The 60,948-nt window shown below is 30.0% G+C and overlaps 5 protein-coding genes across 5 annotated transcripts; 2 read left to right on the plus strand and 3 right to left on the minus strand.

Annotated features, from left to right (window-relative positions):
* Positions 1 to 19,702: 19,702 nt before the first annotated feature.
* Positions 19,703 to 21,344, minus strand: LOC137805932 (myb-related protein 306-like). The gene is made up of 3 exons (XM_068605807.1): positions 20,954 to 21,344; positions 20,716 to 20,845; positions 19,703 to 20,573 (listed from the first exon to the last, which is right to left on the minus strand). The coding sequence occupies exons 1-3, from the start codon at positions 21,093 to 21,095 to the stop codon at positions 19,913 to 19,915; spliced, it is 933 nt and encodes a 310-aa protein (XP_068461908.1). The 5' UTR covers positions 21,096 to 21,344; the 3' UTR covers positions 19,703 to 19,912.
* A 15,096-nt stretch (positions 21,345 to 36,440) lies between these two features.
* Positions 36,441 to 40,425, minus strand: LOC137807770 (uncharacterized). Its single transcript, XM_068608555.1, has 4 exons — positions 40,049 to 40,425; positions 39,262 to 39,577; positions 38,299 to 38,458; positions 36,441 to 36,980 (listed from the first exon to the last, which is right to left on the minus strand). The coding sequence occupies exons 1-4, from the start codon at positions 40,223 to 40,225 to the stop codon at positions 36,506 to 36,508; spliced, it is 1,128 nt and encodes a 375-aa protein (XP_068464656.1). The 5' UTR covers positions 40,226 to 40,425; the 3' UTR covers positions 36,441 to 36,505.
* Positions 40,426 to 42,044: 1,619 nt separating this feature from the next.
* LOC137807771 (pentatricopeptide repeat-containing protein At1g74630) lies at positions 42,045 to 45,447 on the minus strand. Its single transcript, XM_068608556.1, has one exon. The coding sequence runs from the start codon at positions 45,227 to 45,229 to the stop codon at positions 43,289 to 43,291; it is 1,941 nt and encodes a 646-aa protein (XP_068464657.1). The 5' UTR covers positions 45,230 to 45,447; the 3' UTR covers positions 42,045 to 43,288.
* A 3,040-nt stretch (positions 45,448 to 48,487) lies between these two features.
* LOC137807773 (uncharacterized) lies at positions 48,488 to 50,962 on the plus strand. Its single transcript, XM_068608557.1, has 4 exons — positions 48,488 to 48,845; positions 49,149 to 49,826; positions 49,927 to 50,025; positions 50,403 to 50,962. The coding sequence occupies exons 1-4, from the start codon at positions 48,690 to 48,692 to the stop codon at positions 50,760 to 50,762; spliced, it is 1,293 nt and encodes a 430-aa protein (XP_068464658.1). The 5' UTR covers positions 48,488 to 48,689; the 3' UTR covers positions 50,763 to 50,962.
* Positions 50,963 to 53,799: 2,837 nt separating this feature from the next.
* On the plus strand, positions 53,800 to 60,312 carry LOC137807774 (NAP1-related protein 2-like). The gene is made up of 10 exons (XM_068608558.1): positions 53,800 to 54,030; positions 54,286 to 54,411; positions 54,501 to 54,551; positions 57,490 to 57,561; positions 57,775 to 57,888; positions 57,982 to 58,040; positions 58,782 to 58,842; positions 58,937 to 58,993; positions 59,116 to 59,157; positions 59,951 to 60,312. Exons 1-10 carry the CDS (start codon positions 53,914 to 53,916, stop codon positions 60,005 to 60,007), a joined length of 756 nt encoding a protein of 251 aa, XP_068464659.1. The 5' UTR covers positions 53,800 to 53,913; the 3' UTR covers positions 60,008 to 60,312.
* Positions 60,313 to 60,948: the final 636 nt, after the last annotated feature.

Raw genomic sequence — 60,948 nt, forward strand, 5'->3', positions numbered from 1 at the left:
TCACTCACACATGAACCATTACCCATATCTTCATGTCCTGCAGAAGCCAAAATTTCGTTATCCTTCGGAGAAACCATTCTAGTACCTACCAAATGTCAACCAGGTCCATATATAATTATATGTACCCTCGTTCACAGAAAATTCTTAATGCATTGCTTACGCTGTTTAATTAACTTCATTGAAATTAAAGATCATACAAATTTGCCAATTTGCCTCTAATTTACAAAATCTTCTTTTTTTATAGCGATAAAGGGTTGTTATTTCGATGCCAAATTCAAATCTGTAGTATGGCTAAATTTTACAATTAATGATAGAAAAGCACTTGACTCACGTGTGCTAATGCAATACAAGACTCTTATCAGTGTTTGTTTGGTGCTGCCTTAGCCACACACAAACATTCGTTTGGAAACATTCAATGGCATGTTACTATTTCAGAACACATTTGGAAATAACAACTTTTGGCCTTATGAGGTTAAATTTGATTGTGCTGCGTAATTTGCAAAACACTACTTTTTTTTTATAAAACCAAATTTAAAGTAGAAAAGTACTTTGCTGTTAAAAGTGAAATTTCTAAAACTAAGTTTACAAGTCTAATTACCACACAGTATTTATTTAGCTTTTGACCTGTATTTTTTCATGATGTTAATTACATTATTGAAGAGATTACGTATTAATATGTTATAGAACGACATGTTAAATGTCAAAATCATTACTCGACATAGATTACCTATATTGCTTGTATAGTGATTTTAACCGGTTTTATTATTATTATTATAGAGTATTTTGAAGCATTATTAAGAAAACCTTTTTTCCATAATAATGTAATGAATTACTTTTTAAAAATTCTTGTGATGATGGGTAGACTTGTATAGGAGAAAATATTATTAATTTCTGTAAGAGTATATTTGTTACATATATCTATATGTATTATTGTGTTGGTTTAGTAACGGTATATAATCTCAGGGAAAGAGTCCAGAAGCTCCGTTTGATTTATTTTTTTGTTAGTGATCCTTTTCACTTGAGCATATTATTTAGCTGGAGAGATTAAGATATGTGATAAAGAAAGAGATTGGTGGTCACTTTAATGTTAATTGACATTTAGATAGCGAAAGAAAGAAAAGTATTTTCTTTATATAAATTACAAATGTTTTCTATGAAAAACAATAGTATTCAAGATAGATAAGATCACTATAAAGGAAATTATAAATATAATAATTAATAATGAAATTATAAAAGTATGAGATTAAAAAAAAGTATCACGTTATGAAAACAGGAATGAGTTAATAGAAAAACTGAAAATATATATCATAAAGATTTATATTAATTTATATGTAATAATTTATAATTAAATAAGAATAGAAATTAAATTTATATTATGGACACTTTAATTAAAATTGAATCGGCTGAATAATGAGTTAAGCTTGATGTTATGCTGGAATTCAAAACTTTAGTTTAGGGTGGTAATGCGGGATAGTCCGTCGCGTGTAATGAATGTAGACTCATTTTCTAGTTCGTCCCGTATAAGAGGTAACCTGCGGATCTGTGGACAAACTCGTATAAAAAAATTAAAATTTTATTAATTATAAAAAAATCTATTTCTGTTGCTTTAAAATTATAATTTTATTTATGTTTCAATTCATTCAATTAAGATAAAAATATAAAGGAATTCAAATATGAGGATTGTTACTAGGTTTCATTACAAATAATTAAAGTCTTGTTTTATATTTATTTTTTCTCTATATGTATGTAAATGTATCAAAGTATCTTATCAAAGTTTTTCTACAAAATATTTTAATAAAGATGACAAATTTTGTAACGAGTATCTTATTGAAATATCTTCTTTATATTATTTTTTTATTAATGAATTTTAAATATATAAGACTTTTTACTTAAAACTAAATCCAATACACTCTTAATATTAACTTATTTAGATGATTAAAATAAAACATTCATTTCTTTAATACATTAAATCCATTTTTTTAAAAATAAAATAAAGATCACATTACAATAATGGGTGGGTGAGATATTATTTTATTTTTACAAAAAATTAAATTAATTAATTTTTATTTATGCGGGCCATTGTTGACCCGCATGAACTATGAATTATGTGGAACAGATCTAAACGGGTTAGCGGGTTAGATTAGTAAACTCATATCACGTTTTTTGGTAACAGGCTGCGAATCAACTGCATAGTTCACTCCGTATTGTCATCCCTACTTTAATTAGATAATCTCGTGAAATGTTACTTTGACCTAATACAGAGGCCCTTTTCTTTTGTCATGGTAGGCAATTCAAAGTTGTTCTTAAAAAAAATATTTTTACCTCAAAATATTTAAGTTAATAATTTCATTATCTGACGTAAAACAATTCTAATAAGTGAGTATTACACGAATAAAAACACTTTCATATTGCATATATAATATATTTTTAAAGAGTTTATATATAAAGACATTTCGATAATAAAATAGGTGAACATCCATATAAAAGTATACAACCCATTTAGGCATTAAGCACAATTCAGTTTAAATATTGTCTATTTCACTCTATTAAGTGTTTGATAAGAAGATTTATGTTTTTTTTTTCTTTGGTTAAAAGAAATCCTAAGGCTTATCTGGATTTCCCATATTTTGGTGACGTTAGAGTCTTGGTTTATGTTCTTGAACGGGATTGAGACGTAAAGAACTATCGGAACTACTCCTCTACTTCTTTAGTTGATCGGTCGATTTACACTTCTACTCCTCTCCAAGCAAGCTTCTCACTCTCATTCTTTAACTCTACCTCTCGGTCTTCACAAGTCCAGACTCGAATAGTACCTGCAGAAGACACTCTGACGCTCAAGTCAGATTTAGTATTCGACACTCGGTTTTATGAGTATTGTATAATGACGTACCTATGTGTTATTTATATGATTGTGGTGGACCTTTCTTATTGGGTTGAGTCAGATTAGAGAGCTGAGCCATGTTTAGAAATGTATTACCTAGCTCTTGATTGTTGATTAGACTCACTAATTCTACTTAAACATAATTGGTTGTGTGGTGTTGATCGGTGTAATGACCGAGTATGGAACATGGTCTCGGTCGTGCAGACCCTACCAGTACGGTGTATGACGTTAAAGAAAGTTAAGTAAGGTGAGATTTTTTATTAAGGTATATGATTATGCTATACCAAGAAATTACGTAGAAGGATTGAAACAAATCTCATATATATAATGTAAATTCTTAGTTGATTAAAATAAACAAACTAAGTATGAATTCAAAAATTAAGTTTACAAACTTTAATAAAGATACTCTTAATGAATATTATAATTTTTTTATCAAGAAAATTTAATTAAATTAAATGGAATATTTGAGGTCTGGTGCAACACATTAGACAAATTCTTTCTCCCTCAGTGTATACACAAAGAGCATAGCTATATAACTTATACAAGCGAATCAACTAAAAATCACATTTTAATATAAAAAAAGAAGAAGAAGATAGAGTAGTAATTGATATGTCGCAATTGCAAAGAACTAATGATTGTCACAGGAGAATAAACAGTGAACCTGACGATGTCCTTTGCTTCTTAACAACCGTACAATTTTCTGGAGGAAAGCTGTGTCATATTCTTTTGATAACTTTATGTGAGAAATTATCCTAAAAAATCCACACCATGACACCACATGTAAATGAATAAATTATAATAAATTATTTCAGCATTTTAATTCTAGACATGTTTTATGACAGATGAAAGTATTATTAAAATCAGAACATTGTTTTAAATGCAAAAATTATTTAGCACTAAGTTCCTATTGAAAATGCAGTAATGTTAGGCGAATCCCTGATCAAACTCCATGCCTGCAAATTTTTCTTACAGCGCAACCAATAATATCACGTCAAATGAATTAAAAGTGCTGGAATTTGAGAACTGATAACTTCTGGGTATGCATGTAACCAAACACGATCATAGTTAGCAAAGGGAATGAGTCAGCTAATTGGAATTGCGAGGAACAAAGACAATGAATCCTTTGAAATATCTTCTTCAATCATAGGTCCTGATAGACGCATTATTGAACTGTAGCAATCAATAAGTATGGTGAACCACCCGCCATATTAAAGCAACTTTCGTTCCATCAGCATCCATGTTCAAGTAAAAGTCACTTTCTCTAAGTTAGGGCGTCTCTTTCTCCATGTTAAGTTCTTAATCAAGACAAGCATAGCGTGACATACACATCATGAAATATTCAAAAAATTTAATAATATATATCATCTGCTATCGATAAACTAAGAAATAATCGTCTACTGAGATCAGCTTCTATGAATACCATGAGCATTGTACATTTTTATTAGAGTTCGTAATTTCAGTACATTTTCTTCTTTTTTTCATAAAAAATAAATAAAGACTCTCAATTTGCTCATTTGAAGAGATAAAATTCATTTTAGTTTCATAACTTTTGGTGACTAATTAAGATATCTTTTAAATGCTTTGAACTAGCATCACGATTAAAGGTTTCCATAAGTCAAAATTGGGTGGAATAGGGATACAAGAGAATCATCTAGAGGGATTATCTAGGATAATGAATTGCAGCACCATGCAATATCCTCTTTTTTTTTATCAGCAAAGACCACCATGCAATATCCTGTTATGTTACTTGGATCTGTAGGTAGGAGGAAATCATAAATTGAGTAGTTTTTGGGAGCCTGTTGTCACTAAACTAAGGAAGAAGTTGACAGTATGAAAAGGTAAGTTTCTATGTTTTGCGGGTAGAATGTGCCTAGTTAAAGCGATTTTGTGAGCGTTGTCTCGATATTTTTTATCCTTTGTCAGCAGTAATGGAAAATAAAATTTGAAAGATACAATTGTCTTTTCTATGGGAATGGGGAAGTGAGAATAGAAAAATCTCTTAGGTGAAATGGGAGCACATTTTGCACGAAAAAAGGGATGGGGGGCTTGGGAGTGAAGGATCTTAAGGCCTTCAATCTAACGCTTCTGGGAAAGTGGTTATGGAGAGTTGGGTCAAATACAGGGGCTATGGAGAGAGGTTATTGAATCTAGATATGGGGTCTTAAGTAGAAACATTGTGAGAAGTGGTAAAAAACAGTCTAAATGGTGGAGGGATATCCAAGAAATAGAAAAAAAATTGAGGTAGTAACTGGTTTTGTGTCAACATAGATTGGGAGGTGGGAAACAAAGAAAAATTAAAGTTTTGGGATGATGTATGGCTAGGAGGGACTACGCTAAAGGAAAGGATGCCTAGAATTTATGGTAATGTTGTTTTAAAAACAATGATGATGTCTGACGCTGGTGTTGTGATAATAATATGTGGAAGTGGGATTTAGTTTGGAGAAAGTTGTTTGAATGGGAGAAACCTATGGTGCATACACTAATGGAAGATTTAAAGAAGATACATCTAAGACAAGATAGGAAAGACAAGTAGATTTGGAAACCTGGGAAGAGTGGGGGATATTTGGTGCAGTCAGCTTATGATTAATAACAAAGGTGGATCAGGGGTGAAAGGCAAATTACTTTCATATTTGTGGAAGGTGAAAACATTACCTACTACAAAGTTCTTCGCTTGGAGAGTTCTATGGGGACAAGTAGCCACTAAAGATAACCTGATAAAAGGGGAATAATACATAATGATGATACATGGTGTTCTTTGTGCACAAACTACCATGAATCAATAAATCATCTTTTCTTTAACTGTAAGGTAGTAGGGCAGGTCTGGCAGTTATGTGATAAGTGGTTGGGAATTAATAATGTTGCACACAATAATCTGAGAGAACACTTCTCACATTTCTCTACTGCACAATTGAACCATAAAAGCAACCTCATTTGGAAAGGTATGGGGGTTGTTGTAGTGTGGAACCTTTGGAAGTTGATAAATAAAGTGGAGTTCCAAAATGGAATACGTGATGGACAACAAGTGTTTTGTGAGGCACAAGCTTGGTTGTGGGCATGGATTGGGAACAAGGTACCCAAATCAAAATTCTCATATTCTAATTAGTATATATCTTAATCCAATAGTTTGTATGAAGAAGTTAGGATAAAAAGGTTGGATGAAAATGGGTATGGTGGTTAGTCAATTTGCAGGTCAGTAATCACCCTCTCAAAGTAAAGCCAACCAAATTGGTTAGAAATCTGGGATGGTCTTAGTTCTCGTTTGAAGGGTGGAGGGGAAGGAATATATTCAAATTTGAGTGGTATCATAATGGCACTTGAAGTTGGGCAGAAAAAGTGTAGTTCCACATACCAAGGTTGTAGCATCTACACCAGGGGTTGTTTACACCTTTGCTAGCTTAGAGTGACATGGTAGGGGAATGGAGGAAGTACGGAGCGGGTACATCAGTATAAGTATAACAACTCTGCTGTAGTTAAAAAGGCATTTGCCTGTCTGGAGGGTGCTAGTAATCTCATATTTAAAGGGTCACTATATTGCATAGCACCACCTGTGAGGAGAAAAGTCAAATGCTCATCTTAAGACCACATGTGTTTCCTTTAACAATTATAGGATCTATTGGAGGTGGTAGTGGTGTTATGTAGGATTGCTATTGTTGTGTGCTCTGGACTGGTGTTGTTGTTCAGTATTAATTTTGCAGTTTGCCTTTATTTGTTTTGTTTTGTGTAGTTTTATCGATTGCAGATCTAATAGGCTGGCCTTTTTGAGGAAAGTATGTGTGTATCTTTGCAGGCTAGCAGGTATAAAGTGTAAAGAGGACTTAACTTCTTTACTGATTGATGCATAAGGAATCCTGCAGCACAGTGGAACATAATCCATAAAGTTTTTTGTGGCTTTGGAGAGGGTGAAGTCTTTGTTGTTCTAAGACCATGACTTATAAGGATGGGTTAATGAAGGGTGGTGACTTCTCTATTTTCATGCAAATTAATATCAATAAACTTAAAAAGAGTTGTTAGCATGTGCAGGAATAAAGACCAAAATATGCATCTTTTTCTGTTTGGATTTGGGAGGACGTGCACAAGGTGATTAATACGAAAACATCTATATATGCGACCACTCTCACGTTGCAGGTATGGCTTAACTGCATTGGGATGTCTATATCTTGATCAAAGGTATAATAGTTTGAATGAGATGTCTATACTCTCTGCACAATGGAATAGGGTGACACACGATCACCTACAATCTTTGTTTGATTCAGTTATGTACTATCTTTTCCCACGATTACTTAGATTTCACAGGTATTTTGTAAGGCTTTTTTGAGGTAGTGTATGGCTACACCTCTCTGGTTGGGAATTCTTAGTACACTCATGTTGTAAGTTCCTACTATTGGAACACATTTTAGGGGGTTTTGAGTGGAAGCCTATTTTGTATTAAGGGTTGAAGAGACACTTTGAGTTCCAAAGATTCTTAATAGATCAACATTTCTGCAAGAATACTGTTATCAATTTTAGGACACATAATCTCAACCTTCAGTTTCACTTCTGTAATTCAAGGTAACATATGTGAAAGAAGATTTCAACATAAAGCGAATGGGAAACCCCACTTATCATGCTCAAAAATAAATAATTTCAGATCACCCTAAAATCATTTCAATCTTTAACCTAACATCAGATCAATAGAGTGTTAGATTCGTTACCTGTTAAACCTATTTCAATGTTAATTAATGACAATTGATAAACATAGAGCGAGCGTATTATATCAGATTTTCAATTTAAATTAGCTTCTGGTTTAAGGTTTGTGTTAGATTTAGAAAGGAATAAGAGTATTTGTTCTTCAATGCCAAAGCAAATTTCTATGAATATCAAAGAATTAGAATTGAAAATTAAATTTGAAGATATAAGGAAAAGAATACCAAATTACCGTGAAAATAATTCAAAGTTGTGTTCTTATATCGAAAATGTCTTCTCTTAAGAACTCAATTTTATTTTTCTTTCAAAAACTTATGATGAGTATATTGGGATCTTTTCGTAATTTTAAAAATAGTAATTAATAAATAATTTTAAAAAAACTATATGCGACACTTCCTAACAAATAATATATAACATTTTCTTACTAATTTAAATTTGTAAAAAAATTAACAACAAACATTAAAGTTTTACGTAAACTTTTCTGGATTCTACTAGTGTAATTTTTAGGATGTATTACTAGAAACTGTGACTACGTAATTAAATGTATTATGAAAATTAATTTGTGATATACATTTTTTTATTACACCAACTAACTTCTGTAATCTATAAAACAAATACACTATGAGAACTAATGTTTATAATATAGAATATACTTTACGAGAAACAAATTTTGTGAAACTGAGTAATGTTTCTCAAGATTGGGACGAATGTTCAAAATTATTTGCCATCCTTAGGAGAGAAAATAGGTAGTTTCAGAAAAAAAGGAGTGTGAACAACATAAAAGGAGGGTGTGAATGTAAGCTCTATGTGCCTTTGTGCGTAGATGCAGACCAAAATGATACTTTGGACCATGGGCTCTCTTTTTGAGCTATGAACACTAAGGCCCAAAATTAATTTTCGGGAACTCTTTCGCACGTCCATTTGAATGTTTACATTCCTCAAAATTTTTTATTAAAGTTAAATATATTTTTAATCTCTTAAATTTGGGTTAAGTTAATTTTTTGTTCTTCAAATTTATAATTGATCTTCATAGTTTCCGGAATTTGAGAAAAATTTACTTTAATCCCTCTGTTCAAAAGTTTTTATATTGAAACGTTAAAATAAATACTTTAAAAAGGAAAATAAACATGACATTAAATATTTCATGATAAGAATGTAAAATAAAAATAAAATTCATAGAAACGACTTGTCATCATGAGTAATATTAATTGGAATTTTTAACAAAATTTAAAATAGAATAAATAAAACAAATATATTCATATTTCAAGAACTAAAAGTAATAATTTTAAATTTGAGGAATAAAAAAATTATTTGTCTAAAATAAATGTAATATTTAAATACATTCATAAATAATAGATAAATTTAAAAATATTGAACAAATAAAAAATATATCAACATATTAACTTATACAAAACAAGTTAACATAATACAAACTATTAAGAAGTGGACTTTAAGCCTAACTCAACCCCATAAAACCGGCTCGATAAAGTGAGGTTTGCACCTACTTATATACAATGAAAGACTCTAATCTCTAGTCGATGTGAGATCTCCAACACAAGTTATTACAAATTAAGTGATTACGAGAAATAAGAAAAACAATATCACCAAAAATATCAGTGAATAGAGTGATGTGTAGGGAGTTAGTGTCTCTGTTGTTAACTTCCTTGAGAAGATTAGCACTAAGCAACACTATATTGAAAAATCAAATATCTCCACATATTTGCATTAATTTGAGATTTTTTTATATTTACTAATTAATATCTGAAAACTTTTAATAGCAATCATATTACATATGATCCTGATATTATAACAACAAATTAAACACGATTTTTATAGTTTTTCTAAAAGTTTTGCATGCTTAAAAACAAATTATATGATATAAAGAGACTATTGATGTTGAATGTCATGACCTCAAATTAATTTGCGATTGAAGTTTCTTACCATGTGTTAATTTTTGTTGATACCATTTTTTTTTTATTAGAATTGGAAGTATTGTTGGGCACTCATTTCAATTTTATTATGGATGCAAATTATTCCAACTGTATTTATCTAATACCAGGTATTCATCTACCACGAGGAACCAAAAGATAAGTATTCTGTATTTTTTTATAAGACGATAAATTTCCCAATGTAATGTAAAGTTTCTTTTGTTGTACATTAATTATTATAATAAATTATTTCAATACGATTTAATAGTTTAGAAATGAAGATCACAGATAATTTAAATATATATTTATTTATTAATCTTTTGAGACATTTTGTAAAAATAATAATATTTGGATAAAAGTGTAATGGAACTCCGAATTCCGAAACTCACATTATCTAATTGATTTTAATAAAATAATCTCAATAAAATTAATATATATATTTTTCTTTTGACTTATTTGTTAATCAATTTAAAAATGGAGTTTAGACGGATGAGATTATATTTTTTTTGTTGGAAGGGGAAATGATTATATTCTTTCAGAAAAGTTATAAAATTAGTAAATGATAAATATGTTTGCAATAAACTTTATAAAATATTTAGCCTATTTGAATATCTTCTTTTAAACTTAATAAATACTGTATATAAGCACTTTTCTTGATAAAAAACATGGACTCTTAATTCTGATATTGTGAAAAAATTAGTGTATTTCCCTTAATATAAAATTTGAACAAAACAATACTTAAACCAGCACGTGGCAAAGAGATGTAGGTAGAATGAAGGCTTGAAAGTATATATATATATAATATTCTATTTTGGACTTTATTCACATATAAAAAAAAGGTATAAAAAACTAAGTATTTTAAAGTAGAATGTTATTTAGGAATTTAAAATAAAACAAATTAAAATATATAATTTATCAATTATAATATAATGTATATATTCAAACATGCATTTGTTATAATTTTTAGTTACATAAAATAAACATTTTTTCTCTATGCCATACAAGCTAAAATATTTGTGAAGTAAATGAAAAGAAAATAAAAAAAACATATGATCATAAATTCTCCTAGAAGTACTATGGGGCCTAACATTCATTCATTAATTTGCTTAGGGAATGATGGAGGCAACAGAGGGTTGAAAGGGTGGATATTTTGTTTCCCTTTAGTTGAACCAAAATGTGTGAATGTATTGATAGGGAACAAGGGAATCACTACAGTGATCAGTAGGAGTGGGGAAAAATTCATAAAATTGAATTTGGTTACTGAATTAAAATCTAATTTGATTGTAGATATTATTTTTTTAAATAATTGATTTTTTATAAATTTAAAACTAGAAAATGGAATTAAAATATAAATTCATATTTTCTAAAAGGAAATAGTATAAATATTTATGAATTGGTTACTGGTTTTAAAATTGTATTTTTTTTTTCAAAATTTATTGTTGATAAAAAATATTTTAAAGTCAAGAATAATAAATATATTTAGTGAATACTAAAATCTATTCAACATAATAATAATAACTAATATGATACAATAAAAAAATATTTAATAAGAATTTTCTTTATATTAAAATAAAATATATAAATAATTAAAAATATCTTTTAGGTATATTAATTGAAAATATAAAATATATAATTCCACGGTATGATTTCTCACCTATATTTCACCCAATTCACTTTCATAATTACGAATATAAAAAAAAAATAATATAGTAAGTGTATTTATATCTTAATATACACTTAATACAAACAAGTTTAGTGAAATTTACACCTTATTTATATATTATAATTTTGTCATATATTTAGTTATTATGAGATATTTAACACATATTCTCATATTGAAGAATGAACATTTGAGATTAAAAATTTGGGAGTCTAATAGAAATTTTGATAATGGATGAGACAAAAGTCTCAACAAATCTAGGTATGATATACTCTTATATCATCGTAAGAAAGTGAAATTTAAGTTTAACTAAACTCTATGAATATGAGACTCCTCCTTGATCACCTACAAATATTTAATCTCACACTTAATATTAAGTGTTCATTTCTTTGTGTATGGAAAAGTGTATTGTCAGCTAAAGATAAAATCTATAGTATATAAATAAAATACAAACTTTTTTATAAGTAAAATTTGTGAAGTTTACTTATATATAAAATCACTTACTTCCGAATACAATCAAATACACTTGTATATTATTCAATTAGTGTCCTCACTTTCTCTTACATAATATTACCAGTTGATTTTTTTTAATTAGTGAAAAAAAATATATATTTTCTTTTTCCAACTCCTAATAAGTGTATGAAAAATATTTGTTCCAAAAGAAAAATTTACAAAAAAACTCATTAAGTTCTACACCCTAAAAATTCAAACAATTTTTTTTAGAAAATTCAAATTTAAATTTAATTTTAACTTAATTATTTAAATTTAGATGGGAATTTTTAAAAATATAATCCGTGACCACCCTAGTAGTGATAATGAAGCATTGATGTGTAGACCATTTATTTAAATTTATTGGTGAAACATATAAATGAAATTGAAATTTGTTCCGGAAATTTACGGTGAGGGAGCGAGGACTTAAAAAGTTTAGGGTCCCCTCCCATAAGAACACTGTGTTATAAGTACCTGACCCCTGGACAGGGCCATCCTTTACTTTGCACCCCCTTTCGGTGCCACATGATTTACTTCATACACACACAATTACCTTCCCAACCTTTCCTTATAATTTTGCATTAAAGCTTTGGCTACTCTAATCAATGCATGAAAAGATCTATTTAATATTCATTTTATTCTTTACAACTTATTATTATTATCATCATTCCCTACTTTAATCTACAGCCACTGATTTAAAAGTCTTACAAATAACACTAATAGAAGGGTATTGCAACTTTTCATATTATTAAGCATAATATTCTACATGAAAAGTTATAATCACCGAAACTCTTCTTCTTCAAATATTGATTAAAAAAATGTGAATATCATGTGAACTAAAATAATGAGATTTCCTAATATATTAATAACATTTCATAATAATATATAATCAGTGAGAGCTCTTCTTCTAACTGTGGTTAAGGATGTAAATCTCATATCGACTTAAAATAATAATATTTTATAATATATATTAATGATAATTTATAGTATATAAATGAATACGAATTTTATTTTATAAATCAATTTAATTAAGTTGACTTAGATTTAAAGTTTACTTTTCACTAATATATAACTGAATGTATTATGATGTTGAATTATATTTAAAGTTTAATTTATAATAAAAAAGTATTATTATTTGTTATATTAAAAAATACTTTAATTGTGTGTTTGAATAATTGAAAAATATATCTTATACTAATATTGAATCAATTTAAGCTCAGAAACTCTTTTATAAAATAATCATCGTGTTATCCAATTATATAAAATGAAAATGATAATATAATTAAATATTAAATTAATTATTTTATATTTTATATTTTATATTACTAATCATATGTTAACAATGTAATTACTACTTAGATAATCAATTCAAAATATAGCTTCTAACACAATCAATTATATATAAAGTATAATTAATTTAATAATATTTATATGTATCTAATATAGAAAAAAAAATTGATTTGAATATTGAAAATTTTGATATATATATATATATATGAATAAATAAATTATATTTATATAGCTCAAACTTATAAAGTAATTGTGATATTTTATAAGAAGATAAAAAAAATAATATTATAAGTAATTCCACACTATCAATCTCAAAATTTACATTATTATATTACAAAATAACATATCAAACAGAAGATTTTTCATACAAGTGTCATATTTGAACACCTATATATATACAAAGATAAAGTCATCAATATAATATGTTACAATTATTACTAATAACAAATAATATGTAATACTTATTAAAGTTGTCATCCTCATCCAAGTATGAAACTAAAACTTGAGTAGACACAACCCATGACCAAGTCTTCGACACAACAAAGATTTCAATGGGATCAATCCTTTCACTTTTGAAAACTTGTGTTTCCACAATTCTCCTATCCAGACCCCCCAAACTTAATTTACACTTTCTTTGACCCAAGTCATCCTAAAGCTTAAGAAGTGATTTTTTTGGCTCCCTATGATCCAATTAGGCAAAATTTGCACCTCAACAAGTTCTTCCTCAACTTTCCGTCACAATATTACACAGTGACCGATCACTTCAAATCATTGTTGGGAGGGAAGTCTTCCCCACCTCAAAAAAAATCATCTGAACTCATCTTGACAATAACACCATGTAACTTTTAACTTTAGAAAATGGAACTTTGACTTTTATAAATAAATACGAAATCACTTATTTTTTTTATATATGAATCAATACGAAATTACTTATATTTTTATATGAAGTAAAGTATCTTAATATGACACTACAAGAAATAATGATGGTAGAGTCCCCAAAAGAGCGACGCAAAGAGTAAAAAAGAGACTCTACATGGGATTAGTGTGGGCTTAGCTTCTCAATAGAAATGGAAGCTAATATTTTGGTTGCTATGCATTAGAGACGACCTCCAATGGGACACAAATTTACAAGAAAGTGTTGGCTAAGCCTACATAAAGAAAAATATATTATTTAACTATAGCGTAGGTTTAGGGGGCACTAAAATGGCTATAAAATTAAATAATTATTAAAAAGTGTACTTTGGTATTTTCACCCACTTATATACTCACGCCGAGACTATATATTATGGGTGGTCCGATAACGAACCGATAGCAGATGATCTGATAAGCCCAACAAACAATTGCTAGAATAGGTTTAAAATGACTTTGATACCATATTAAGAAATTGACTTTAAACCTAACTCAACCTCATTAAACCAACTTATAAGGTGAGGTTTATACCCACTTATATACTATGAAATGTCCTAATATCTAGTCGATGTGGGATTTCCAACAATAATTAAACTTAGCGTCGCCATTGGGGACACTACGTGAGAAAGCAAATGTGAGTAAATTGTCATCATTGGGGACACTACCTGGGAAACAAATATTAATGTCGGTTAGACCTACGCTAAATTTAATAAAATATTAATTTGCATTCACTTTGTGTTTCCATTCTCGACGCAATATCATTCTACAACTTATTTTTTTATTGGACATACTTTGTATCCACATTTTAGACGTCAACTTATTATTATTATTTTAATAATTTTTAACTTGCATCCACTTTGTGTTCAGATTCTAGACTCAATATTATTCTGTCACTTTTTTTTATTGTATCTACTTTGTGTCCTCATTCTAGATGCTAACTTATTATTATTATTTTAATAATTTTTAGTGTGAGTTAAAGGTCTCCATTGTGGACACAATGTTTGACATCTATTTTTGTATCCAACTTGAGTAGACTTCACCCTTGTTAATGTGATTTGGTGATATGAAGACCTTGAATATGATTGAAAATAAAAATTAAGATATTTTTCATTGAAATAGATATCCTATGTAGATATTTTTCATTGAAATAAGTTTACTAATATAATCATGTTTTTCAATAAACATTAAAACATGACTGCAATGAAACTGCTACAACAATTTAAAATCTTAATTTAGCTAGACAAGTGTGACTGGATAAATACATCCTTAATGTTTTATCAAAATACATCTCCATCCGAATTTAGAAATAAGCAATGAGATTATCATATTAATCGGCCAAAGGGCTCCACAAAGCACGAAAAATCATCGCTGAAAAGCGAAAATTAGTATAGATAAAAAGATTTAATAGAGAAAACATTGATTTGCGTGAACTAATGCAGATTTGAAAAACACATGGCAGAATTCGAATGACAACTTTTAACATGAAAAAAAGTCGAATAAAAATATTGCAGTAGAATAACTATTCATGTCCTCGCCGTGATTGCCTACCAGCTGTATCAGATTCTCCATTGTAGACGAATAGTGAGTTAACTCAGAGCTTCTGAGTGATAGAGATGATTGAAGCGCCAAATGCAGAAAAAGTAAGAGAGAGAGGTAAACATGCTGGGTTGGGTTCCCATTGTTATTGTTTGGCTCTGTTTCTGTTATGGGTTTGTTTATTGCATTGTGTGAATAGTGTGTCCGTTTTCACGCAACAATTATTAGCTTTTTCAACAAAGCTGAAAATGTTTTTAAGTCATTCCACTATAGTGTTCAAGTGTCTGTATTTTCTCATATGATAGCTCTAAGTATTATTATTTAAAAAAAACACAGTTAGGTTGAATATCTCCATGTTTTAGGTCACTGTCAACATTCGGGTAATTACATATAAATTTGATGGAGAAGTTGGGAGAGTAAATTAATGAGAAGCGAGTTGCATGCTCCCTCGTGGACGCAACTCACTAGGAAACAGAGTGAAGTGAAGAAGATTGTGCGTTGTCGGTAGTGGTGGAAGAAGGAAGTTGATAGGGATTGGTGCTGCTTTCTTAACTATTCGTAAGAGTGGTGGAAGCAAGAACAGCGTGGCAACACACCTCCCACTCTCATTTCATTTCAACTTTTCTTTTCCAACTCATCATTTAACCATTTTAATCCACCTATACTTTCAAACACACAATTCCATAACAAAACAAACCTCCTTTTCCTCATATTTAATTTTTTCTGCGGTTTTAATATGAGTGGTATATATGGAAAAGGCAAATTCATACTTCACTCCTGCATCCTCCTACTTTTTCTTAATTCTAACTAATACACTTTATGAGTTTGGTGGAAATTTGATATTTTTTTTTCCAAAGTGATAGTGCTTGTTTACGGTGTTAGTGATAATCGGTTATTAAATTATCATGTATAGTGTACTCGTATGGATCGAGCGGTTATTACCATGATTCGGTTCTTTTGACCGAGTTGACCGAAACCTGTATGGTTGTGTAGGTCGACCGACATACCTATCCATTAACGTTCAAATTAAAGTGAATAAAGTTAAACTACCATTAAGAATTAAATAATACGTTCCTAAGTGTGATACATTCCACTAATCCGGCCCAATAAGATAAGCTCACTAAAATAATGTAAATAACGCACATTCCAAGAACAAGGTATGTCATTATCACTGTACACCCCCAGTGCCGAATACTCCTTTTATTGACTTGAGCGTCCGAGTGCCTTTTTGCAAGTACCTCTCCCATTTGGCATTTACCTGAGACTGAAAGACCGAGACCTGAAGGAGTAGCATCGAGACCAAAAGGATAATAGTGAAGCTCTAACAACCTGCCCAAAGGAAGGAAGAAGATGAAATTATTCAATAATTTTCTAGGTTTCATCTCCCTAACACGAACATATAGTATTTTTTATGTGTGATACTTGTATTTTCGTTTTTTGATGTTTCATTCAAACATTATTTCTGTAGGAGAAAAAAAGTATGGAGAGAGAATTTGGCTATGAAAAATTATATATGTGAAAATATTATTAGTTTTAAAAAAAAGTATTTGTTTTAGGGCTACTTGTATACTTTTCTTTTTTTCATATTTTTTAATATTAAATTTCTCAACATAAAAAATAGATAGCCTATTTTGATAAAGATAAAGGTAAATATAAAAAAATTGTAATAATGAACCACCGGAAAAAAGTTTGACCAGAATAAATAAATTGAATAATAGAAAAACTAAAATGGGTTAAAATTTTAAAGTATATTTGTAGTGTTTTATGAAAAACTTATCAAATTGAATAAAAGAATGTTCTTTTAAAATATAAGGAGAATAGTTAGTCCACAGAAATATCTCTCTCATATTCTTTAACTCTTGAAGACATATATATATCATAATAAGAATAGATGGATAAAATTTATGTTAATAGTGTTAGTTAGAGTAAGAGATGGAAAGGATAGAGAATTTGATATAAGGGTTGGAGATCATAAAGTGTTAAAATTATTCACAATGAAAGATTTGTGTTTGGATGAAGTGGTAGGCACATGACTAAGGTAATACTGGATTTATTATTTTTTTCAGTTTTGTGAATGTCCTAACTCCCCTCCCTATTTATGGGATGTGGGATTTTTATGAATGGTCTTTTTTTATAAGAATTATATTATTCCTTAAATGGTCAAATTTATTTTATTTATTTATTATTAAAAAATAGAGAAAAGAGTAAAAGCATATATTTTACATCCTTACTTACATGTTTAAAAAAAGAAAAAGAAAAAGAAAGTCACTTATATCTCGTATAATAAAAATATTAAATTATCCTTACCAAACAACCCCATTATCCTCTTAAATATGAAGGAAAAATCCATTATGTTATATATATATATATATATATATATATATATATATGATAAATATAATCAATTATAATATAATAATATTTTAAATAGTAATAATAATATAATATATGTATATAAGTTTATATAATAGTGATGATAATAATAAAATTAAAAATACAAAATTGGTAATAATAATAAAAATAAATTTATAAAATAACAATAAACTCATAAATAGTAATTATAATAATAAGAATAATGAAATTATAAAATAATAATAATAAAATTAAAATAATAATCAAAATCAAAATCAAAATAAATATATTAAATTTTAATAATATTAATTTAATTTATGGATTTTTTTATACATTTTTAAATATATTGATAGTGTTAAATAATTTGTAGTTTTTTCAGTTCACTAATCTTCAAGAATACTACTACTTTAAATGTTAAATGTTAAAGAAAACTACAACTTTAACTACATGTCATCATATAATTGTTTTTTCTATGACTTAATTATTGTAATTTAATTCTTTTTTTACTATATTTTATTATCATGGTTATTTTAATATTAATTAGGTGTTTAATTTTTAAACCAATTTTGATTTATTTTTATTAAGTTTTACGGAATTTACAATTTTTTTTATTTACAAATCATATCATTATTATTTGTGGTTCAACCTGGTATCATTATTAAAAATCCTTAATTTCTAAACAAATACAACATACCCTACCAACAACAAAAAAACAAAACACTATTCAATCAAAGAAAAATCACTTGCTTTTAATTGATTAATACATACACTTAACACCATTATAATAATATTATAATATTTAAAATGAAAAAATAAATTAAATATGATTAAAATATTACTATAGTGGTTTGTGAAGTGTATATTTTTTAATGTTTGTGGTGTTAACATATAACCACCTTATTTTAAATGAGAAGAAAAATTATAATCTTACAATTTCATCAATTAAAAAAATAAATTTATCAATCATACTCATCACATCACATCATTCATAAACTCTGAAAAATATTCCTTTTTCTTCTACTCTCTTTCTCTCAACTACCTTTGTAAATCCATCATCTTTCTTTCTAAATCCATCATTTTCCCTTCTGTCAAATTCATCTTCAAAATTCAAACAACCTTACTTAAGAGTCCTCACCAAAACCAGTATCAAATACTCAACGTGCTAGAAATAAAGTACATCATTGTGAACATTTTTATTGTGATGAGAAATAAAGAGGAACAGTTTACTTTCCCGTGAATTTCAGTGCGACCCTAAACTAATCTTCAATAAACTAAAAAGGTTAATTTATTAACTTTTAACTAGCACCCTTTACACCAGTTAGCAGAGCTCAAATTATGACCACTGTTAAGCAATAATGTTTTTTTTTATCAGCAAAGAATTAAGTAAATTAAGGATACTTCAGGTATCCCAATCCTTAGTTAAACAATAATGCTACTTAACTTCTATTTTTATTTAAATATTGTTGCTTCTTTATTATATTTTTTCACAGTATCTAAAAGTTCTCATTAGAATTATTTTTTTTCTCGGGCAATGAAAAAATTAAACTAATAAAAATATTTGAAGATACAAAAAAAAATACCTCTCATAACTTCCAAACAGTAGTAACTTAACAAAATAACCTAAAATGCATTGCATTAGATATAAATTCTAGTTTATCCATTCACTGTTTGATAAACTCACTAAACAAATTCAGTGGATTTTATTCTGATGTGCTGATTTGGATTACACTAATCTTAGGGTGAAATAGGTTTCTTATTCTTTCGTAAAACTCAACTAAAGATGTATTTATTACAAAAATGAGCCAGTCAAATGCATACCTAACATTTTTAAGTTGAACTGTACTGAAGCATTAAATTGTTCTATGAAAATTAAATTGGATAAATTTCAGTGATCTAGCTGGTTTTTATTGGTAGATAATGATATGTGACAATGCTGAAATTCATTGTAACCCTAGATGAATTGCAACCCATGAATTCAGGACAGCAAACGACATTAAACTCTTATTAATTGGTAAGAACGTAGGAAATTGAGAAAGGATACAGATGTACTTGTAATGTACAATTCTTGTTTGTGGAGAGGGAGGGTAATGATTATCTTCTCGTACGAAAAGAGCTCTTGAAAAAGCTTGAAAGAGGACTTAACCATAAAGAAAGAGGCACGACCCTATTGCGTAGCAACAAATTCTAAAACAAACCTAAAGTACTTTCTTCCAGTGACATGCTCATCAGATCTCCCTGAGACTGAGAAGACCCATCCTCAAAAAGCCAATTCTCTATCATCGTAAGAGGCACTTGAGTCTGAGATGGAGAACCATAGTTTGTGGAGGAGCTGAAGGTGAACAAGTCAAAAACATTATCTTGTGCACACGTGGTATTAGTGGTGCTATGTGCTCCCTCACTAGAACTGCATCTTGGTGTATTATTCACCGTGTTACTGAAGGAAAACCCCCCCAGAGAATTTGTTTCGTTTGAGCTTGGAGTTTTCATCCAGTTTTCCATCAACCGGGAAATGTTTTCATAGCTTGATGCATATGAAGATGAGGCCTGGCTGTAGGGTGGATGAGAAGTTGAAGAAGGAATGGTTTCAGGCACAGCATGTGTTGCTGGTGTGGTGTGAAGGGACAAAGCATCACACAAGGCTTGCTTGGCCGTTTGGATATCTGTTTGTAATCTTCTCTCCCACTGACCCTTTGGATGTGAAGAAGAAGAATGTCTCTCTTGTTCCACACCCTCTTCATTCCCACTTTGATCACTTAGTTTCAGCTTCTTCTTCAAATGGGTATTCCAATAATTTTTTATGTCGTTGTCTGTTCTTTCTGGAAGGTATGAAGCTATAGCAGCCCATCTGCAACCATTACCATTACATAATCTTATACATTGAGCTCGTTTTTGACTTTTCTTTTTTTAAGAGGCAAAACATTAATTGATGAAAGCAAATCAAAGTTAATATAAGTAGGTAGGAAGATGAGGATTGCAACTGGGTATACCTGTTGCCCAAAAGGGCTTGAAGGTGGACTATGATCTTCTCCTCATGCTCGGTGAAATTACCTCGTTTGATACCAGGTCGAAGATAATTAGTCCATCTAAGCCTGCAGCTCTTACTGCATCTTATTAAACCTTTAAAAAAATGATAAATGAAGTTAGTAGTGTTTGTGAATGGGGTTTGAAAAGTGATATAAAGCACAGAAAATAAATAAACAGAAAGGAGTTGATGCTGAAAATTACCTGAGTTGGTGGGAACTGATCTCCAATTTCCTGGTCCATGTTCTTGAATGTAAGACACCAACATGATATCCTCCTCTGGAGTCCAAGGTCCTTTCTTAATTTCAATTTTGTCACAGCAAGATGACCTCCCCATTTCACACATATATATGAAACTAAAGAAAATAATTAATCTACCTTGCTAACTAATAACCCTTATCTTTCTCTTGATTCTTCTTCTTCATGAACTCCAAAGATTGATCTATGCTTTATAGATTCTACATGTACATACCCTTGCTCAATTCCTCTTTGGAATTGAATGCGAAACAAGAATTAATACCCAAACTGGGATTGCCTTGCCAGGTACGTATATATATATATATAGACAAAGGCAGCTATATTAGTGGCTGCGACTGCAAAATTTCTTCAGACAAGGTAACCATGCTTAAGATATAATAACAAGGTATAATTAATGCTTAGGATACGGTAGCAAGATATAGTTAATGCTTTGTATGTAGGTATAAAGTATTTTTAAAGTAAATACATTTCTCCATAACCGACGTATATGTATAAATTCTCTTTTGTACATGTAGAATATTCCAATTTTTGGATGACGAAATTGTCTGAATTTCAAAAGTTAACTTATGACAAATATATTGATTTGATTATTTCACATACGTCCGTGGCTAAGTAACACTAATATTATTATTTATTACTTATTTATTAATATTTTATTATTATTATTATTATTATTATTAACATTTTACTACAATAAAAAAATTCAATCCAACTCCTATAAATACACATATAATATCCATAACCACTATATTTAAAAACCATTTTTACCATAATTTTTATTATTCTTATAATGATAATAATATTATAAGTAATATTAACAATCACAATAATAATATTAACAATAAATATAATAACATTAATAATAAATTTATTATTAATAATTTTATAAATAATATTAATAATGTTGTTAATAAAATTAATAATAAATATTATTAATAATACTAATATTAGTATTAATAATATTTTAATATATATTAATATAAAATAAAACTATTATTATTATTATTATCTTCATTATTATTACATCAAATTCTTAAATTAATATTCTCATTTAATATATACTAATATAAAATAAGATTATTAATAATATTATTATCATAAATTATTATTAATAATAAGAAAATTATTAATATCATTCACTACAAGAAAACCATGAAATAGAAACCAATTTGTAGAAACCAAAATAATTAGTTGCAATAGTAACTAAATTAGAGACCATTTTAGAAACTAAAATGAAATTTGGTTTCTAAATTAATTTCTATTATTTTCTATTATTGTTAAATAGTTTATAAATTGGTATCTAATTAGCAACCAAGGTTTTTGCTACCAAATTTAAAAACTAAATAATTGGTAGTTAAAACCTTAGTTGCTAATTAGATACCAATTTAGAAACTATTTAACAATAATGGAAAATAATATAAACTAATTTATAAACTATTTTTTTTTTTAGTTTCTAAAATGGTCTCTATTTTAGTTCCTATTGTAACTAATTATTTTGGTATCTAAAAATTGGTTTCTATTTCATGATTTTCTTGTAGTGATTATGATAATTACTTTTAATAATAATATTATTATAGTTATTATTATTATAATTATTACTATTATTATAATTTTTATTATTACTACATCAAATTAATAAATTAATATTTTCATTTTATATATATTAATATAAAATAAAATTATTAATAATATTATTATCATAAATTATTATTAATAAGAAAATTGATAATATTATTATATTTATTATCATAATAGTAATTATTATTATCATAATTATTGTTATTATTACAAATTATTAAATTAATATTTCCATTTATCATATAAAGTAAGTAACTTATCTAAATATTAGAATATAATAAGATTGTCGAGAGTCTTAACTTATTGTCTAATAACAAAATTAATATCATAAGAGTAATCGAAGAATAATAAGATGGAATATAATTAAGGATTTTTCTTATGAGATTCAGTTATTAGGATAAGAAAAAAATTTCTTGTTCTTCATGATATGACTTTAATGTAAGGATAAACTTATTCCTTCTACTTCCTTAAAAACCCTCTATGTGTAATGTACTAAATTATCTTTTACCAATCAACTAGAAGATTTGTCTTTTACAAACTAATCATTGAAATCTTAATTCAATTGGGATCAAAATACAAAAACTTGAATTCAAATTGAGAGAAGTGTAATCATTACAAGTTACACTATAAATAAGAGTTGTAAGATAGTTACACACACTTTTATAAGATAAACATCAAAATAAAAAGTGAGAAAATATCAATACATCAATCTTCAAGAGCAATCAAGTAAGGAAAAAAAACAATTATTATATAACAACTATTATATTCTTCTTGTTGATTAAGGTGACCTTAACCTCATTGTTTTGTTTGTCCCTATCATTATTCGGTTTGATTGGTGTATAAATTTACATGGGTAAGGAACTTTCCATTTTTTTTTCTTATGTCTAATGTCAAGTGGGTGTTCTTAATCTCATTATTTTGTTTGATTGATATTTCCTTTGACTTAAAAAGGATATTCCTAGTTTATCTTACGCTTGACATTGCACTATCTTGAGAGAGTGCATATTTAAATTAAATGTAGTTGAATTTTGGACTTTGGGGATTTAATTGAGTGAAATTTGATAAACTCATTTATCTTTATTAGTCACTACGATGATGATTTAAATTGATGCACTTGAATCAAATAGTGAATCAGATTGTGTGTGTACCGTAAGTTTTACTTTATAGTTGACTGTGGCTGAGAAAAGTGAAACCTTTAGAATATAAATGAGTGGGATTTGAAAAGCTCAACTATTCTTACTAGTTACTACACAAATAATTTTAATTAATGCACTTGAATCAAATAATGAGTGACCAATTATATCATTTGTGCTAATACGAGTGAGTCTGACCAATTGTACCATTTGTACTCATACTATGAATCGCACCGTTTGTGCTTGCATCCCTGAGTTTGACTAATCACATCATATGTGTTATATTAGTAAGTATGACTAATTGTATCAAAATATATATATATATATATATTATTTGTGTTATATATTATTTCATGTGTACAATTTGTTTTTTATAAAATGATAAAGAAAATTTAGATATATACACATGACACTTTTATATTGGACAATTCTTTATAGTGGTATATGTTACATTATCGTGAGTGTGAATGTAGTAAAATGTAAACCTATAGAATAATACAGTGATATTTAAAGAACAAATATCATTTTTGTTGATCTTTAAAGAAACAATGATGATCTTTGTTGACCTTTATAGAACAAATATAATTTTTTTTACTTTTAAAAACAAAGATAATATTTCTTAATCTTATTGGATTTTTTTTTATCAGAAAAAACAAAAATGCGTGGAAGCAAAGTATTGAATTTAATTATTAACAATTATTTTTCAAATTATGGTCAATATTATTAACATAAGTATGACTTAGGTAAAAACTAATGCGACACCTTATTTTAGAAAAAAAAAATTACCCTTAAGTAATTTAAATGTATAGTTGACGATCTTTAACTATAATTAATTTAATAGTTAGTAGTAGTAAGTTCCTCCTTTTTAAAAAATTAATTACTTGCATAACTGTCAGTATGAAAAAAACCAACAAATTTTCCCTCTCGTTTCGACAACTAATATCAATTAATTTATATTTTTTGCATTTTTTTTCCTTTTATAATTATTTGCTTTAATATAGAAAAATAGCTTTCGATGTAAATTAACGATTGACCTCGTGATGTATGATTGATCATGAAGTGGGTGGATAGTTATATTGGGCAATTAAGTGAAAATAGATTACCTAGAACTGATTTTGAAACTCACTGTTCATGAATGTTACACCTTATTGGAATTTGTACTTGAGCTTGTGTATTCTATATAATTAATCATGATAAATAAATATTATAAAATTATAAATATATTATATTTAAATTTTTTAATAAATAAACACTTTTGAATATACAAATTGTATTCATACTTAAGAAAATAATTTATATTATGAGAAAATGTTTCCCACTAAATAAAGAAAGCTAATTAGTAGTATTTAATTATACTAATTTCATTTTAAAAATATATTTTATTAATTATATTTTATTTTAAAATTTGATATCAAGAATAGAATGATGTTATTGAAAATAAAATACCAATTAAATCTAAAATAGTTTAAAAATTATCACACAAAATAAAGCAAAATTAAGATTTATTTACATTTGATACCTATATTTAAGATTTTATTTTCTGATATTCAATTTACATTCTATATTAGATAAAATATTTTAAAATCTAAATAATTTCGTGAACTAGACAATATGTTTATTAGAGAGTCTATTTGTTTCAAACAATAGAAAATCATGTATTTACTATACAAAAAATGAAAAGTACTGAAAAAAAATATTATAAAAAAACTATAATCAATTATAAATGTTAACATTTTATTTATAATTATATTTGTTATAAATACTTAAAATAAAAATATTTAAGTGATAAATAAAATAAACGAAGTTAAGTTTTAATGATTTTAAAGTAATTAATTTATTTATTTAAAAATATTTTTTTATTTATTAAATTTTGTAACACTTTTTATTTTCACTTAAAAATTATTTTAACTTTAATTTATAATTTAAAAAATTATTTTATTAATTACTTTCTAAATGTATTAATTTATAAAAAGTATTTTACCAAATCAATTATATTTTTTTCATTTTTTTCTTTTTTTCTCTTAATCCAAACAATCTATTCTTTTTATTTTTAGTCCGTTCTTTTTATCTGAATTAGAAACCACTAAAATAGTTAAAATTTTGACGGTTGAAAAATACTAGCCATATTCCATAATTTGTGATAGAAAATATATTAGAAGAAAATTATTAAATACTAAATAAATTTAGAAATAAAAATAATTAATTACTATATTAACTAAATTAGATAGTAATGTAGAAATTAAAAAATTATTTATATTTAAAGTAATTTTTATTATTAATACAAATTTATAAAATAATTTATAAATTTATATTTAAATTAATTATTTAAGTTTTAATTACTAATATTTTAGATTTTGAATTAGTTTCTAAAAGAGTAATAGAGACTAATTTAAAATATAAAATAGTTAGTAGTTAAAACTTTGGTAGCTAATGGTTAAATACCAATTTAAAAATCATTTTATAAATTTTAATTAATAATAAAAACTAATTTAGATATAAAAAGTTTATTTAGTTTATAAAATATCTCTAATATAATTATTTTGGTTTTTAAAATTAATTTTTTTTAATGAGTTTTTTTTAGTGATAAAGATTGAAAAGTACATTTTGGTGTAACCGATAATGATTAAAAACATAAGTTAGTTAGTTAGTTTTATTGTTTTAACTTTAAAAAAAAAAAAAAAAGATGATTAAGATCTTGGAGTGGCAATGGATTGGGTGAAAAATGAAGTTTTGATGGCTGAGTTTGATTTAAACTTTGCTTTCGTTTTGATGAGGCAACAATAATAAAATATAATGAAATAGCTATTTCAATAGTTGGAATGTATTGAGGTAGAAATTTGGAGTTATAGGAATGAAATGTTTTTAATATAATTGTTAGTGTAGGGGACCGATTTTAAGAGAATGATACTAAAACAGCTCATGCACTAGTGTCTCTCACATTATACCATAACCCAATCCCACGTTCCTTTTAATTAATGGTGTATTCATTGCCTTTCCTCCGTCACATCATTATTTTTATCACCCAAAAACAATTGCTTTATGCAAATTCAACAATTCATACAATACTAAAAAATATTATTTAGTCATAACTTTCTCACCGATCAAACTAAATTGATCCAGAAAGTGATTTATTTTATAACTGCAAATTAACTATTGATTTGATTTTTATCATTAATTTATATTAATTTAATGATCAAAATTAAATTAATCGTTAAATATAAATATATTATTATAAATTAATAATTAATTTAATTTCCGTTATTAAATCTTAACAAATCAGCAATTAAATTTAATTTTTGTCGTTAATTTACATTGGTTTAATCAAAATCAAATTAGTCATTAAATATAAATATATCACTATAAATTAGTGATCTTATTTTTATTGTTAAATTCTTATAATTCAGGATTGAATTTGGTTTCAACCACTAATTTATGAGACTGAAATTAAATTGGTCGCGAAATATAAATATATTATTACAAATTAACAATCGATTAATAATTATTTTATTAATATAATTATATTTATTTTATTTTTATTATTATAATTATTTAATATACTAATAATATGTAATGATAATATTAATATAATATAAAATATATTACAAGAAAATCATGAAATAAAAACCCGTTTTTAGAGATAAAAAATAATTAGTTGCTATAGTGATTAAATTATATATCATTTTAGAGAATAAAAAAAAATTGGTTTATAAATTAGTTTCTATTGTTGTTAAATGGTTTTTAAATTAGTGTCTAATTAACAATCAAGGTTTTTGCTACCAAATTTAGATCTAAATAATTGGTAGCAAAAAATCTTGGTTGCTAATTAGACACAAATTTAAAACTCATTTAACAATAATAGAAATTAATTTAGAAACAAAAAAATTTTAGTTTCTAATTTAGTCATTATAGTAACTAATTATTTTTTGTCTCTAAAAATTAGTTTTTATTTCATGATTTTCTTATAATGTATTTTGAAGGTGCTATAAATTTACATCTTAGATTGAAAAATGGATGTTCAAGATTCATCAAGGAGAGTGATTATGCTATAAGTTTATAAGTTGATATGTTGTAAATTTATCACATTTAAGGTGATATTCTTGTGTAATCTCTATTAATATCTTTGCACTAATAATTAATGAGTATTTCATTATTTTTTTAAATATTCTTGAAGGTATTTCAATAAGTGAATTATATTTTCTTATTCTAATTATATAGGTGTTTCTTTAAATTAGATAAGTCAAGATATTTAGTTTAAAATCTAGCTCAAATTATATGTATTATTTAAATATATATTTGAGAATAATGGAACTAACATACAATTTTTGTGTTTTTCTGTATTTCATTTTCTCTCATTATCTTAAATGTTTTTTAGTTTTTGGTGTTCATTCAATGTTTACTTGATTACTCTTGTCATCAACCCTTTTAAGAAAAAATATCTTTAAAATTTTTAAAGGGTCAATTTTTCAATTAATTCATCCCACTTGGTTGTATTTTTAGCTATTATTTGTTTTTATAATGTAGCATTTTTAATTACGTTAATGACACCAACAACTTGAATGATTATTTAAAATATAGGGATATTTTTATCATTTTCATAATTCTAGAAACTAATTAGTCTAACTTACGTTATACAGGGAGTAGATTAATTAATCATTTAGTATTTCCAAGACCATATTTTCTTTATTAATTTTAGGAATAATTTGTAAATAAATGAAGAAATGTTACTACGATTCTTGTGTTGTCCCATTCTGGTACCTGAAATGAGTTCCTCAAACTTTTGAAACTGTTTCCTTCCCATTGACTATTCTGCATCAACAATTGGTGCTAATGCTTCAAAGCAATTCAATATTTTGTAAGACATGACGACAAAACCAATTTTGACCACTACTTTTGCTAGTACGGTCTATATTATGAATATCTGATAATGGTGAAAATGAGATTATGTGATAAATATAAATATTAAATTTTGTTTAAATAATAAAAATTACTTTTGATATTTTTTTAGAAGCTACCTAAATCTACAGGGAAGTTGGAGATGGGGAACAGGCAATGGGGTTTGGATTCATTAATTTCAACAATTTCAGATTAAGGTTCGTTACTCATCTGCTACAAAAGTACTTATTACCTGCATATTTCTTGTCAAAAAATTTAGGCACAAATTTTCATATAAATACTTTCAGTAGAAAATATTTCATATCCATGTCAATTTTTAATGTGAAAGTTTTCCTACAGAATACCTGTACTTGTGTAAAGTTATTCGTAAAAAATTATTGTAATTTCCTTTGAAATTATGGTAAAAATACATGTTTTTTAACTAGAATGGTGTGATTTTGTTACTTTATTATTAAAATAAGTAGAATTTTTTTTGTTTGGGTAAGTCGTGTTCGTTGGAATAATTTCGTTTGGAGGAAGTATTATTAGTGTAAGATGATTTCAGATTATATAGTAAAGTTTTGTCATTGTAGAATCACTTTAATTAAAAAATTACAGAATTTAAGTCACGTATGACATGTAGGACTTTGATTAAAATGTGGATTAAGGTTAATTGGAGTACTTTTTGTTTGACATGATCTTAGTGTTGAATAAAAGTAATTATGACTCTAACAACTTCAATTATTTTTATTTAAAATCGAACTCGTGTCAATCTGGTATAATTTTAATTTTGTGTAAATTTAGTGACTGTGGATAATTTGATAAGTTAAAATAAGTATTAGCTTTATTATTTTAGTAATTTGTATAGTTTAATAAATTAAAATAAGTAATAATTTATTTTAAATTTGTGTGTAAATAATATATGACGTAAATAATTTGTGTATTAAAAATTTAGTTAGCACTTGATTTTACAATACTTTAATGAATTAGATTAAATATTATTTAATAAAATTTATTACATCATTAATGAGTATGTATATTTTGGTTTATATTATTTTATTGATTAAAAAATGTGATTAAATAGACTAAAATAAGAAGAAGAGTATTAGATTAAATAAATTACATTAAATATGGATGATAATAATAATTGTTTTTAATACATAAACAAAAAGAAACTATGTATGAGATGTTGTGTCATGTGATGGTCTTTTTCTATGTCTTTGATAGCGTCGTTGTCACTAATATTTGCTATTAGCAGGTTGTGGTATTATGTTTTGATTGGTTGTCGTCAGATGGATTATCAAACTCGTGTGAAGTCATGTCACATTGCTAGTCAACTTAAATTTATCAAACCCGTGTGGTATTAATTTCTGTTAAATTGAATTCCTTCAATTACACGGTTATGTTGATCATTTCACATAGTTAACCAGCTTGCATGATATTGTGGTAACTATTCTTCCTCTCATGTCCTCTTTGTGCGTTTGATCAGACATAAACAAAAATTTCACATCCCTTAAATTAACAGAAAGCTAACATAATGTCTTAGACAAAATATTAACAGAAAGCTAACACAATGCCTTAGAAAAATTGAAAGCATCCAAGGGTGGCATGACTTTAGTGTTAAATAAAAACAACTAAATTCATTAGAATCATGCACAATTTTGGTTATTTTTATTTAACATTGAAGTCGTGTCACCTTGCACGACTTCAATTAAACTCTAATCAAATTTTTAAAATTGAGAAACGATTTGAATTCTTAAAATTTTGAACCACGGTCATCCTACCATTGATGACTTTGGTGTACGGTTTATCCAAACTGAAATCATCTTGCACTAACATAACTTGTTTTAAATGAAGTCATGGCAACCAGACCTGACTTATCTAAAGTTATAAATAATTTTTTTGTCCATTTTGATAATAAACAAAATAAATTGTACCATTTTAGTGTAATATATATGAATAATATAAAGTGTTTTTTTAATAAAATAATATTTTTAACACTATTATAATACTACTTGTATAAAATATATTTTATTATAATATATAAGAATATTTTTTTGTACAAGATCTTACATTATTTTTGGTAGGTCCTTCCATAACATGTAAGATATAAGTTTTTATTAGGATCAATGATTTTTCATTTTTTAATAGAAGAGAAGTTAAAATATAGTATTTTATTATTTTAAAGATATTGAGTTATAGTATAAGAACTCATTACCTATAGTGCAAGATTTTGTAAATAATACATCTAATACTTAAAATTTTTATTGAAAATCAACCATTAAAAATGTTCTATTTTTTCTCTATATATAAAAAATATTTTTGAAATATTAGATTTTTGTATTTTTTAGACAAGTTTTTTTTTGCATTTATAGCAAGACCACTATAAGAAAATCATGAAATAGAAACCAATTTGTAGAGACTAAAAAAATTTTAGTTTCTAAATTAGTTTCTATTATTGTTAAATGGTTTTTAAATTGGTGTCTAATTAGCAACCAAGGTTTTTGCTACCAAATTTAGAATCTAAATAATTGGTAACAAAATATTAGTTGCTAATTAGACACCAATTTAGAAACCATTTAACAATAATAGAAACTAATTTAGAAACCAAAATTTGTTAAGTGTCTAAAATGGTTTCTAATTTAATCACTATAGCAACTAATTATTTTTTGTTTATAAAAATTGGTTCTTATTTCATTATTTTCTTGTAGTGGATGCGGTATATATATATATATATATATATATATATATATATATATATATATATAATCATATTAATGTTTAATGATCTTGATATATATATTTTTTTAATATTTACAAATTAAAATATTTGTTATTATTCTGAATTGAATGATAAAATTATATTATCAGAATTTTAAGAATTTATTCACATTTTAATTCAAATAAAGGATTAAATTCCATTAATTTAATCACTTTTTTTAAATATAATTTTTACCTATTTATAGAAATTTAAATTTTTTTATTTCTCAATCTAAACTATTGTTGCATTTATTACGAAGTGGACTTTAAGTCTAACTCAACCCCATAAAATCGGCTCATGAGGTTGAGGTTTGCACCCACTTATATACAATGAAAGGCAACACACCCCCCTCACGCCGAGACTGCCAACTTGTGCGTGGGACTATATATTATAGGTGGTCCGATAGCGGCCCGATAGCGGGTGGCACGATAGGCCCAACAAATACTCGCTAGGATAGGCTCGAAATGGCTCTGATACCATATTACGAAGTGGACTTTAAGCCTAAGTCAACCCCATAAAACCGGCTCATAGGATTAAGGTTTGCACCCACTTATATACAATGAAAGGCAACAACATTGAATTTGTTTTTTTGCAGTTTGCATTGTGCGTAAATTTTCATGTAATATCACGCAATGAAAATTTAATTACTTTAATTTATAATTTTAATTTGAACTACACTAAAATTGAAAAAATAACTCAATAAATACTAAAAATGATACAATAATCAATTTTCTCTATAAATTTGAAATAAGTAATAATAGATAAAAACAAGTTAAAGATAATAAGAAAATGAAATAAAACATAAGGGACAACAACAGAAGAAAATTAAGTCAATTACAAGTTATTTCAAATAACTTATAAACTATAACTCCTAAAATAAGTTATATATGTTTGGGAGGAAGCTCAAAAGTTGGGTCTTACTAATGTCTGGTTGGAATGTGACTCTGCCTTGGTTTGTGCTATGTTTACTGTTATGACAAATGTTCCTTGGATGCTTCGTAATCGATGAAATACTTGTCTTAATTACTTTGGAAAAATCAGGTTTAGGATTACTCATATTTTTCGTGAAAGGAATGTGTGTGCTGATAAGTTGGCTAATTTAGGATTTATTCATAGAGAATTCTTTCATTGGTATAATAGGTTTCCATCTAGTCTGTTCCTAGAGTTTTTTATTAATATGTATAGTCTACCTATGTATCGTTTTTGTTAACATGAGTTTTGGTCTAGTCCCCATATTTTTGTATTTTTTTTTTTTAATAATATATTTTTTCATGTGATGACAAATGATTGTTGTTACTTGAAGTGTCAGCCTACAAATGGTTGGGGAAGAAGTTTTGAAGATGGGGTCAAGTGGAAAGTTGGTGATGGAAAGGATATTTCTTTCTAGGAGGACAATTGGTTGGGTTGTGACGTGCTGAAGAGAGTTTTTCCGAGACTATTTTCTATAAGTTCGGCCAAAGAAGCAATGGTGGCTGAGTTTGGGTCTTGGATTAATGGAGTTTGGGTTTGGCAGCTTGCCTAGCGAAGATCTTTTTTCGATTGGGAGAAACCTTTGGAGGATCAGTTGTTTCAGATTTTACTTAAAGCAAGGTTGGTCCCGGGAGAGGCGGATAGTTGGGTTTGGAAGGTTGGGGTCTTCAAACGTTTTCAGTTAATTCTGCTTATATTCATGTTAGGAAGGATCGCGAGGTGGTTTCTTCTCCGGCTTTCAGTAGATTGTGGAGATGCAAAGTCGTACCTTCTGTTGTTCTTACTGCTTGGAGGATGCTTGAAAATAAGTTTGCTACTAGGGTCAATTTGGAAAGGCGAGGGGTGTCGGTTGAAAATTCTTTGTGTTGTCTGTGTGGGAAGGAGGAAGAATCTTATCGCCATTTGTTTTTCGATTGTAGTTTTGCTTGGCGCGTTTGGTGTTTATGTTTTAAGTGGCTTGGAGTTTCGTTTGTGTTTCACATTGATCCTAAGTCAAACTTTGACCAATTCAGGTTGAGTTGGTCTTCTGATTCAGTTAATGTTGTATGGAGCACAATTTGGGTTGGGGTGGTGAGTGAACTCTGGAATCACAGGAATTTTATCATATTCAAAAGGGGTGTGGCGGACACGTCTGAAGTGTTTGCTTTGGTGCAAGTAAAGGTTTGGTCTTGGATTTCAGTAAAAATTTGCTCTGTTTGTTTTCCTACTCTAATTGGTGTTTGGAACCTTTGGTTTGTATGAGGATGATTTCTTGAAGTTTTTTTTTCAGGATTTATTTTAACGGGTAGGGCTTTTGTTAGTTAGTTTGGTGGTATTTGTTAGATGTTGGTTTCTCTATAAGGGTTGAACCACCCCTGAAGTGGTTCCCATTTATTTATTTTTTATTGCTGATAAAAAAAACTTAAGGTGTCAGCCTAGTTGGGATGTCAAGTAGCATAATGATATCTAACATGAAAACCTTTTATAAAAAAAAAGTTATTTTAAGATACTTACCAAATATTTTTTATATTAATCAAATTAGCTTATAAACTAGTCAAATAACTTCCTAACTAGTTTATTGACTTTAACAAATACACATTACAACATTGTTAGTTTGTATTGATGAAATTAATTTATAAACTAGTAAAATAAATTATAATTAATTAGTATTTAATTATCAAACACTTTCTAAGACATTATTTAAGATATATAATAATATATTAATTACTTTTACAATCTACACTTAATGGTTGTAATATATCCATGCAAATGTGCATACCGCCATGATTACCAAAAAAAAATATTTATCTCCCTTTTGATTTGAAAGGTGGATAAGAAAATTGATTTTGGCTTATGAGAATCTATGTCTTTTGCTTATAATAGTTAAAACTTTCCATCTTCATCATCATAGAAGAGATGGGATCATGTAAGCTAATTGAGGTATTATTATTATTACTATCATTATTATTACTAGTATTATTATTATTATTTCTTTAAAAAAAATATGTGGCTCTAGCTTAAGGTAGTTTTGTTTATGTGGGTGTTGTGTTTTGGTTGAAAGTGGCTAGGTATGTGGAGCCTATTTTTCTGTTAGCTTTCTCTTCATGTTCCTTATCTTTCATACATCTAATACTATGTTATCCACCTTATTAATGAATCTATTGGGTTTATACAAAAATAATTACTATTTTATTTATGACTTTGGACTCAATTTCTTCATGAAACACAGTGATACTATGATTATAAAGGAAAAAATAGTGTCAGACTGTTCATTGAAATAATAAATGAATAGAACTGTATTTCCATGTTGGTGTGCTGTGTGTATGATAAACACAGCTTAAATTTCTTTTAGAACTGTATTCAACATGACAAGAGTGTTGTTTTTTTCTTTCATTTTTTTAAAATTAAGTAGAATAAAAAAGTGATTACTGCTATTTAAAAAAAAATAAAGAAGTAGTTTACGTAAATAAAAATCCAAAAAATTAGCATTCAATTCCCCAATAAATAAATGCCATATTTAGTGTCTAGCTTCCCATAACAAGTTAACAATATTATTGCTTCTTTTATACAGATCTCTCTCTTGCAAATTTATATTATTGTCACTATCAATTACTAACAATAACGTCATCATTGATTGCGTAATCTTGATTTTTGTTGAGCACATAAATTAATGCAACCATAGTTATACCAATGTATTTTTGCACATTTTGTAACTATGTTTCGTCTTTTTCTTCAACACTTCAAGTGGCATTAGAGGGAAAATAGTTTTTTTTTAAAAACTAAAAGAAGATTTCAAGTAAATTAATGAGAAAAATATAAAAAAAATCTATAAAGTTAATATGAGATCAACTTTGGCTGAACTAACTCGTATAAAATAAGTTGGAAACTACTTAAATAAATCTGTAAAAAATAATATTTTAGTCAAATCAACTTATTATAAGATGATATATAGTGTCTTAAATGATGTTCTATGCGTCAATTATGCAGCTTATTACTTTTCAAAACCAACTACAATATGCATGTATGCATAGCTTCCATAAGCACCCGTAACTGGGACTGTCATAGAATGTTCTGCCTAGAATAATATTGATTATTGAACATGTGAACCAATTCACAAATAATTGTTTCACTTTAACGTATTTGAATCTTGTATATCTAGTTACGTTAAACGAAAATCTTTGTTGTTAAGGTAGATCTATCTAATTAATCATATTTTTATTGTGAAAAAATGTGGTGTCTACAAAATAAATTATCAATACATTTGTTTAATGTCCATATTCATCAATACATTTGTTTTCTTCGCTATAAATGTGTAAGTTTTCAAAATTCATAGAATCACTTAAAAACTTGTAATAATTTCATTTGTTTTATAATCTTTCAAAGGGACCTTAGAGTTACCATAAAAGTTTGAATCACAGCTTGTGAGTCACATTCAAACTATAACAAATTTTATCATTTCAAATTGGCATAACTGCAATAAATTCAACAAACAAATTGCGTTAGTAACACCATTAAAAACGATAAAAGAACTAATAAACTTACTAGTTGAACCTCTAATCAGACCAGTACTAGCAGAAAAGTCCAAACAACTCCTACCAGTTCCATTATTGCCTTTGGCATAACAAGATTTTGATTTTTTCCAAACGACATTCACATTTTAAGGTGCTTATTACAATGTTTTTCAATATTGAAAATTTTAAGAATTTAAAATTTCTGGAAAGAGTTAAACATAATGTACATAGTCAAGAAACTAGATATACCAATATCAACTTTAACCAGATAAAGCAATATCAACTTTAAACCTAGTGATAATATGCGATATGTCCAAAAAAAACTTTAAAAATGAAAAATGAAGTCAAACAAAATAACATTTCTCATAATTAAAAGTTTAAAAAGAACTTGAAAACACTCTTTTTTTTTCAAATCAAAAGGGCCTTGAAACTTTAAAATCTTTCAGCTGAGAAGTAATGTTCAAGTCATCAGCTCAGTTGGAAATGATAAGTGTAAGCTTCTTATACACGAGGTTTTCTTTACAAATCAAACAAAAACACACTACATAAAACATGTATAGTTGTATACACCCTCATCAATTAATATTCGTGCCTCCAAAAGATGCACCAACATTACTGGAGGGGAAGAGTTGCAGAACATCAATGATATTGATATTCTCCGTTTGAAACATAAATCGTCAAAAGAAATTATATATCAACTATAAGCAACAGACCCAAAATATTCCTGCAAGAACTGATAAAGCTCTTCTGCCACCAAAGCAGGATACTCCTCTTGTGGAAGAAGAGCACCTGGTACTTCCACAAACTTGCTCACCCCTTTAGCTCCCTTAAGAGCTTCCATCTCAGCCTTGGATCTCTTAGGAGACCCTTTGGTTGATAGAACCAGCACTGGGGTCTTTCCCTCCAGAGCAGCAAAGAGTTCGAGGAACTCCTCACGGGATGTAACCGGATCTAACTGACCAGTCAGGAATGCAGCTGGCAAGTATCTCGCTCCTTTTCGTTTTGTCAATGCATATCTGCTTTCCACAATTCCTGAAGTCACATTTTCAGGATTGGCATATACATGGGATTTGTACTGTGATTGGATTGCGTTCTCGTTGCTGACGAGCATGTTATACATCATCCAGCCAACTGCAGGAGCCTTTAAGGTACCCCTTAGAAAACCATACCTGTGAGGTTCATGAGGAAGAGAGAAATATAAATATATATCAGTTATGTTGTAAAACAAAGTAAGGAAGGCCGTTGCATGCATATCTCTTTGAATATACATCAATGAGAATTATACAGAAATCAACCAAAATTGGTGGAGGAAAAATTGGAAGATCTTTTAAGAGCCATAGCAAATTACATTGTTACCAAGAGCGTGGAGTTACTTTCACCACAGTTGTTAGAGTCGCAGGATTTACAATTTCAATAACTTAAATCAAGAAGATTGTAAAGGCTAACAATTCATATCGTGAAGTGAATCTCGCAAATGCTTGAGGTTTGAATCATGAAATATATGCTCGAGCCTGTGTTGTTTCATATCACCCACATGAATCATTAGATTCTTAAAAGTCTTTATTACTGCTGCTTATGTTTTCACCAATTCTCATCCAAAAATAAATGTAAGGAAGTTGTATAAATATGAAAAAGAACTAAAGGAGCACAATTGAATACACCTTATTTGATTATTCAATTGCTTTTTCTGTAAAAAGAGGCTTCACAGCACTCACTCCTTCCCTCTAGAAAACCTGTTTGGCTATTCCATTACTCAATTTCTATTCTTCTAAAACAGAGGCTTCACAGAGTAACTTATTCTATATAACCTTATTAGGTTATATCCTTGCTTTGTTTTCATTGTTACGAAATATTGGCTTCATGTTGTCTCCTTATGTGGTTCCTAAGGCAACGTAAGGGAAGAACATTGTACTATTTTTGGCAATAGATTACACACCACAACACACTAATTATAGTTGAATGTCTCTTTCAAACAACGTGGGCCACTGTTCTTGGGATGAGTACAATACTATACCTCTGTGTTGTGGGTATTTTTATTTAATAGTTTGTACATCAGTTGATAGTGAGACTTGGTTATGACTTGTGAGACCTATGGTTTTAATAAAAATTGTTTACTCAATTCCCAATTTAAGATTATTACGTGGAGCACCAATGCACCATACATCATTTATACAATACATTTCAAGCTTTTTTCAATTATTTTGATGAATCATACATTTCAATATCATTTACAACTCAAGGTTCAAGAATCAGCTTGACAATTCACAAAACTACAATTGATACAAACAGAAATAATAAAAACCAGCACTGTATCCTTCTACTACCTCAACAATTGCAACGAAATTTGGGTGAAGTTAAATTATATTAAGTTTCAGTAAAAAAATGTTTAAGCTCGGTGACTTAAATTTATTTTCCTCAGTAGAAACCAGAAAGCAATGTGAAAGTAAGCAGCAAGGAAAAAGTTATGTCCCCAGAGCATCAAAGTACCTTGTTTCCATGCTGGAATCTCGACCAAACACAATAGGAAGGGGACCAGCCCAAGTTGGTGCAACAGCAGCTATTGCTTTGGGCTTCACCAGACCCTTTTTTGCAGCACGGGCCACTATAGATGCAGCATGCCCTCCCCCAAAAATTATCAAATCATTTTCTAGTTTCACATGAATTATGTTAGTCATGAACATTAATCAATACAAAGGCAGATTATATTCAACTGCTCATGCAAACAAATACACATTCAAGAAAAAAATAACTCCACTACAAGACAATTAATGGGTAAACACAAACATACTTGCCCCAACAATTCACAAATGCATCATAGTAGATACTAGATATAACAAAAGAAGAAACATGGTACCACGAGAATATCTACTTAATGGAAAAAATATTGCCTAGCTCCAGAGTAAAAAGCTTCTATTTTCATAAAAACAGAAAGAATGAAACAAACACTCTCAACAGCCTTAATCTTCCAAATTCGCCAATAAAAAAAGAATAATAAGAACACCAAAAGCCTTAGAAGCCGCAAGCCGGTAAGGAATTATATCTTCAAAAACCAACATAAAAAATAACTTAACAAAATTTGTCAATATATAATCCAATGCACTGACAGTAGATTTCTCATATCCAACAATTAAAGGGGGGAAAAGGAAAACAAAAGCCTTAGAAGCCTAGTAAGTAGGTAAGAAATTAATTTTAAAAAGGAAAAATAAAAGAATAGCTTAGCAAAGTTTCTCAAACACATAAATATTATTTTCTACACTAAATTACACAACTGTGCATAAAGAAACAAATTGAAATTGCCCAAAACAAAGTAAATCCTGAAATTCATTATAAGCAAATATTCTTAAAAAAAGATGAATAACTGCAAGCCCAGATTTCAAAACTAGAAAGATTAATCTAACGTTAACTGTGAAGTGAAAAATATTACAAAATAGAATGCCCCTCCACAAGTACCTGGTTGTTTTATGGGACTATTTGGTGAATTGATGAAATCAACCAGAAATTTTTCTAAGACATCAGCATTGTAATCCATCTTTGGCCGATCAGAGTAACCCAGGCCCGGCCAATCAACAATAGTTGCACGCCAATTGGCATTGCCATTACGCTGAACAATGTCTCCAGCCACTGATCTCCATTCCTCAACAGTGCTGACATCAGAAATGGTTGGCATCATCAAGATATTTTGGGAAGGCTCCGAGCTCTCCTTTACATGCTCCTCATAATAAATGTTTACAAGATTGTCCTTGAATTTCCATTGCCAATTACTAGTCTGATGGATAAAGAAAAAACCATTATGTGAGGCAACAGAAGTGATTGCAAATTACAACATGGCTTTGATATTTTCTCTCAATTAAACAAGCATCCAAATTCCAAGTTGCAATTGTTAATAATCGAATGAGAAGACAATTGCTTTTATAAGCCAACGAAGAAAAACCAATAAAATGAATGTTTATTACATTAACCAACGATATAACGGACATCTGAATTTCTGATAAACTGAAGTCTTCTTTCTTAAATCCTAGTAAAACACTAAACCTAAACAACACTCAAAGTAATATTTATCACTATAGTTTCTTACTTTGACCTTTTAAATAGTGAAAGTGAGTGTTGCTAAATGAGTGAAAATAATCTTCCACGAATTCAATACAATAATTTAACAAAACCGAGAAAGTAATTTGGAGAACACAATTAGTAAAATGAAATAAAGCCATTGACAGTTAGAGGGAGAAGTTATTCTGACCTTCAAAGGGGAGGATTTGTCGTTGGCAGAGACATTAGAATAATCGAGAGTAGTTGAAGCCCGAATTGTTAAGGGGTTAAGGACTCTGACAGAGTAAGGGTTAAAGGGTGCTCGAATTTTGGCGTAAAGGTTAAATTTTGGAGACGAGGGAGGCATAAATGTTGCGTAGAGAGCCATTGGAGAATGCAGCAGAGCTTCGATGGATGGTGGTGAAAGCTGAAAATGAAAAATTGAAGACCTAAAGTTTAAGGACACAGCAGAAAATGCTGACCCTGGAGTCGATGAGATTTTTGGTTGGTGGTGGAAAAATCAGTAATCAAAACTATGCTTACTGGGTGTGTGTGTCCAATTAATTGTCCATTAAATGGGTGATAGTTGAATTCCAATGAGTTGAAATAAACATGAATTTTATATTTTTTAATTTTTTAATAAATTTTTAATTTATTTTAACATTATTCTCCCAAGAACTTTAGCATATAGAAGATCATTGTCTATACCTTAGTTGTTTCTTATGTTTAAGTTTAGTAACCTACTTCAGGAAATAGTTATAATATGAATTGAAGAATTATTGTATTATAAAGATGTTGTATTTGAATTTAGGGTTGGTCCACCATTAAAATGGTAGAACTGGTGTGCCTACGTAACTCAAATTTTGTATTTTGTAATGTTTGAAGTGGGTCTGATGATTTTTGTTTCTATCCAAGGATGCATGAAAATGCAAAGAAATTGCAACAATTCTCACTAAGGGGCCATACAATGTTGACATGGATTATAAACATTATAATTTATTAACATTCCATCCAAATTGATTTTATATGCTATTAAGGAAATATATAGCTCTTTACATATGTCCACAATGGATTTTATATTTCTTTCATAAAAGATTAGGTTTATATAAAAATAATTTTGTATTAATAGATCATGCTTAAAACATAATTGGTCATGTTAATTTTATGGAGGATTACAAATGATGTTACATGAATTTTGAATAATAAATCACGGTTATACCTAATTGATTATAATAGATAAATAATTTTAAGATAGAAAATTAAATGTTTTTCAATGTAGTAATTTTAAATAGAAACTTATTTTGCTTTTTTTTTATTCTTTTCAGCTAAACAATTTATCGAACAAATATTTAATTTTCTTCAAACCAAAAAAACCTTTATCTTTTTATGTATTTTCTTTTCTTTTCTCATCTACATACTTTCTTCTTCCTCCCATCTAAACAAAGACTTAATTATTATAAGTGACGATTAATAGATGATTAAAAATCACTACAAAGAATAGGAGAGTTCATTTTAATGAAAATGAACTGGTTGAATGTTTTCGGATAGATTATAAGAAGCAAATATATTTTATGGAAAAACTTATTAAAATATATTTTAACAAATTTTGCTCGCACACTTATAAATAAACTCGTTTTTTTATTACATTAAAACGTATTTGAATAAGTAATACACTTCAGTACTTCAATGAGTTAATATCTTATTACAAGAGAATTTGTTTATAGGTTCGTTGCGAAACGTGTTAAGATGAGCTAAAAATACTTATGGAGATCATAAGCTGCTTTAATAAAAACAAGTTTAATTTTATGTCAAAATAGTTAGCATAAGTTTAATTTCTTATAAACTCTTTTAATTGTTCCTAAACGATTATTTAAATTATTTACCTAAACTTGACCATTAATATTTGCAGTTTGATTTTATGCTAGTCCATGTCACCTGCCCCCTATTTGGATGCAGAAAATAGTAAGAAGAAAAGAATGAAGATTAAGTAAAAATAAAAGAAGATTCTTAATGTAGCATATTAGCATATATTTGCTCAGTCTGGCACATTAAAAAAGATTCTTAATGTAGCATATTAGCACAAATGTAGAATACAAAAGCTGCTGCCATAACTTGTGAGTGAAGTAATAATATATAATAGTGTCTGACCTTTTGTCTCCACAATTTCCTTTTGACGAAGAAAAAGGAAATATTAATTAGTCGATGGCTTATTTTTGGTGTCATCAACGATATCTTCCATATACTAATAGTATAAAGATAATCGAAATAGGTTTTTCTTCTTGAAACAAAAGATTCTTCATACAGAGAGGACTCATCAAACCGAATCAGCATCCTTAAAAACCTAACTATTTACCAACTGTGTCAAACTTTGTTGGTAATGGATGATTCGATTATGTCAATTCAACCATAGGCGCCAACCAAAAGGACCAAAAGATATAAAGCCTAAAGACCAGTCATAAAAAAGATTTTTACCAAACTCATATATGAGGAACAATCTTGTTATCTTGTCTGCTTGCATTTGATGCATTAAGGGTGCCATAGAACTATATTCACTACGCCGATGCAATGAATTGTGCCAACATCTTCAATTGAAAAAGTTACGACCAAAGCTACAATCAGCCTCTCCCACCAAGAGACCGTTCATTCCTCTATAGTCACCAAGTGACCAAGTTCTGCTATTATAACAACTCTTAGCTACTTCTGCAAAGAATTGTCATTGATAATGGACCTGGCATTGCTCTCTGTTATATCCTATCTGCAATCATTGCCACTGAACTCCAATTCCCATGGCATGTTGGAGAGACCATTTGATGTTCCCATCAAATTTTGGTTTGGAGGTAGGTGCACGGCAACAAGGGGGATCACGATATGGCGATCATTATCATAATAAAGAAATAAAGTTGATGGAAAATCTAAGTGGCATGCTAATTGGGAGGCCTTAAGCACCTTGTCCGTCAATGGATTGAAACATTCCATGTTTCTTTGTAAAGTGATGGAAAACTGATGTTTTGACAATTATTTTTGTTGTGAACATAGTCGTTGTATTCTGAATACCTCAATTAAGTGTTGCTTCTCACTAGTTTGTATGGCTTTGTTGGTTCATCCTTTTCACTTGTATCTTTTTGTCTTCCAATAGGTGTCTTGAACTTTAGAGGAATGATGGTAGAAAAAACAGTAGTTATTGGCTAAATTTCTTCTCATTTAATGGGAAATTAACCATTTCACCATACTTCACTGAAGGCAGTAAAACCACTAGATAGAACAACTAAATGCTTCTCTAGTAACCATTTAATTGGACCAACATGCCTCACACATCATGTATGTCAAATTGATGTGGTGTCGTCCGCATTGAGCCATACAGATCAGACAATTTTGGTGAAAATCAAGAAATAATTGTGTATTTTCCTCATAAACGAAGGCAGTCAACACAAGCTACTTGATCAATCACCTGTCACCAGTAATCTCTGCAAGAACAGAATCCATCTTTGAACGAGTGGAAGCGGCTTCTATCTCTCACAATGATTTCTACTCGATAAATTTTAGAAATCAGCTTCATCACGGTATGGCAATCCCCACAAACCCTCAGATTCTTCACAATTCTTAAAATCCTTCCTTTGGGAAGTTTTGCTATTCCAAAAGCTGCAGCAAGCTTCTCACTGTGCTTAGAAACTGAATCTTCTTTTTCTTCCTCTTCAATATCATGTAGAACACTCCTTAGCTGTGGCGCATAACCTGCTTCTGCTCTGAGTCTCAACATTATTTCCCTCAGTTTTTCATGAGCCTCTTTTGTGACCTCGTTAGGCTTTTCACCTGCCACAAAACAATAAATGGCCTTGTCAATTTCTATCATGCTTCTGCCAGGAGTTTTTTTCATGCTATGTTCAGTCATGGTTCTTCTGATGCTGGCAACATCCTTCCATTTCCCTGCAACGGCATAAACATTCGAGAGTAGTACATGGTCACCAGAGTTGCCTGGGTCCATTTCAGCCAGTCTTGCTTTCACAAGCTCTGCCAATTCAATATTACCATGAATGCTACAAGCCCCAAGGAGTGTCCTCCAAATGATAGCATTAGGAGAAACTGGCATTTCACATATAAATTCATAGGCCTTCTGCAACCTAGCAGCTCGACCATACAGATCAACCATGCAACCATAATGCTCAATGGCAGGTTCAATACCGTACAAATTCTTCATCTTAGAAAAAAAAACATACCCTTCCTCAACCAAGCCACTATGGCTACAAGCATATAGTAGTGATATAAAAGTAATACCATCTGGCCTAACTCCAGACTCTTCCATCTCATGGAAAAGCTGTATTGCCTCCTCTCCATAACCATGCATAGCAAGCCCTGCTATTATCGCTGTCCAAGAAACAATGCTCCTTGCCCCTGGCATATTCTGAAAAACCAACCTAGCCATAGCCACATTCCCACACTTGGAGTAGGTATCTATGAGAGCATTATTCACAGAACCAACACAAAGAAACCCAGCTTTCTCCACAAACCCATGTAAAATCTTCCCAAACTCAAACGCCCCAGCCTGTGCACAAGCAGACAGCACCCCAGTGAGGCTCACCTCATTTGTCCCAATTCCCTCGCGCAGTAACTCCCTGAAAAACCCAAAAGCCTCGTCAAAACAACCATTATGAGCAAACCCAATAATCATAGTGCTCCAAGAAACCTCATCTCTAAGAGGCATATCACAAAAAACTCTCCTCGCCAACCCAAGCTCACCTGCCTTGGCATAACCAGCAAGCATGACATTCCACGAGGTCAAATTCCGAAGAGGCATTCGCCCAAACACGTCCCCCGCGCCTTCCACGTCACCACACCTGAAAGACGCAGTGACAGCAGCGTTCCATGCGACAACGTTTGGTTCAGACATTTTATCGAACACGCGTCGCGCGGAGACGGAGTCCCCGCATTCAGCGTACATGCTGATCAACGTTGTCCCAACGAAGATATGGGTGTCAAAGCCGTGGTGCAAAGCTTGAGAATGCAGCTGAATGCCGGGTCTGAGTTGGCGAGAGTTGGCGACCCCTTTGAGGACGAAGGCGAAAGAGAAGCTGTCGGGGGAGAGGGAGGGTTGGCGACGCAGTTGGATGAATGGGTGGAGCGAAAGGAGAGGGGTTTGGGAGAGCGAGAGTCCGCGAATGAGGGTGTTGTGCATGAAGGTGTCGGGGTTGGGGAAGTGGTGGAAGAGCCTGAGAGAGTAGTGGAGAGCATCGGAGATGGAAACGGCACAGTGAAGGAGGAGTTTGCCAAAGACAAAGGGGTCTGTGCGAAGACCGCTTTTCAAGATGTGCCCGTGGATTTGCTTCGTTTGTTTCAGGTTGCTGCACTTCCTAAGCACTGAAACAACCCATTCTTCTTCCATTCCCTCCCCCATCATTCAACCCGCTAAAACTTAACTATGACTAATAATTTCATTTTTATTTTCTCCAAAACAGATACACTTTTCAAATATTTTTAAAATATATCTATATCCTCAAACAATACTCTCTACACGTTCTCGTATTGGGAGAGAAGGTGAATAGAAGAAAAACAGAGGAGATAGAAAAGCAGTGAAAGAGGCATTGTAATTAGCAATACTTGGCCTTAAACCTTAAACCCTTCTTGCAAAACATATGCACAAACTTATTAAACATCACAACATTAGGATGAGTTGTATATACTATAATTATAATTATTAGGATATATTTTTTTTGTAATCGCCTGGACGTTACATTTAAAGTAGGAATATTTGTTTTTTCACAAAATAGTATATTTCACATTTTATTTCATGTAATTATATTTGTATAAAGCTTCTCGTAGTAAGAAATACAATAATATACTTCTAAGGTCATGGACCGAGCCCAATAATAAAGTGAAAGCAAACCTGACATCGATTTCTGAAAATAATAATTGAATATGCAAGCTTAATTAATTTGAGAATATAGATCAAAACAAGACGAGATACAATGAAAAGGGAGAGAGTACTATTATAGTATATAAGGAAAAGAAGATGACTTGATCAAGAAGAAGAACAATCCAGAAAGTATTGTTTCTGACTAAATTAAATGCTCTAGTTAAGAGACATTCCTCTTGGCTATAATATTTTGGAGTCCATCGTTGGACAGGTAAATCTATCATACGTAATATCTAGAAATACAAGTGATATGATAAGAAGGACAATGACACAAAAGAAATGGAAGACAATACATCAAATCTTGAACATGAAATATTGCAAACATTCGTGTTTAAGTTATGTACTATTTTTCTTATAGATTTTTTACATTTTGTTTTTATAAGGTTTTTAATGTGGCATAATGAAAATAATTATCATGTGTTTACCATATTGTGTTTGTGAAGTAGTAGGAAGGGAAGTATAACGTTTGGAATCATTGGACGGTAGCCGAATACCAAGAACAAAAAATTTGGCAATTTTATTTTAGTTTATTATGCACTCTTTTCTTTTTGTTATGTTTCACTGTTTCTTTTCTATTTTATTATATGTTTTTACTTTTTTTAATAGCAATCCCTCCTGTTTTAGAGTATTATCCAATTGGGGATGATTATTAAATGGAAATTGCCAAAACCAACCAAATGATTTTAATTAATTTAAATTTTCTTAAATTATGATGTTTATGTTTTTGGTGACAGGAGCCTATAAGGTTTGAGAAGTTGTCGAAAAAGGAGCATATTGTTTGGAAACTTTAGATGGAGGTCTTATACCGAGAAAATGGACTATATTTAACTTCATTAATCAGTTTATAAACTTGTTATTTTAGTTCGTCTATAAGTTGTAATCAATGATAGTTTCTTATGAATTAAATGATGAATTACAATATATTTTTATGCATCTTAACATATTGTGTTAAAGTTATGAATTATAGATTTGAAGAGAAATCATGCATAAGTTTAACTTGGTGTGGTGTCAACCTCGTTCATTCAAATTTATTGAAGACCACGTACATGTCTTAACTTGACGTGAAGAAAAACCATGCACAAGTCCTAACTTGGTGTAGTGTCAACCTCGTTTGATCCAATTTATTGAAGACCGGGTCTTAACTTGACGTGAAGAAAAACCATGCACAAGTCCTAACTTGGTGGTGCCAAAGGCAAAGCTTTACACCTCCACAACTTGTTATACCTAGAAGACAACTCATCATCACGATCCCTCCTTAACAAAACGTAGGCAGAGTTAACCGAAAAAGTTTTAAGCCCAACTATCCTCCTCTTTCAAGTCCAATCTCGCTCCTTGCAAAACCTGAAAGAGATGACTCACCAAAGGTTTCTCCCATTCGAAAAAAAAAAAAATCTTCGTCAACCTAAATGCCAAACCCAAACACCATCTGTCCAGACCCCAAGCTCAGCCACCTTTGTAGCTTTAGCCGAACTTAAAGAAAACAATCTCGGGAAGACTCTCTTCAACGCACCACAATTCAACCAGCTGTCCTCCAAAAAAGAAATTTCCCTTCCATCACCAACTTTCCACTTAAAAACATCTTCAAAACTCCGTCCCCAACTCTCCAAAGCCCACACCTCCTTCAAATCTTTCCACCAAAGAAAGCCCCTACTATTTTCCCCATCCTTTCTAAAACTTCTCCAACCTCCATATTTAGATTCAAGAATCTCCTTCCACAAACCACCCTTATCCGACCCAGCCTCCAAATCCACTTTCCCAGCAAAGCCAAGTTAAAGATCCTTAGATCGATAACTCCAAGACCTCCAATTTCACGAGGCTCACAAATTTTTTTCCAAGAGCCCCAAGCAATCTTCCTTCCTTCTGAACCCCAACCCCAAAGAAAATTTCTTCGAATCCTTACTAACTTGTCTGCCACCACAAAAGACATTTTAAATAAAGACATAAAGAATAACGGGGATTGAAGAAAGAACATACTTCATCAAACAAATCCTCTCAGCCAACTACAAACACCTACCTTTCCACCTACTTAACCTAGGCTTAACTTTCTCTACTATCCCGCTCCAAAAAGCACCGCACTTTTGACATCCCCGACCAACAACCCCAAGTAAACAAAAGGAGTTACCATCACATCGCACTTAAGGATCACTGCAAAACGAAGGAGCGATTGTTGATGTAGCCCCTTCCCGCCAATTTTGCTCTTCAAAAAATTTACTCTAAACCCATTTCAATAAAATTGTATATTTTCAATATTATTAAATTACATTATTTAAACAATTTTCTATAAGATATATGAAAATAGTATTATTTTAGAAATAAGTGAAAATAACTTTTTCATTACTTTTAATAAAAATTATAATAATTTAAAATAACATTATAAATCAACACTGAACCAAGTATAATCGGTATAAATTCATGATTAAGATATATATTAAAATAAGTAATTAAAAGAAAATTCCTTAAATACTATTAACTAAATTCTTTAACAAAATAAATATCAATGAAGTTGATAATATTTCACTCTTGTATAATGATAAAACAATACAAAATTGTAACTATAACAGTATATAAATAAATTATTTTTTAAAACAATAACCAAGCATTTCTTAAATAGAAAATGCTAAAAATGTTTGTGTAAAAAAATCTAATACCATATTCTTTTACTGTAATTTTTCATTAGTTCAAATTTTATGGAATTATGAGAAAATGTTATAATAATTTGTATGATTCACTTCTTTTTTTTGTAATTTTAATGTTTTTTTAAAGAAATAAGTGTTTAGTGTGCATCTCAAAAGAATGTGAATATGTGATAAAAGTAGTATTTGTTGTTCTCTCTTCTAAAAATTTGGGAGTAACTGGGGAGTCAAGATTTTGAAGAAAAAACGCCACCTAAGAATTAAGATCAATCCCGTCCCGTACGGTACCGGAGTAGCGGCGGAGAGAGGAGATGGAATCGGCGGGTGAGTGGCTGGAGAAGGCGCTGGTCGAGTTGTGCTCCAAAATTGAAACTGGTTTGGGTTTAGGTTTGGATCAAGAGATCATCAAAGGCCTTGTTTCTTACTGCGACCTTGCTCAGCCACCAGACGCCAAAGAGTACCTTGATGTAATTCTATTATACTTTACCAACGATGACCATTTTTATTTTAATTTCTGAAATTTTGATTCCTATTGCTTCGAATCTGTTATCATTTTATTTATTATTTTAGAATTTATTCTGCAAGTTATCCAAATCACAGATCTTTTCACTCTCTGGAAATGTAGGATATTAGGGTTCAACGTACTCGTATTATAATTATAATTAAATTAATCACTTATAATTGAAGAAGTTTAAGGATTAATTGTTTTGAATATCCTTCCAATGCATTCATTTTAACTCTGATTATCTTTATCTTATTTTCCTTTGCAGAATATAATTGGTCAGGAAGCAGGGAAAACCGTGATTGAAGAGTATTTACGGCGAAGAGGTTATTCAGAGTTCAGTGCCAACTCAGATGTTCCAACTACCAAATTACATGCGTATGTCAAACCGCCTTCTGTGGAGACATCAGCTAGTGGAACTAAGAAATCGTTTAGAGCATCAAAAGCATCAGGCCGCAGCCATCAAGCAGAACCCAACAAGAATGTGATTGGCAGCAATCAGGAAAATCAGACTCCAACAGTTGGAAGTGAATCAAGAACGTCACAGAAGGGAAACCAAGTGAATCCCAAAAAGAAGAAGGCTGGGAAAGTTGTTTCACTTGCTGAGGCTGCCAAAGGGTCAATTGTGTTCCAGCAGGGAAGGCCATGCTCTTGTCAAGCACGACGACACAAGCTGGTCAGCAATTGCTTGTCTTGTGGCAAAATAGTTTGTGAACAAGAAGGAGAAGGGCCTTGTCATTTTTGTGGTGCACTTGTATTGAGAGAGGGAAGCTCGTATGCCGGTCTGGAAGAAAGTTTGCCTCTCTTGTCAGATGCTGATGCTGCTGCTGAAGCTTATGCAAAAAGGCTTGTAGAATATGACCGGAACTCTGCAGCTCGTACAACAGTTATTGATGATCAAAGTGACTACTATGAGATTGATGGGAACAGTTGGTTGTCAAAGGAGGTATTCTATTCTGATTATGACTTGTAATTGTTGCTCACATGTGATAGTTGTATTATGAGTTATGATGCATTTGAGAATTTCTTTTGTCATCTTTCTTTAGGAAAAAGAACTGTTGAAGAAGAAGCAAGAGGAGATGGAAGAAGCTGAGCGAGCCAAACGGAATAGAGTTGTAGTGACTTTTGATCTTGTTGGCCGCAAGGTTTATATTTTAACCATATGGTTTTGCCTAAAGTTACTAGTTGGATTTGCTGCAGCATGAATGTGTAGAATTTGAAACAAACGTCTTTTTCTTGTGTGATTATTTCCTGGTATCTAGAGATGTATATCAAGTTATTATGCTTGTTCCATTCATTATTTTTATGCTATTGCATGTTGCATGTTATGGCTTGTGTAGAATGGAAATCTTGAATGTGTCATGCAAAAGTCCTTTCAATATGTTATCCATTGTTTTACATACCTTCACCTTTTTTCCCATTGTTGCTTGTATGTATTATAAGTAGCCTTTGTATGCTCTTTAATCCTGCTATTATGCAGAGTGCCTGTTTTTCATTTTGGACTCTGATTTATATCTTGCAGGTCCTTGTGAATAAAGACGAAGTTTCAGAATTGCAGTCTGAAAATAGAATATTACGTCCACGGGATGAAAGGGAAGTCAACCGTATCAAACCAAACCCAACTCTTAAGTTTCAACCGGTTTTTGTGGACCTGGGCTTTAGCAGGAAGTCTGCTAAAGATAAGCAATCACATAAAGGTATAAGCAAGGGCTTGTGCTTAGAGATTACTGGAAGAGTACAGCATGATAGTAATGACCAGAAGTATCTTATGATGGAAAACCAATTGGCAACAGCTTCAAATGAAAATGTTTGGCATGTATCTTCGGGAAATGGAGTGCACATGGAAGCTCATGGTGAATGTTTACCCAGCTATGATAAATAAAGTGCCTTATCCAACTTTTACTGATTATTAGTACACTTTCATTTGTTTTCTCCCATTTTCTTTTTTTTATTTGCTCGTATAAGCCATGAAATTAGTGGTTCCAATTACCTTTTTCAGAAAGAAGTTAAGAATTCTAGGCAATGTTATTTTTGTTTATACAATATTCAGATATTATGTCTTAGAGTAACTGTCTTAGTGTATCTTCATGTTTTCCCTTGCCTGGCTAGACAAGAGTACCTCTCTTTAACGAACTATTGATAAAGGGATGGTGTCTGATTTTTTAAAGTTGCCTTGTTGGAGAGAACCATTATAATCACAGATTGGAATCAGGGAATGATGAGTGAGTTACAAACACTTTATTTTTTTATGTAGAAGTGGTTACAAAATCTAAGCAACTAATCATTTATTGAAACATCTCTTTATATTTAGAAAAATATACTCCGAAATAAAGAGAGTGAGTGTATTGATTTTCAATAACGTGCAGTGAGAAATGCCAAATTCTGATAATAGTATCCTTCAGCGATAAAGAGCTTTTGAACTAAACCAATTTTCTTTAGTTTTGTCACAGTTTGTATTTGTCCCATTATTAATATTTTTATTGTTGTCTTTGAATTAAGTAATAAATTTAAAATCAAAAGAATGAGACATTTTTTTAATTAATTTGTTTTTCTCTGAAGGACTAAAAAATGAAAATCACTTTCTAATTTAATTGAATCGATTACATTAGTTGAAGAAATTAGTCATAAAAAATATTTATAAAATACATGAATATGCTGTTTTAAATTAATATATTTCAATTTTTTAAAATTACAATTTAAAAACAAAATTTTATACAGTTTACTTCTAATGAACATAATGCTATATTCATACCCTTTGTTATATTCTTTGTTATGAATTATGCAATCCACTCCTTTGTTTAATTTTTTACTCACCAATTGTAAGAAAGAGAAAATATTATAGTTATCGACAACCGAAAATAGTTTTATATATTTATGCTATTATTCATGATTGGGTTCATCATTGTAATAGATTGTAAAATAAATGCATTGTTTGAACTTGAAATTACTTGAAAAATCAAATTAAAAATTGTTAGATGGTTAACAATTAAGTTCATTTGAACTATCATGTAGGTAGAGTGAGTCTCTAAGTATTTTATATAAGTATTCTGATTATATTATAAAACTTTTATTGTTGAAAGTGATATATCCAAAAAAGGATTATGCTTTTCTCGGATGTATTGGGATTGGGAACCTATAAATGATTAATTATATCATTTGGATTAAAAAATATTTAACAATGAAACTATTTTTTTAATTTAATTGGTGATTTTATGGAGATATATATTAATGATATTGTTATAAAATTAAAATAAAAAAGATAATAATTTATTTAACTCAAAAGTTGTCTTTTGAAAGAAAATGAGAAAGTATATGGATTAAAAAAAAATCATTTGAAATGTTCCTAAAGAAAGGGGGTTGAAATCGATAAAAATGAAACAAAGGCAATAATTAAGACCTCAACACCTCAAATGAAACACAATTGCAATTTTTTTTAGGGAAGATAAGTTATTTGAGAAGATTTTTTTAAAACTTGATATGGAAAGACATTCATAATCTCTTCTCTGTTGAAGCTAAAAAGGTATATCGATGTTAAATGGGAGATAGTTGATGAAGAAGCTCTGGGAAAAATAAAAAAATAGTATTGTCAATCTTCCAGTGTTGATTTTAGTGGATTAATCGAGGCCTTTAAAACTACATTTTTCAACACCAGATACTACCATAACTTTTGTTGGCTTGAGAATATGGTAATGGAATGGAATGTGATGTATACTATTTGAGAAGAATTTTAATAAATACTCACAGTTAACACACTCCTGTTAAATAAATTATATCTTTCCTTGTAAACTCAAATAAGACTTGAAACACTGTAATGTCTAAAACAGGAAATGACGAACACAAAACAAGGGAAGTAGTTAAAACAAACTATTCAAACATTTAATTTTTAGTATTATAAGAAAAAAATTCTAATGTTAATATAATTTTCTTAATACTTCTTATACAACTATTTTCTCAAGATAGGAATAGTGTCTTTTTTTTTCCTAATATGCTTTTTATTTTAATTTTTTTATAGATTTCTTATATTTTTTAAACTCATGTTATACATCCATATGAAATCTAGCATCTCATAGGTTGAGAAATCTCAACAATCATTTACAAACAATCCATTAAAAATAAAAAAAAATCAATAAACACATGAAGGAATCTAACAAATGCATGCAAAGAAACCTAGACTTATCATTTATTTATTCGTTTAGTTATCATTCATTTAAGAATTTCATTTTAATTATATATGAAATATTGGTAATAAGAAATCGAGTTTTATTCAAAATTGAAAATGGAATATTTGACTATTTTAAAGTTATTATAAAATTAATTAATAAAATCTACATTGTAATATAGTTATGAAAAAAGCAGTTTGAACTTCTTTTTAGAAATTAAATATTTTGATGTAACGTGTTTTATAGATGTGATTTTAACCAATCTATCAAAACCTGACATTTAAATTAAAAATAATAAACATTACTGGTTTAAATAAAAAATTCAATAATATTTATTTATTTTTCATTTACAAAATTTGTATAAATAAAAATAATTGAAAACAATATTAAAATTAAAAAATGTATTATCAAATTAAAATGAATAATAGATGTTTTATTATCATCAATAATTTCACATTCAATATCAATAATAATTTATATTTTTTTTATTCTGCGGATATATGGACTTTTTAAAAGTCTTATAAAAAGTTAGTAACATAAGACTCTTTTAAAACAATTCAACCAAATATGTACCTAATGTTCCACTTTGATTTTTCAAAATTGCTTTGGTTTTAAAATTAGAATTTCGATTATATAATTCTGTAAAAACCCCAATTTTCCTATAACAAAATCCATGTATCCACGTCACCTTCAGCAAAAAGACGAAAATACCTTGGATGTACACTTGTCCTGGGATAGCCTATTTATATTCGTGAGCGAGAATTTCGAGCATAAACCCGCAAAACCCTAACCATATTTCCCACACTTTTCACTTGGCTTCCTCTGCCACACCAAACAACCCCTCGCTTTTGAAAACGCGCGTTTCAGGCGAAGATGGTTGGCGACAAGACGAAGAAATTGAAAATTGCAGAGAATTTGGAGGATACCATCGACGAAAAACTCATCCTCTCCATTGAGAAGTTGCAAGAGGTCCAGGACGAACTCGACAAGGTTTCATTATTTCCCATTCCACATCATCTTTCCACGCTAAACTCTCACTCATCGATTGAATTCATATTTTCCAGTTTTTTAGGTTTTCATCCTCCGTTTTAAACTCTCACGAAATTTACTGATTCCTATAATTAACGTAACGAAATTGAATTTTATGAATTGTGGATGCTATTTATGCTATTGTGCATTGACGATGAATTTGAAATTTACGCTATTGTGCATTGATTTTGATTTTGAATTTTGATGTCGTTGTAGATCAATGAGGAGGCGAGTGATAAGGTCCTCGAAGTAGAGCAGAAGTTTAATGAGATAAGGAAGCCAGTTTACGATAAGCGAAATGAGATCATCGTCAAATCTATTCCTGATTTCTGGTTTACTGCTGTGAGTTTCATTTTTTTTCGTTTTGTTAATTTGATTGTTGTTACGACGGATAAAAAATTTGATCGATTATCTTTGTTTTGCTTTTGCAGTTTATGAATCACCCTGCTCTTTGTGAACTTCTGAATTTAGAGGATCAAAAGGTTGACTTCTCTCCTCATACATTCTGAAGTTTCGCAATTATGTTAAATTGTCCTTCTTGTTGGGAAAAACGGGTAATTTTCCCACTAAAACAAAACTCTAACAGAGCTACCCGACAAATAATATTGAATAAATAAAGCGGAATAATAAAAGAGATAAAGAGGAAAGAACACACCCGAAAATTGTTAACGGAGTTCGGCCTGTTTAGCCTAATCTCCGAGCACAGCAAAAACAGCTCACTTTTATTACTATGAGAGAAGATATTACAAATTGGGATATATAACAGTGAAGGAGAAGAGTTTAATTTATAACCCTCAAACCTCCTTCCCAAACAATGAACCCACCGATGTGGGACTTGGGATTAAGCCAAAATCAACAAATCTCCACCTTGGCTTAATTTCAAGTCCCACCTAAAACAAATCTTCTCACAACATAACAAAAAACAAACTTTACAGTGCTTCAAATTTGCGCCTCTGGGCGCCAACTTCAAATGTGCAAAATATTAACCAAGTCTAAACAATATTCAAACTTGGCCCTTATAACCACCTTGCCTTGTAGCGAACATCTTCTTTATTAGAAAATTCTTCTTTCTTTGCAAATACCCATTTGCACCCAATTGCCTTCTTACCTTTTGGTAATTGTGCCAACTTCCACGTCTTGTTCTTCTTCAAAGACTGCATCTCCTCTTCCATCGCACCCGCCCAATTACCACTCTCTGAACTTAGAATGGCTTTTGGGTAAGTGGATGGAATGTCATCAACAACTGGAAGTGCATAGGCAACCATATCCATGAAACGAGCAGGCTTCTGAATATCTCGTCTCTGTCTTCTAACTGCAATTGGCGCTGATTGTTGTTGAGATTCTTGGGTAGGAACCTCTTCCTCATCTGACTCTTCTTCTGCCATAGGAGAGTCACTTGTGGTATTTCGTGTTGGGATCACCACTGTCGGCTCAAACTCCACCTGCTTCTGAACACACTCCACCTGTTGTGGAGTACTATCAGCTCCTTCTGGATTTACCTTCTTTAACATGGCAGATTCATCAAAGGTAACATCCCTGCTGATAATCGTCTTCTTTGCCTCTAGACACCACAAACGGTATCCCTTCACTCCAGGACTAAAGCCCATGAAAAGAGCCTTCTTTGCCCGTGGATCCAACTTTGATTCAATCACATGATAATATGCAATAGAACCAAAAACATGCAAAGAATCATAATCAGTTGCAGGTTTTCCAGACCATACCTCTAACGGGGTTTTGCCATCTATAGCAGATGATGGCAAACGATTGACGAGATGTTGAGCGTATGTCACAGCCTCAGCCCAAAACTCTCTGCCTAACTCAGCATTAGACAACATACAACGAACTTTCTCCACAAGTATCTTGTTCATACGCTCCGACACCCCATTCTGTTGTGGTGTTTTTCTAACAGTGAAGTGCCGAACTATGCCACAATCTTGACATACCTTCAGGAACGGATCACTCTTGTATTCTCCTCCATTGTCTGTTCGGAGAACCTTAATCTTCCTTCCTGTCTGGTTTTCAACTTCAGCTTTCCACTTAAGGAAAATTTCAAGCACATCATTTTTGTTCTTCATAGTAAACACCCAAACTCTCCTGGAAAAATCATCCACAAAAGTGACAAAATAATGCCTACCTCCGATTGACGGAGTCTTGGCAAGTCCCCACACATCTGAATGCACATAATCCAGAATACCCTTGGTATTGTGAATTGCAGTGCCAAACTTCACTCTTCGTTGCTTTCCCAGAACACAATGCTCACAAAATTCAAGTTTGCAAGCCTTCGTACCTTTCAACAATCCTTGCTTGGTAAGAATTTGCAAGGATTTCTCTCCAGCATGTCCCAACCTCATATGCCACAACTTCGTTGCCTCAGCATCCTTCTTAGTGCTAGAAGTTGTTGTCGCTACTGTCCCCACCACTGTACTACCTTGGTAGTAATACAAATTGTTCTTCCTCACGCCTTTCAACATCACCAGTGCTCCTGAAGTTGCTTTAAGAATTCCATCTCGCATCGTCACAACTAGGCCTTTAGATTCTAAAGCCCCCAATGAGATGAGATTCTTCTTCAACTTTGGCACGTACCGTACATCCCGCAAAATTCTGGTGGATCCATCGTGATTCCGCAACTTGATTGAACCTATCCCGACTGTCTTACATGGATTATCATTACCCATGTAAACAACCCCGCCATCGAGTTCTTGAAAATCAAAGAACCATTCCCGAATGGGACACATATGATAGGTACAACCTGAATCCAATATCCACTCATCTGGATGCAATGATGCTGAAAGCGAGACAATCAACACATCACTTTTGCTTTCTGCAACATTTGCATCTTGCAGAGCCTTCCCTTCTTGATCCGAATTTGCCATTACAGACTCACAATATAATATTCAATATTACAAATAATTTCAAACAACCCAAGGCGAACCTTCGGCTCTGATACCACTTGTTGGGAAAAACGGGTAATTTTCCCACTAAAACAAAACTCTAACAGAGCTACCCGACAAATAATATTGAATAAATAAAGCGGAATAATAAAAGAGATAAAGAGGAAAGAACACACCCGAAAATTGTTAACGGAGTTCGGCCTGTTTAGCCTAATCTCCGAGCACAGCAAAAACAGCTCACTTTTATTACTATGAGAGAAGATATTACAAATTGGGATATATAACAGTGAAGGAGAAGAGTTTAATTTATAACCCTCAAACCTCCTTCCCAAACAATGAACCCACCGATGTGGGACTTGGGATTAAGCCAAAATCAACACTTCTTGATAGATTCGGTTTATTTATTTGCTTAAGGTGTTTTACCACTTTGTGAGGCTTACACGACAGTGCTTTCAATGCTTTTGTTCCGTTGATTTCTGATAAACCTGTTGATGAAGTTTGAATCATTTCTGGCACCCTTTGTTTGTAGATATTTAAGTATTTGGGTTCTCTCGAGGTTGAAGATAATAAAGATGTCAAATCTGGGTACTCAATCACCTTTGTGAGTTATTCTTGCTCTCTTTCTCACCCTCTCACCCTCTCACCCCCGAGAAGAAAAACCCTTGTATTTACTTAAGTGGTGTTATCCTTTATAGACGTGATTTAAAAGTCTCTACAGACAAAAATGACCAGTTGTTAATGACCTTTGAAGAATAGCCAGATGTTAATTCTCTACGGACAAAAATTTACTAGTTTTTGACTATTTTTTGTTCAGAATTTCAATCCCAATCCCTATTTTGAGAATACAAAGCTTACGAAGACTTTTACCTTCTTTGAAGAAGGATCAACAAAGATAACTGCTACCCCCATTAAATGGAAAGAGGGCAAGGTAAGGCTATGAATTCATTTTTCCCCCCACCCTATCAGCACCTACAGTTTTTGTTTGCCTTTTTACTTTGAAACATAATCCTTAAATATACAGGGATTACCCAATGGAGTCAATCATGACAAGAATGGGAAGCGGGGTCGTATTGATATCAGGTTGATACCTAAACTATTACTTTTATGCTTTCTTTTAAGTTTCTGAGCACAGTAAATTATAGACAAAGAAAGCCATGGTTATGCATTCATTTTCGCTTTTGTATACTAGACCTCTCCTTGTTCTTGGTCAAGCCTTTTCTTTTTGAAAAAGAAAACAGAAACTACTGTTGGAGGCTGGAGTTTTCTGGCATTCTAATTGATCAATTGGCAGATCAAGGAAATATATCTAGTTAGTGATGCCTGCTTTGATTACTGTGCCATATTCCACTCTGATTCAGAAGAGATGGTTGTAATACAGTGCTTATTTTTTAATGTGTTTCCCTGTGATACTTTTCTATACAAGAATAACTATTTGAAAGATTAGTGACACTTTTCTATGTTGTAGTATACTTTTCTATACTAGAATAATTATTTAAAAGATTAGAATGCGAAAAGCATTGACCTGTTGATAGAAATATTCTCTTCGTATCAGTTAGAATTCTTCAGTCTTGTTTTGAAATCTGAACAGGTATGATAAGCATGCAAATCTTTGATGCCCTGACCAAATATTTTAACAGGGTAATTTTAAGCAAGACAGAATAACTTGGCAAAGAAGATGCTGCAGCTTTTAATAAAACTTCTTTCGCATGTGCCAACAAAAGCTTTTATTGTTCTTAATTGTTAGTTGATATATTTGGAGGAAATGTTAATAAATCTCCTTTCATGAATACTATTAAATTTTTCTTGTGCCAATAAATGCAGTTTCTTTACTTGGTTTAGTGACTCTGAACAGAAAGACGATACGGATGAAATTCATGATGAGGTATATTTTTTTCTGGTGCTGTAAAATTCTTTCCTGATGAACATTTTCTTTCATCTTCACTTTGGTCCCAAAGCATTAATCACTCTAAATGCAGGTTGCAGAGTTGATTAAGGAAGATTTATGGCCAAATCCACTCACTTACTTCAACAATGTAAGTTAAAATTTTAACCTATTGTCTTCTGTGTATTGTACTTTCAGATCTCACTTAATTATTCATTTTACTTTGCTTATTTTCTCCCATACTTTTTCTAATGGTAATTGATTTGGGAACAGGAGTTTGACGAAGAGGATTTTGATGATGAAGCCGATGATGAGGTAATTGAAATTTGAGTTTTTCTTAGAAAAAGAATAGATGATTGACAAATATGATTGGAGTATTTCTTTTTATGTTTTATGGAATCTTGCGTTGGATCCATGCTTTTAATTCGTCCAAAATTCAGTCAGTGAATACTAAACCTAATATTCAGTTGACACAATGTTTAATGCTGCACATGTACTGTCACTTATAGTAGTCATATTTTGAACTCAGGTTTAATAATTGAATGCTTTAATTTTTGTTTAGTTAGATGTTAATATAAAGAAAACGAATACGAAAACCACCAATGTGATGTGAATTCCATATAATAACTGTCTGAATATATGGAAAAATATTTTATCATATCAGAATATCTTTAGGATTGGTTTCTCCTTATCCATTAGTATTTATTTTATCATGATTTAATTCCTTAATTAGTTAGGAATAGATTATAAATAAGGGTGAGTACCATAGGTTTGATGAATATATCAATAATACGTTTTAATACATCTAAGTTAATATCCATTCAGTGTATGATTTCATCGATAACAAAAGAGGTTTTTCTGTGAAGATACATCAAAATGCTAAAAGTTGTAATCATTCATGATCTGAAAACAACAAAAAATATGAACACATTTTAAGATGTTTGATACCAAAAGTTAAAGGACGAGTTATTGCTATTTTACCTAAGCATAGCATTCTGTAACTATTCAGGTAATGCTTATTTGTGTTTAAATTTGAAATTAATGACATTAGGACTTCCAAATATAGTGATAGAAATATTTTCTTATAAAGTATGATTATCATTGGCAGGAAAAGGATGAAGAGGACCAAGAGGATGATGATGATGAGGAAAGCAATGACATTTGAAAATATGGTGGTGTTTATTTTTCCTATTTATTTTTCTCTGGTTGAATATGTATGTAGGTTTTTGGGCACGGTTGCTGTTGCCATTTTTTCGAGGTTTTTAGCAGGTGGAGCTATTTAGAAAGTTAGTGGTTCTCTGACCATAATTTATTAATTATCATGTGAAGTTGTTTGGCCGGTTTCATCCCTCATTTACTTTTTTGGGTTGTTACTAAGTGGTAACTGTTCTTTGTTGTGGAATTACATAGTAAAGTTACAGTATTTATTGTATATTTGGATTTGCTATCATAAAGATTACCATTCAGGCATCTTACCCCACATATTCCACCATTTCAAATGTTTTGCCATCTGTTTTCCTCAGTTGTTGGAATCATTCTTCCTTCCCTCTTTTATTTAGTAATAATTTGTTATTAAATTATTATTATCGACCCACACAATTTTGCAGTCACAACTGATCATATCTATATGAAATTCACATTATTACCATTCTCACAACTCAACATATCTATAAAATTATGATAATTTGAACTTGGTTGTGAACATATTATAATAAGATTGGGAAATTATTTTAAATAAATCAATGTGTTATGATAAGACTGGAAAAGGATTTTTAAATAAATCAAAGTTTTGGAATGAAAGCTTTTAAAAGAGTAATGCGTTTTTATTGCATGTTTTTTTGAAGAAATATTTGGGTAACGGATTTTAAAAATTGAAATTAATGAGAATGTTTTTGGTTGTTTAAAATTATAAATTTTAAACTTTACTATAAAAGTTAATAATTTAAATTTTTTCGAAACTTTCTTTTTAATAGGATTTTTTTTTTTCTCTTTTCTTTCCTCTGTATTTCTCTTTTCCTTTTTTTTTTGTTATATCTGTTTCTCTTATGTTTTTCCCTCTCTTTTGTCTCTCTCATCCCATTTTCTCTCCTCCTATCTCTGCATATA

The sequence above is a fragment of the Phaseolus vulgaris genome, chromosome 3 (genome assembly GCF_000499845.2).
Source record: "Phaseolus vulgaris cultivar G19833 chromosome 3, P. vulgaris v2.0, whole genome shotgun sequence".
NCBI classification, from domain to species: domain Eukaryota; kingdom Viridiplantae; phylum Streptophyta; class Magnoliopsida; order Fabales; family Fabaceae; genus Phaseolus; species Phaseolus vulgaris.

Excerpts from the sequence above, each read along its gene's own strand:
- LOC137807770 (XM_068608555.1), bottom strand. The coding sequence starts at position 40,225 with ATGGCTCTCTACGCAACATTTATGCCTCCCTCGTCTCCAAAATTTAAC. Across the intron at positions 38,459-39,261 it reads TAGTCCCATAAAACAACCAG|AAAATGATTTGATAATTTTT; the intron begins GTACTTGTGGAG and ends ATGTGAAACTAG. Across the intron at positions 36,981-38,298 it reads GATTCCAGCATGGAAACAAG|GTATGGTTTTCTAAGGGGTA; the intron begins GTACTTTGATGC and ends TGAACCTCACAG.
- LOC137805932 (XM_068605807.1), bottom strand. The coding sequence starts at position 21,095 with ATGTGTGAAATGGGGAGGTCATCTTGCTGTGACAAAATTGAAATTAAG. Across the intron at positions 20,846-20,953 it reads ATCAGTTCCCACCAACTCAG|GTTTAATAAGATGCAGTAAG; the intron begins GTAATTTTCAGC and ends ATTTTTTTAAAG. Across the intron at positions 20,574-20,715 it reads CAAGCCCTTTTGGGCAACAG|ATGGGCTGCTATAGCTTCAT; the intron begins GTATACCCAGTT and ends TAATGGTTGCAG.
- LOC137807771 (XM_068608556.1), bottom strand. The coding sequence starts at position 45,229 with ATGATGGGGGAGGGAATGGAAGAAGAATGGGTTGTTTCAGTGCTTAGG.
- LOC137807774 (XM_068608558.1), top strand. The coding sequence starts at position 53,914 with ATGGTTGGCGACAAGACGAAGAAATTGAAAATTGCAGAGAATTTGGAG. Across the intron at positions 58,041-58,781 it reads CGGGGTCGTATTGATATCAG|TTTCTTTACTTGGTTTAGTG; the intron begins GTTGATACCTAA and ends CAATAAATGCAG. Across the intron at positions 58,843-58,936 it reads CGGATGAAATTCATGATGAG|GTTGCAGAGTTGATTAAGGA; the intron begins GTATATTTTTTT and ends CTCTAAATGCAG.
- LOC137807773 (XM_068608557.1), top strand. The coding sequence starts at position 48,690 with ATGGAATCGGCGGGTGAGTGGCTGGAGAAGGCGCTGGTCGAGTTGTGC. Across the intron at positions 48,846-49,148 it reads ACGCCAAAGAGTACCTTGAT|AATATAATTGGTCAGGAAGC; the intron begins GTAATTCTATTA and ends TTTCCTTTGCAG. Across the intron at positions 49,827-49,926 it reads ACAGTTGGTTGTCAAAGGAG|GAAAAAGAACTGTTGAAGAA; the intron begins GTATTCTATTCT and ends ATCTTTCTTTAG.